The sequence below is a fragment of the Aythya fuligula genome, chromosome 2, assembly GCF_009819795.1.
Source record: "Aythya fuligula isolate bAytFul2 chromosome 2, bAytFul2.pri, whole genome shotgun sequence".
In the NCBI taxonomy this organism is placed as follows: Eukaryota; Metazoa; Chordata; class Aves; order Anseriformes; family Anatidae; genus Aythya; species Aythya fuligula.
The window spans coordinates 51,261,414-51,333,502 of NC_045560.1; the positions used below are offsets into that span (position 1 = coordinate 51,261,414).

The 72,089-nt window shown below is 41.2% G+C and overlaps 1 protein-coding gene across 1 annotated transcript; it reads right to left on the reverse strand.

The window, feature by feature from the left end:
* Positions 1 to 26,852: 26,852 nt before the first annotated feature.
* ID4 (inhibitor of DNA binding 4, HLH protein) lies at positions 26,853 to 29,672 on the reverse strand. Its single transcript, XM_032182830.1, has 3 exons — positions 29,160 to 29,672; positions 28,662 to 28,720; positions 26,853 to 28,272 (listed from the first exon to the last, which is right to left on the reverse strand). Exons 1-2 carry the CDS (start codon positions 29,535 to 29,537, stop codon positions 28,676 to 28,678), a joined length of 423 nt encoding a protein of 140 aa, XP_032038721.1. The 5' UTR covers positions 29,538 to 29,672; the 3' UTR covers positions 26,853 to 28,272; positions 28,662 to 28,675.
* Positions 29,673 to 72,089: the final 42,417 nt, after the last annotated feature.

Genomic DNA, 72,089 nt, shown 5'->3' on the forward strand with positions numbered 1-72,089 from the left:
ATTGGGGCAGGAAAAAGCAAAGAGAATATCTGGGCTCCAGGTGACACACTGAAAAGCAGAAAAAGATTAAACAAATTTTCTCCTTTTACTGCAAGCCTCACAATATGGAGCTTGCATTCAGAACAAGCTGGTTAGGCAGCCTGTATTCTACTTGGCTGGACAGGCAAAATGCAGTTCATACAAACAGATTGCCTAGATTATTTTCAATTTCAATTTCTAACAGAATTGCTATGGTCTTCTTGGATAATGTGGACAGAATAATGGTCCATTTCCTTGGGGACCTAAAAAACCAAGAGTGAAGAAGACGTGACTTCAATTACCTCTGAGATGGGCAGAGCTGGCTTTCTCAACTTACTGCCTTGGGAGCAATAGCAAGATGGAATGGAAAGAAATGGGTCTGTCACTGGAAATTAATGTAGGGGTGATAAGTTCATATTAATCCCTATATGTTTTCTTCCAGGTTTTGACCCAGATCATTTTCAAAATAAAAAGGATCCTTTAATTATGCTTGTGTAAATCTTCCGTAACACCACTTAAAGCAGTGGGAGTTTCTGCAGCTATGCTTGTGCACTTGGAATCAGATGCCAGGCATCAGAGGAAGCCCCCTGGCATATCTTGAGGGCAAACAGGAGTAAGTTAGACTTAAGTAAACCTTTATCCCCTGTTCCCCAAATCCTAAAAACTTCTGAACTGGAACTTGAAAAACCACCAGAGAAAACTAGAGGCAGTGCCCTTGCTTTGAACGAATGAGTGCTTCCAAGGGCATACTATAAACTGAGAGCTCAATGCATGAACTAATGATTCTGAATGCCCTGCATCCGAATCCCACTGAACAGCATGGGGACATCGCTGCCCAAACAAAGGTATGGTCATGAAGCTGCAGGAATATGTGTGATGAGGCTGTTAGCTTATAGACTTGCCTCAGCTACCTTTGTCCACTATGTGAGCATATGTTTTATCTATGGTAGTGTTACCTATGGTTGCCTTAGTGTGCATTATCCAAAATTATCCTGTGGGAGGATGGATACAGTGGTATAAGTAGAAATAGGAATGTAAGGTAATGCTGTGTATTTAATACAAATGCCTTTTGCCATATTTTAGCTTGAAAGAGATCATCTATTGGAATTTCCATCTTGTTACTCTGACATCCACACTCATGTGTTTAGAACAAGGTTTTTTCCCTGCATCTGGAAAAGGGACATTTTTTTAGAAACCTTTCCCCACAACTTGTCCCTTGCTTAATTTCAAAACAGAAATGTGCAACAGATCCAACATTTGTAACTGGACATAAAAGCTCTTCAAAATTCCCAGTGAAAACGAAAGGATTTTTTTATCATTATTCTCTGTCTTTTTGTTATTCTCTGTCTTACAACCAATAAGCGATGAGGTATAGTATATTGTGAACCTGGAGATATTGTCTGTGCAGCGTATATTGTCAGTGTGTCCCTGAAGTATGAGCTCTAGGCTGGCCCTCTGGTATGCCCCAGCTGAGAAGTCGCCTGTACCCATCCCATGGAAACCATCTGGGCCATCTGACTTGTCCTGCCAAAGGGAGTGAAAGAAGGCACTTTGGCAGGGTAAAGTTGATGGAGGCTTTTAGGAGCAACACTGGGTTATTACCTGGGAGACATGGCTTGTGGTGATGGTACCAGGGGGTGGTGAAGGTCTGCTGGAGGGGCAGGCTGGGCAGCTGTAAGTGGTATAGGGGAGCCTGTGCTCCCCCTGCATGTAGGTTTCCTTTTCTCTGGAAGCAGACGTTGCCAGTAGCAGGGAATATCTCGCTCCCAGACCAGGAATCTAGGAAGTGTTCCCAGATCCCAGAGTATTATAGGATTTGACTCATTTATGGCTGAGGAGACTGAATTCAATGACACAGGTGATGCTTTCTGGTCCTGTGTCCCCCTGCATATACCTCACCTGTTTTGACATTTTTTTTTTCTGGTCAAAGAGGATTATTGTTGTCTTATTTGGGTTGAGCCTTACCCAGTTTTCTTGCAACCAAATATTTCTTTCAGTTGGGTACCTCTAAGTGAACAAGTGTTTTGTAAGACTCACACTGTAGACCTTTGTTGCAAAAGGTATAGGGAACTGCAAGCTGTCCGTACAGCAATGAAGATGTCGGCATCACTACCTTTCTGCTGTCCCTGTTTTCACTCTCAGTTAACACGTCTTCCTGTAATTTTCTTTAGTTTAAAAAAGGTCTCCCCTCACCACTACCGCCACCCGAATGCCTGGAAAAAGAGCAATACAGAAAAATAGATTTAGATAATCCCCTATCTAAATAGAAGAGAGGTGCATTCATGAACAAGTATTTATGTAAACATGCTATCCTCTTCCTCCTGTGTATGTGAATTTGCAGCACCTACATGGGAGTTAGGTACTTATCTTTGCCCAGAAGTGGTTTTGCAAAGAAACCAGGCTTATAGTTTAAGATCACCATCATCATCAAGTCAAAGGATATAACGACACACATTCAGACATGGACAATTTCCTCATGTAGTTCCCTTGGATTTACCATTCAGTACCTCCCTCTGCTGCTACTGAACCCAATGACTTCTAGTTATCCGGGATATTACCATATATGTGTTTATGCAAAAATCATTGCACAGTCAGGTATAACCTATTTATAGGCCTATCTCTTCCATGCACTGTTGAATAATTAGAGGGAAGATATCCATAGCTGTTGGGCAAAGGATGAGCTTCAAGCCCCTCCACCACTTCCTCAGTTCTTCTAACACATGCTAGAAGAGTTTTTCTATTCTGTGTCCTGCTGGGATTAGGTTTTTCTAAAAGTGAGGTTTTAGAATTGGGTTTAAAAGTTCGAGCATCATGAGCATCTGAAAGTTTGCTTTTAATGTTTAGATAATCCCAATCTTTCTGATCACTGTTTCAACCCCCACCCTGGCCCCAAACTCTTAAGACTTTTGCCCTTGTACAAGGACATCTGGGGAGTGTCAGCCCAGAGGATGAACGCAGGAGTGATGTGGAAACAACCAAAAGTACACTGCCTATTGTAGCGAGTGCTTTTACAAGAACCTGGGAAGAAAAAAAAAAAAAAGCTATGTGGGATTGTTTCCTTAAGCCAGATCAAATCTTAAGTATACCAGAGTAATGTCTGTAATTGCTATAAACTTTTAGGAAACAGTCCAAGAAATCAATTTGGATAAAAATTCTGGAAAGATTTTCCTGAATTATTTTTTCCAGTTCATTCCAGTTAGAAAAATCTTAACTATATTTATTTGAATGTCATTAGGTGGGACATTGAAGGAAGTTTCCCTTTTTACTGACTGTGGGCTTCCAGAAAAGTGTGTAGCCCCTGGGATCCATAACATTTCCAAGAGGTGGGGATATACTGAAAATGCTAAGACCATATGAGTGCATATTTTTATTTTATTTTATTTATTATTTTTAATAGCCCTTCAAACTGCAATTCCTTTGGCAGCATTTCTCACAGGGCCTTCAAAACAAGGTTTCCACCTGCTTTTCATGCTGTCATTGGTCTGTTTGTGCTTCTAGATAATGTAGATTCTGCATTTTTGTTATATGGTCCAGAAAACTCCGCATTACTGAATGCCATGATAAAGGGACAACATACATACTTTCTGATGGATTCGTTTTCTGTCCCATAGCTCAGCAGGGATCCTGGAGCACTTGAGTAACCCCTACAAAACCTAGAGGAGAAACAGTGGAGTTGGGAAGATTCAGATCCTGTATGATGAGTAAAATGGCTTTACTCACCCTGAATGAGGGAGTGAGGCTGTAAAAATGAGTCCACCTTCTGTTTCTGCCTCCTTTTTTATCACTCACCCATGCACATAAAGAGAGGGAGAACCTATACGCACACAACTACCCAAGCACCCTTTTGGCAGAGAGGTTGATTCAATGTCTCTCACAACATACACATCTGCAGACCTGTCCTGCTTCCACTGACATCCCCTATAGTGTCCTTTCAATGCACAAGCTCACCTGATGTAACTAAAAAGAAATGGGAAATGTTTTGAATCTCCAAATTTCTTTCAGGTGATCCCACATGTGAAATCTGACAAGTTAATAAAGTAGAAGCCTGTATCCATTTTTCTTCACTGACACACACTGATTGGCTTCAGCATAAGTGAGAGCTGTTTAAACGTGTTGTTTCAGTGATCCCCTGGGCCACCAGAAGATATATGCCCCGCTCAGGTCCTTCACAAGCTTCAGGGAGGACTGTGCATTTTGCTGGACCTCCCCACACAAATGAATTTTCCTTCTTCGGAGGGAGAAAACAAACCAGCCCCTTTAAAAGAGTGGAGCTGTGCTGCACTACTGCGGGACCCGTTCTGCTAATGTGTTCTCATCCGAATGCAGCACTCCCTGTCTGATGCTCTCCTTTAGCACTGGCATATGCACACAGTCAGCAAAGGCACTGGTGCTGCTCTCCTTTCCTTCACACAGGGGCTGAGGACAACCTAAGTACTGATTGTGTATATGACGAGCTAATTTTGCTCCTGTCTCAGCACCTTTCCCTGGTTTGTCTCACCAAGTGGCAGCTGCAGCAGTCAGGACGGGTATCTAAAGTGCGGTGGTGCTTAGTGTAAGTTCTCACTCTGATCTGGATTCACAATCAGCACAGAGAGCCCTGCTCAGTAATCTGCCTGTAAAGGCTGCCTCTCCACCTTCTCATCCCCGGTCCAGGAGCCTATTAAATTAATGAGACAGAAGTCAGTGCAACAGCAGTCAACACGTTATTGGTGCACAGCACTGGTGCTGTTACAATGTGCCTGTTTTTTCTCCTGGGACATTTAATTTCCGCTTCTCAAATGAGCTGCAAAGCTGTGAAGCCTGGCAGTGTTCTTTCTAGACACTCTGTGATGCAGATAATGAGGGTACTGATAGGTGCCTAGGAGACTGTGATGGCTCTAAGCACAGCTATGGTCTGATAATGCTTTATGCCAGTAGTGTCACAGCGGAACCACTATCATCCCTCAAGGAATGGTTCATCTTTATGTGTAATACAGCAGCTGTCACCTAAACGGCTAATGGGGAAGCAAAGTAGAACCTTAGTGCCAGTAATCTTTGTCACTTAATAATTTTAAAGGTATCAGACTTCAGTAGCTCCCGCAAGTTCCAATAAAAAGTGTGCTTGCCATTTTTTTATTTTGTTTGCCATGGATTAAATGTAAATTGAGAAATCCGTGATGCAGCTCCGTGCAGATCTAATTTAGTATAATTTGAATAGCCAAGTAATTAAAATGTATTATAGGTATAAGATGCCGGGATGGTGGAGTGTCTGCATTTAAGAGGAAGATTTATTGGGCTCACTACATCCACAGTGAACCTTCTACAACCACATTAGCTAACATCTGTCGGAAAATGTCGAGATGCAGGGCATAAGACGTATCCTCTCGGAGTGTATGCTTGCATGTATTTGAACAACAGGCTAAGAATACAGAGCAACATTTGCAAAATAAGCTCCTCGGGAAGACAGCGTGTCCCTCTGTGTGTGCTGTATTTGACTAATTTAGGAGGTTGGACAGAATGTGTGTGTGTACATATAAGATATACGTGTGTCTACATACATGCATGCAAGGCGGCATAGGTGAATGGGTACCTTTTGTGCTGTGTGTGTACACAGGGAGAGAGGGGAGACACGCAAATACACAAACGTGCTTCTGTAGTCTTTTTCCCAATTAACGCTGGTTTCCCACAGTGCTAGAACTGCAGTTTCATTCAATTCCTGAAGGCAGGTAATGATAATAATTAATAGGACAGTTGACACACATGACGTGAGTATTGACATTGCACTATTAGTGTTTCCTGGAAGATTATTTTGTTTGTTTTTGTGTAAGTGCTTGAGATTATAGCTGGTGATTTAGTAGGATAGGGGAACAGCTCCTCGAGAGGAGCTGAGCTCCTTTCAGTCACACCTCCAGACAGACTGATAATCTTTGGGGAGTTAGCACACTTATGCTGGGGAAGGTTAAGAGGAGAGCAGTGTGGAGACGTGGCTGTCCAGTAATTGTCTGGGGGATGAGTTGCAGATCCTGACAGCCCCCAGTTCAAACTGCCCTGGTGCTACACACTCTGTGTGGATAAATCAGAGGATGTTTTTCTGGAATTTGAGAATCACATTTGATGGGAAGAACACTGTGATTGGAGTTACAGAGCTGCTTTCTCAGTGACTGAGAAGCAGCAGGATTGCTAAAGCAACATCAGGCAAAAACGAGTGGTAGGAGAGACCATAATGGCACAGATTACCATGACCCATGCCGAATATTTAAAGGAATGCACAGACTGGAAAATATCTGCCATTTGGAGCACTTTGGCAAGCGTTGAGCTGAATTTCCTGCCTGCCATGCTGCTTGCCTGTATTTGTTATTATCCTTTTGTCTGCTGTGGAGGGCCCACAGTCAGCTCCGAGCAGGCGTGCGTTCGCTCTGTGCTGACCCACAGGAACAGCACCAGTGGAGGTGCTGAGCCTTTTGCCTGGGAGTTAAATATGGCTGAGGAAGGTAAGCATGTAGGGCTGGTGTCTCCTTCCTCTGTCTTTATGCAGCACTTGCAGCAAGGAGGACCTGGACCACAACAGATCCCTTAGGCATGATACAGGACATGCAGAAAGACAGAGTAGTGGTGATGGAGAAAGTAGCAAAATACTGGCTACCACCTAGACTAAGGGAAATGTTGAATGACTTCAGAGGGGACACAGCAAGCAGGCAGATCCATGGCACACCAAATCCAGTTTTAAAGAGTGCAGAGAAATACACTTTAAAAGAACTACTGTTTGAACTACTTGTGTGCATTGCTGGGTTGTAAATTAGCCTTGATAACCTAGGAAAGAGATTTTGTTTTGGGAGAGTCTGAGGAATGGGTGCACAGCATGTCTTCACTCACAGTGTAAAGTGTCAGGGAGGGAAAGAGACAATAATGAAGACCCTGGACTACCTCGGACACTGTCACCTTTCCTCCGGACTAGGAGGTGGGTTACAATACAATTTTATTTTAAAAATTATTGAAAGTATTCAACTAACATATTTCCTCTAAAATACAGGACTACACATGGAGTTCTCCATAGGAAGGTGATTGCCGTTGTTAGGATGTTTACCTTATGGAGAAACTGATGAGGCTATGTTCACAGAAAAACAAACGATCTTAAAAAGGTGCGGTTACCAACACTTCTCCATAAATTACAAACATGACTATACTTGGTTTTGTAAGAAGACTGTATGATTACAAATGATAGAGGTAAATCTATTTCCTTCTCATTTCCTTCTCAGTGCATAACTAGTACTTGGAGCTCCCTGCCCCAGGATGTCTCTGAAGGAAGGATCTAAGAGACCTGACAGAGGTCTGGTCCTGTGAGTGGAAATCAAGAGCATCTACAGGGCTCCTACCTGAGGTGGGAGGGTAACACTCTTGGTATGGCTCTCCACATGCCCATGTCATGGGCATTGGGATGCCTGTTCACACCTGCTCCTTTCTGGTGAATTTCTTGTTCTTATGAGGTGTGTATGGATATAACAACATATAACTACAAAGTTCAGGGTTAGGAAACAACAGAGATGAGAAGAAGTGTGGATTGCAACAGGTTCTTGACAGTGATAGGCAAGCTGGCAAACAAAGAAACTTGGAGGACAACTGTGTGCCTAGGACAGGGGATGTCCAGGGCTTGATAAAATGGGAGAACACCTTGGCACCAGTGCCATTTACAGGTCACATCCTGCTGCAGAGGGAAAATATCCCACCTAGTTTCTAAATCTAGCTGAAGACCACTTTATGTCACCCCCCCTTAGCTGTCCCATCTGATCCCTATGCTGCAAAGAGACACCAGTCACACTCTACCTCTCTATGCACCCAGGCTGGGCAGTTCGGAGATTTCTGTGCCGCGTCCCTTCTTTATGCCTTCTTTCTTGAAAAGAGTGAGTTTGCAGCCTCTGGGGAGTTGCCAGCTCTATTATCCATGCTTGGCAGATAGAAGAACGCAAATACAATACAGCAGCAGGTGCTTGGTTTTCCTACTAAATTGGAGGTATGAACTTGTGTTTTCAAAACCACTGGGTAACTATGTGCCTGGGGCATATCTTCAGAAATGTGAATCACTGCAGTCCATTCTCTTGGATCTTTCTGTCTTCACCAGCAGGCAGCAGAGCAAGCAGGGGAAGGAAGCTGGGCTGCTGTTACCTGGGCAGCCAGCACATCTGGATTTTAGCCCAGTCTGTCTCCGCTTCTCCCTTCCAGCATCTTGAAGCAGAGATGATAATACTTTCCACCCTTCTAAAATATGAAGGGAGAGGTAGTGGTTTTTATTAGTTTGACTGATTTAACTGGAAAAATTTTCAGGCACAGGGTTTTTCTTCAGGCCTGACATGGACTTTTTCATCCTTTGCCTCAAACCTGAGAAAACGATTGTGCACCCAGAACCTTGTCTGCATTTTCCAGCTGCATTGATTGCTCTCATAAAAGATACTGCCCCTCCCTACAGACCTTGCCTCACTTGTGTCCTTACTTACTCCATCATAACTATGCCAGCACTTCTGCAACTAGAATTGGTGGATTTCCATCAGACTGAAATGCTATCATTAAGATAGTGAAGAAATGCAGGTGTAAGCCTTACACTTAAGAATAGGAAGAAAAAAATATAAGGAATGCATTTCCCCTTCCCCCTGTTCTTCCACATGTAAATCCAGGCTATTCACTGGAACATCATTAATCATGCTGAATTGTTGTGGTATGCATACATATGTAAAACATAAACTCCTGATGAGTACTCCTGCAATTTAGCATTTATTAATGTCCACTTAGTATAAAATGTGACATCATATTTTAGGTTAGCACTTCATTGTTCATGTAAACTATAAACATTGTGCACTGAAAAAAACAGAGGATATGATTTTCCTGCAGTATCTCTTTGACATGTTTACATAAAATATAAAGCTAATATATCACTGGGCATTGGTGGAGGTTTGATTTTTTTTTTTTTTTTGAACTGTGTGTATTGTGCAACACATATAGCTCTGCGATAATATTTTTAGGGCATCTATTTCTACAGTGGAGTAAACTTTGTGAGTAATTGCTACCTGCAATTCAACAAAGTATATTTCAAATGTTTTCACTGTGCCAAATATCAGCTGATGCACCTCTTATTAGTATAAATGGCATAGATTAGTGTCAGGCATTTTCAACAGTGAAGAAATTACAGAAGCCTGCATGGCTCATTAGGCTCTTGTTGCATGTTAAAGAGGGCCAGACCTTATTAATAAGAGGAAAAGGGAAAAAAGACAGTATAATGGGAAAAGTATAAAACAGCTTTTAAGAAAAGAAAGCTTTCTGGTTTGGAGAAAAATAAAAGCATCAATTAACCTTTTCCAGTCTCTGAACACTTTCTAAAGTCATCTTAGCTTTGTTTCCACTGCATATATAGATTATATATAAAGATTTCAAGCTGAGAAATACTGCTCACAATCACACTGCACCAGCGAGAACTATTTTTGATGACTGAATGCGTTACACTGTTTATGTGGGTCACAGTTTACATCCTGCTTCAGGAAAGTATCACTGTTTAAGTTAGGACATGCACCCACGTTTGACTTGAAGCTCTTGCTTATATCCCACTGAAGTGAATATGATTTAAGCACTTATTCCCAGTTAAGCACCTGGTGCAAGCAAAAGCTATGGAGGAGAAGGATGGATTTACAATAAATTTCAGAGCTCACCATAATTAAGGCCTCAGCCACATGGGTCCTGAACCCGCAAGCGACACATCAGCACTGTGCACATAGTCATATCAGTGTCTTGTAGGCTACATGTAAGGAAAAGACAGGTGTGGGCAGAAACACATCTTCATGAGATGAAGGCCTTCATAGCACCACTCAGCCCAGCTGGCAGTAGGCATGGGGCAGCTCTTGCTCACAGTTTTGCTTTCTTTGCCTGTGATTTCCTTGGGCACTGAAAGTGTTATTGCTTAGGAAAGGAGAAAGAGGGTGTGGAAGGATAACCACAAACACGGTTGCCAAAAACCTACTCTCATTGGGGCAGTGAAGGAGAGCTTGTCCTCTCTTTGATGCAACAAAATTGAGTCTTGCTGTTGATGCCAAGAAACCTTGAGCCTTGACCCCTTCATATGCACTCAGGGGTTGGCACTGCAGAAGAACATGGCTAAACCCAGTCACCCACTGGTGTTGCACAAGCAGAGAGGGGTTTCCAGTTTCTTTAGGCTTGTATCTCTGGGTTTAATCTGTTTTTCCAAGCCAGCCTGCTATTTAGTGTCACAGCTGTTAGATCATACACATGTATGACAGGGACTTCCTAAGGAGGAAACATGTAGTGGACACCATTTTGGCAGAAAATAGATACATATAAAAGAGTTTGAAAATCACAGTTCTAAGCAAATTAAGCTAAACATAAAAAAAATCTAGCCTTTCTCACTTGGGATTTGCATACCCCATGATGTGACCACAAATGGGAACACGTTGTGCATTTTGGCCAAAGAGGTCCAGGTTTTCAGGCACCACATGAGTGGAGTGGAGCTGCTCCCGATTTGAAATATAAATCGGGGGTGAGTTAGTGAGCTACTTCCCATGCCAGGCACCACAGATCAGCGTATTGAATTTCTTACATTTTTTTCCCTGTGTGATTAGCATTTTACTTGAGTCTGAGACATTAATCAATAAAAGCAATACCCTGTAAACAGAGTAAAATGAAAAAGCAAGTGCTGCATTTTAATAATATAAATAGAAGACAGGGTGGCATGAGGGGCCAAGGCAAAGCCTGCAATCTGAATACCATCAAAGGTAAAAGAATTGAAGGCAAAGGAAATTTTCAAGGCTGATTGCACACAGATGAAGAAAAAAAAAAAAAAAAAAGGAAAGAAAGATAAAATATTGAACACTGGTTAGTGTGGGGGATGTGCCTGAAATATTTTATTTCACTGTGTTTTAAAAAATTTGTCCTTGCTACAGCCTATTTTCAGGGCAGAGAAGAACAGAGAGGGGAGGGGGAACCCAACCCCTGGACTCAATAAATTAAGTAGAACAACATAGAAAAATATTTCAAACATCGCCATTAAAGCAGAGCCAAGTTCTTAATAATAAGTCCACTTCACAGTTTTTGTTCTTCAAAGAACACTGTCACAGCAGTTACTTAACAAAAAATAATTTAAAATTTATCTCATTGTATGTGGTACAAAATATCATGCTGGAAGCCTGAAAATAATAGCCAGCTGCTGTTTAGTGCTCTCCATCCAGGGAGCTCAAGTGCTCAGGGAAGCTGGCAAGTATTGCCTTGTGGGCAGGACACACTGAGGACTTGCCCCACCACCACCACCCAGGCAGAGAGGAAGCCCATGGAAGAGCTGACATTGCCTGCCTGCTTGTTCTGCTTGGTACCCAGCAGGTACTTCCTCGGTTTTGCCCTTTTGACTTTGCTTCCTCCCCCTCTCCATCCCAGTATTCTCAGTGTAAACAGGTTTCATTCGTGGGTTGCTTTATTAAGTTTCTATGGAGCCACAGCAATTAGCAAGGTGAGCTCCCCAGGTTTATCTTCTGAAGGCTCCTCACAAAGACTCACCAGATAGTTACGCTTTTTCATTACAGCAAAAGACAGGATTTAGATTTCAGAAGATATTTAGAATAAAAAAGTCAGGGAGAGAAATATCTGAGGTTCAGAAACTCCACAGAAGTCTCCTCTTAACAGGAAAGAGTCAGAGTGCCCAAATTTGTTTCAGGAGGTTTCTGTCCCAACTGTTGAAGGTTGCTGCTACCTACTTTTCACCTCTTCTCCTGGCATGGAGTCCTGGATCAAAATCCTTCCCATCACAGGCTGAGAGGTGTTTATTCCCATATGAGATAGCCTAGGTAGTTTTTAACAGTTTTTAACCTCTAGATTCCTATAAAAATAATCTAGTGGAGATCTGGTCTATCCTGTAGTAAACAGGTTCCCAAACAGCAGGCTTTGTCTTCTTTTGGTGGACCCTTTGGTAGCAACATGTGGACCCCAAGAGGTCTGCAGAAGACGATACTAAATACTGTCAAGTTAGGGAGGTAGCAATGAAAAAGACTGATATCTGAGAACCCCCTGAGTAACTGGCTTACTACATGGCAAAGTGTGGGTGCTTGTTGATCCCTCTCTCAGAAACACAAGGATGCAACCATGGGACTTGGGCTCACTGCCTGATGGACTGCCTTCCTGCTTCTCTGCTTGCTCAAAGCTTTACCTCAAGGTTGCATGTCCCTTAGAAAATGTTTCTGCTGCTTGTTACTTAAGCAGGATCAAAATGTTTGCTGGTGTACCAAAATGTTAGGGATGGTAGACAATGGCTTGCCTACACAAAGTGGCAAGCTACTAGTCTGATCTTACAACATGGGGGTAAGGATGCAGCTGCAGCTCAGACTGTAGGACTGAGGTGAAAAACAATAGCAGAGCAGATGTTTCCCTGCACAGCGTGGAATAAAAAGAAACATCTGGCCCTTGGCCCCTAAAGGATATTTCTCACAGCGAAGAGTAAATTAAGGGTGCATTGAGGATGCAGGGACTCGGCTAAAAGGAACTGCTGCCTCAGTAACCATCTCTAGCCCAGCTTCTATCTTCTGAAGCATAATGCCACTTAAAATATAGGTCAGAAATAACTCCTGTAAGACACAGGCAATGAAGTACAGACATCAAAGTATCCACAAAATATATTCTACTATTTTGTCCAAACAAATAAGTAAACAAACAAAGGAAATATTTTTAAACATACATCAGTTATACGCTGCAGGATAAAACATGCTTTTTTTTTTTTTTTTTTTTTTTTTTTTAATCTATTGAGTCATAAATCTCTGTATTTCCCTTTGTGTTTGATCTCATATATTACTTTGAGTTTCTAAAATGATAACAAGGCATGCATTAAAAATATTTCTCTTATTGTTACATTTCAAGCACGTTTACTGTTAGCTGCTTAGCTTCATTATGTATCATAGTCTGAATCTACAAATCAAGTATAATTAGACTTAGAGAACTGATTGGATTTCTAATTAAGCTACATTGGAAACAACAATGCACAATCAGTAAATATTCTGACTAGGTACATTTTAAAGAGCAACTCTTGGGCTTTTTGCTGATGACTAGACACCAGTGTCATTAAATTTGTTGGTGGCAAGCAAATTTTAAAGCTAAAATAGAGGCAATTAGTAAAGATCTTGAAATATTTAATCACGTTTGTCCAATTAGTGTGCAATTAGGCAATGGTGTGGCGTGGGACAAACATTCTGCTTCAGTGTTTGGTAGAGAAGGATCCCTTTGAAATTTTGCTATTTAGTTTATTGATATATAAAAAGGAAGTTATGGTTGTAATTTCCAATTTAAAAAAATACTGTGCAGATGGTCTGACTATATATTTAACAATGTTAAACAAAACTAAACAAGGGAAGCATGTTACCTGAAATTACACAGCTGTGATCAGTGAATAAGCTCCAGATCACATTAGATTACAGCTGTGGGCGTCTTGATCACAGAAGGTGCCAGGTAGTTACGCTGGTAAAACCCAAGCTATGTAAGCTGGCCTGTCACATCTCGAGATGACATGATAATTTTGTCCTTGACTGAAGACACGCTTTCTCTTTGGGCTTTGCCTTGTTGTTTTGCATTCCTTTCAAGAAGCCTTATGTTGGCAAGTTCATTGTGCAAGGTAAAGTGGTAGCTTCCCGTGAACAAGCCAGTTAATCATTATCCTGACTTGCCTTCATCCTGGGGATCTGACTTCCTTTTGGCAAATTTTAGGCTCTCTTTTAAAAACAATCCCTATATGCATTGGTTGTTTTACAAAACTTCAATGAACCGTTTTGGCCAGCGCATTTAAAGTGCCTGTTGTAATGCATTTTAACATATAACCCTGCATTGAAAATGTCATTATATCGGTATTTTATCAAATCCGTTTCCTCTGTGTGGCTACGTGCAGATAATAAAGGGAACGGTGCCAGGGAATGTCCCCAGGTGCTGGAGCTCAATTACGTGGATTGTTAAATTGTTGGAGAGGTCCTTGGCATGGTTTTGGCTTGGGTCAAGCACAGCTCTCCCAAGCCATCCCTGGACACAGCTCAGGTGTTAACTCTGGCCAGAGACTGTTCCCAACAGGCGTTTTTGGAGGGGAGGAGGATTAGGAGAATGGAGTGGGTCATTTTGTGCCAGCTGGCCTCCACGTCAAAGTACATTTAACCTTCTAATATTGATAGTCCCCGTGGGTTCACAAGGAATTCATTTGAGGAAAGATATCTAACACAACTAACTCAGAATGACGTGGATACCAGCCCAGATCCCTGACTTGTTCTCCTCTGAAATGCTCATCTTATTTCCACCTCCTATTCAGCATAGACTAAAAAGCATGGGAATACTCTTTTTTTTTTTTTTTCCCCTCAGTGATCAAAAAAGAAAGAGATTTGGTTTAGCTGTTGTTTGGATTTGTTTTTCAGATTTTTTTTATTATTATTTTTTATTTATTTTCTGAGAAGAGAATAATAGGTGATCAAATTTTAAAATATCTTTCTATATATTTCTGGTAAATACTCTCACTTTCACAGTGCTGTTTAGTTATTGTGCATTTAAGCATTGTCAACTTTATTTTCACATATGAAAAAAATGTGTTTGATTTCAGTGTTAAAAAAAATACTGAAATAAAGCAAAGAATGCTTCCTAGAAATGCTGTGCTTTGTTTTCTTTGATAGGTACAGACCCAGAAATTTGAAGTAGAGAGTTTTGCCTTGCAATCAGGTTGGTGTGGGAGGAAATTTTATGAGCACAGTTGTATTAATTTCTTGAGCAACGTTAACTCAAAACAAAATATAGTTGAACCAAAAACAAAAATGATGCCAAGAGGAGCACTACGTGGGAGAGGTATGAGACAAGGTAACACAGTGGAAAATAAAGAATTAGACATTAATCTATTCCTCAACCACACTCAAAAGCCACCTGGATCAAAGGCTAAATTTTGACCCTTGGCTATTCAAAGGTTAAAAGCAAAACCTCTCAGATTTGCTGTTTCCTACATCTTAGGAAGGGTTTACATCATGTTTTCCTGGGTGTCTTCTCTGGGAAGAAGAAAGGCCAGCACTCTCCTAGAGGGCTGGAACTCCATCAGCTTTCCATGCCTCACTTTGAATCTCCTGAATGGTGATTTGGAGCCCTGCTGGGAGGTGAACCTTGTGGTACATGAACCACTCAATCTTTTAATTATGATTATGTCACAAATAAAAATAACTGATAATAACATTTGCTGATATTGTTTTAATAGAAACATGCATGATGTCCTTAATTATGTTTTCTCAAGTTTCTAATGTAAAAAATACGAGCAGCAGGTCTTCAATATGTTGGCAAATTGACCGCCAAATCCTATATGAAAACAAGACATGAAAGTGGTATTTCACGGCCTCTGCATCACCATGCCTTTGTTCAAGTAAGAGATCAGGAAACCTAATCAATAGGCTACATGCCAGAAGATTGAATAGCCAGCTGGAGAGGCAGCGCTACGGAGGATGTAAGTCTTACAGTTAATGCCTTGTACAAATCACACAGGGCCTGGGAGGGGTTAATCAAACATGTATTGCTCTGAGTTACAATGGTCTTTCTTCTGCCTGAAGAAAACGCTACCTTTCACAGCTTTTTAACATCTAGAAAAAGAAAGGGACTGCTTCTCCAGTTACAGAAAGTTAGTAAACCATGCAGCTTTGAGCTGCACTTCGATCTAAGTACTTGTGTGTTTGTATCCAGGATTATGTACTGAACCTTCATGAACTGGAACCTTAACCCTCAGACATGCATATAAGTTGTAAATATATATATGTGTGTGTGTGTATGTATGTACATGAGCATTACTATATGTGTAAGACACTGTGCGTGTAAATGAATTGTGAACTTTGAAGAGAAAAAGAATGTTTCAGAAATTCAGAAAAGGAAAAACTTGTTTATTTGATAATGGAAACAAACCCAGCACTTGTAGGACTTGCTACTCATACACCACTGTCAAAACAGCTCTGGGTGGATGCACAGACCAGCAGATCCTCTGTAGCTGCTGAATTCCTTGCAGTGTTGTCTTTATCAAAGAGGTAAACGTAGATTTGAAAAATGGCTTTGATGTGCAAGACATCATAGAGCAGCAGCTCCATTCATTGCAGAGAGAGTCCATTATTTAAGTCTCTCAGGCAACTGTACAGACTCCCCATAAAAGGAAAAATATCGGGACTGTGGAAAAGAACCCCCCAACAGCATGTGTGATGCTGGCTTTGTGGAGGCTTTCCCTCCAGTTTTGGTACCTTGGTCCCGTGACACAGCATGGTGTGTGATGGAGGGATGGGGCACTGGGGTGCTATGGGCTGAGCAGGGGGCAGCATCCCCCATGGGCTGTTTGTATATGGGAAGGGGACAGGCAGGCAGGAGCAGGGGCAGAAGGGGAGCCCACCACCCATCTAGTGGCACAGCTGTCCCCAGAGCTACCAGGTGACGTGACATCCAGGCTCTGCTGTATGGCACTGGGGGAAAAGGTCTTCCCGCCTCCCCTCTTTATTGTCATAAACTGTGTGAATGCGCAAGAAAGGGTCTGTGAAATTAATTATACTGTGAGTGCTTGGTAACCAAATGAATTGTAAATTGTACATTATTAAAACAGCATCAGAGCACTGACTGATCTATTATTCTTTAGGGAAATGTACGAAGATAAGAGCTTTATGTGCTTTAGGGGTCTTTCCAGCTACCACTGCACAGCCAGCTTTGTAAGAAAAAATGTGGCAATATTTTGCTAGTCTGAGTTGCAACTGACACAATACTGTACTATTTATTTTTATTACATTGTCTAATATTTAATATATTCAAAATAGTGTACACTACCAGTGATATAAGCATGCCCAGTCCCTTTCTGTTTATCCTATTTCAGATGATATTTGGGACTAATCACCCTCACTATTGTGTCAAAATATCTGTAGGTTCAGAAAAAAAAAAAAAAAGAAAGAAAAAAAAGAGAGACATTTTAAGAAGCATGCCCTTTTGCACAGATCATGTAACTAACAGGATGTACAGCTATTGTTAGTCTGATCATTTTGCCTGCATATTGCTCCTTGCTGCCTACCTTTGTCTTTCAGCTTTAGCGAAGCTAGGCAGAGAGATACATGTTCTTACAGCACCCAGAAAAATCCTGTTAAAAAATACAAGGGAAGGAAAAGACAGCGGGTTTATATGTGTATGCGTGTTTTCCTTTCTTTCTTCCCTCTTCGCACTCCTCTCATGCAGTGTCTGATGTCCAGGAGACCTGGTTCCCACGTGTGCCATGGCATTGTTGGGAGCGCTACGGACCAAAAGCCATGCTACCTCCTGCTGCGGGTGCTGGGTTTCCGTACGGCTCCATCTAGGCACAGCCCCTGACACATGACCAGATGGCCCCTTTCACCCGATGCCTCCAGAAGACAGACATGTTCAACAGGGGTGTGTATGGGAGGAAGAGAGGAGCTTTTGTCAATGCCACTATTGAAGAAAAGGAAAAAAAGGAAAAGCGGTGGCTACTCTGGGATAGTTTTTCCCACAAGATCTCCTTTATATTCCCTCCTTGAAGAAAGATGCACAACAGTGTGTCCTTACAGCTGCTTGACACTGGAGAGGAGAAACAGCTGGAGAAACAATCTCTCTCCAGCTGGAGACACATCTCCCAAACAAGCTGTTCAAGGCAGACATGCAGTGGTTTCTACAGCCACCATGACAGTGGCCTCAAACCAATGGGTGAACATTTTGGGTTATTATACACTAGAGTAACCCTAAGTAAAAAAAAAAAAAAAAAGTTTCCCTCCAGCTGCAAGACCTAGATAGGCATTCAGCAAAACTCATCACTCAAATGGTCAAAGAAATGATTGCAACTTGAGTGAAGACCCATGTAAATTAAAGCACAGAATCTCAGGACTTGATTTCCCCCCCCCCCCCCCCCCCCCCCCCCCCCATTCAGGCACTGAAGACAATGAAATTTCCCTAGGTAAGCTATTTCCAAAACAGAGTAGGGCATCTTCGCCTGTTTTCCAATTTATCAACATAAAGAGGAGAATTGATAGTTTTGAGAATATGCATTCTTTCTAGCAACTCTCCTAACTCTATTTAAGAGTATAAAATACGGTGCTGCCTTTCTCCTCGTTCATCAGCCCCGAAGGAGTCAGTAGCATCTTTCGGGCGGCCTGTGCCAGGAGGTGCACTGCGTCCTTACACTCAAAAGAGGGCAGCATTTTACTGAGGCTGCCTGAAAGGACGGGGACGGCTCCAAGGATGTAGAAGAATGTCAGCGAAGGAAAATCACCGGTTACAAAACGTACACTTCGTCGTGTTCTGAGAGATTAAACTTAATGGACGAAATGCAGTGTTCCTACGACTTCGTAGTGATGAAAAAAAAAAAAAAAAAAAAAAAAGAAGTTATATTAATTGATCGATGTTATTAATGAGCACACCCTATGTATATTCAAGGAATTATTTGTATGGTCTGTCGTGCACCTATAAGGTTCCATTTCTGCAGCACATTGCAGTGACTTTGCCTCCAACTTTTGCACTGCAATAGCCAACTAATAATAGATGGATGCATCATGGATAAATACCTTACATGAACAAAGGGATAAACTGTGCCTGAGGCAATTAAAGAATTCACTTCTCCCTCATCAAAGTCCTGATTCAATGAATTTCTTCAAAATGTGCCTAAAATGTTACTAGGCCATTCTTTTCAATTACTTAAGTACCTGCGTAATGACTGGCAAATCCCATCCAAAATGAAGAGTAAGAGCTTTATGATTTGACCCTAAAGGACGTGTCTTCTAGTGTGAAATAATCAAGCCTGCAAAGAAAGATCAAAATGCCACTACTCACTTTAAACTATAAATTTGGACCTTTCTGATCACGTGTCCTCCCTCCAGCTGCCCACAGCTTGCCTCCTCTTTGCGAAGAGCCTGTCCCGTGTTTGTTCTGCCTACACATCAGCATATTATTAACTTGCACAAGGAAATTCTAAGGAACAACATATATTTAAAGTATATCCTGGATCCTTGGAATATTAGAGAGTACCCAAATGTAAGACAACGCTTTTTGGTTCCCCCTCCCTATTCCACATTTAGTGAAATGTTGCTCTTCTGAAAAAAAAATATACTGTTCGTGTTATTTGATGTGCTCCGCCAGGCTGTGTGAATCGTGGAAGATCCCCAGCCAGAGCAAATGCCCACCTTCCTTTCCTGTTTGCATACAGCAAACAACAGCTGTTGCAGTACTGAAGAAGCACACCTGATGTGCCTAACAAGAGATTTCTAAAATATTTGTCCCAAGATGACAGCCACCCTGCTACTAAGCATTTATTTCATGGAATCTGTAAATGGGGAGGTGCTGAAGTTGTGGCAGTTCAGTTTATCAGAGGCAGCAAGGTACTTGAAACTTTATTCTGTGACTTCAGGCTAAACCTGCATTACCAGAAGGATACAGACCCATGCCTGGGGATAGCTGTTTCCCACACACCTTAAATACTCACTGAAGAATCCCTGATGGAGCCTGCTGAGCCCAGGTTTGCGTGCTGCTGTCCCACAGCCACTTGCCCTGCTTTCCCCGCGGGGCTGTCCCTCCGGTCCCCGAAACATGCCAGCTGAATGCCTTTGCATCAGCCCTGGGGAATCTGGCACAGCATCTCCAAGCAAACCTGCCAGGAAGCAGGGTCAGCCCTTTGCAAATAAGCCCTGCCTGATCTGAGTAATACAAACGGACGCCTGGAAGATTAATTCATCCCTATAATAATACAACCACTGTTTGCACAAACCAGTGGCATGCAAGAGTTTCTTATTAAAATACTCAGGATATGCATTAAGATCTCACTCAACATAATAGGTCTTAAGGAGAGAGGAGGGAGAGAGAACGAGTGCAGAATTTTCTTGCTTACAGTTTCCCACTCTTTCATCAGATTTGATATAAAACTACAAGCGGCGTTGTAAATGGACTGACGAGTTGTCTAATTGTCTAGAACAGCCTCACGTAATTTATAGTGTCTCCTGATTTCTCTTTTGTAACCTCCAGAGCCGTCTGCAGTGAATCATAGCATCTCTTCCTACTCTGAGAGCATACCAGGGTATGATTTTCCCTTTGTTTCCCACTTCCCCCAGTATGGAAGCATGCACATTTCCACCAGGTTTGTTCCTACTGTATCAATCCTTTCACAAGTGATTCCAGTCAGCCCTTTAGAAGTGGAATCCAAAAGATTATTTTTACTATTTCCATTCTCCACTGTGGTGGTTTTCTTGCAGAAAGGGTATCTAACCCTATATGCACATATATGAATATACATTTGCATCAGGGATGCATATCGACACAACACTTGTCACAGAATGCAAATATGCTATTAAAACTAACCGTAGGAGAGAGAACACATATATAGATCAAATCTCCAAGACACTTGAATCGCCCTTCAAGATGCCCTACCACTAGCCACAGACCTGACATCTCTTTGTAATGCAGTCCTGAGACACTTAATCTGCTTGCTCTCTTACCCAATGTAAATCAGCAGTGAAGTTGTCCACGGAGGAGCAGGGGCTGGGGAATGACTCTGGCCTGATGGGCTGTCTCTTTCTAGCTGCATGCACAGTGGGGCTGCTCACTGAGTTTTCAGTGTGCCTATTTTCTCGGGCTCTTTTCCAGCAGGGAGTAGGAAAGCAAGAAAAAACAGAACTGGTGTAATGCACAGGGTAAATCAGACCAGCTCATTGTGAAATCTATCGCTGTGCATGATTGTTATGATAATAAACGCGGGTGAGCTCTGGTTATTACATGCACAGCCCTGTACTAACTGCTCCCTACCGTTCGCCCGTTCTCTCACTTTAGCAACACCCCACACACCTGTTCAAATAATATTACTATTACCTTGTGTTGACACCACATCCACCCTTTCCTTTCATATAATAAGAGCTCCTGGTGAACTGTAAATGGAAAGCTTGTGGTAGCAGAAGCCGATTGTTTACCTGTCTCCAGTTTGTTGCCACAGATACTTGGTAGGCAGAAGTGAACAAAGATCAGTTTGACATCCTTGTTAAGCAGGATTTGCCCCCCACCTCACCCACAAAAGGTTACTAGTTGCTATTCAAGCCTGAGCTCCGCAGGTGTGCCATCACACCTGTCTGAAAGAAAACAAAATACAGTTTGTTTCATTACGGCTATTGCCCTAGCAAAAGAAAGAAGACCTTGCCCTGCAACACAGGCACAAGCATTTGTTTTAATATTTCAGTGAATCCGAACAAACACGGGCGGATATCTCTGTTTATATTTAGCGTTCAAGCCGAACGCAATGAAAGCGCTCCCAGCAATCGATGGCAGCGAGCATCAGCTCCACTGTTCCTGTGAAGCTCGAGGCCAAGTGCAAAGCTCAGCTCCAAACCCATCTTGCAGTGTCAAAGGGGGTTTTGTAACTTCCCAAGCTTTTCTGCCAGCCACGTGTTGCAGTGGGAGCTGTGGACAGCAAGTGCTGGGGCAGGAGCAGGGGTGGGCTTGCCATTTGCCATTTTCTGTTGGCATTGAGACACTGCTGAAGGTGATGGAAAGACTTCAGTAGGTATATGATCAAGAGCTGAGTCACTGGAGTTCCCAATGTTTTCGGTAGAAGCACCCCCACCCCCCAAAAAAAGAATTCTAACAGCAACAATTTGCCCATTTTCCACTTAGAGTAATGCTCTGCGTTGCTTTACATCCTTATTAAACTGCTCCTGTTCTGGTTTAAAGGGTGATGTTTGCACTCAGCTGTAAGGTGTTTCTGCCTTTAGAATAGGAAGTATAGTGGATGCATAGAACCAGCTGGTTTGGAAAGGGTTTATATACTGGGCTGCAACCTGTGTAGAGAAATGTCCTTGAGGCAGGAAGCATATTTTATTTATTGCTTTATTTATTGCATACGTCAAGTAAATGGAATCCCAAATTATGAAGATGCAAAACACAGTGTGGGTATTTATCAGCACTGAATGTTTTTATGTGCTCCAAGACAACTTGGGGTTTCCCTGCTGACTGTGAGCAGCTTGCTGGTTTTGAAGATCTAGCACCTTTGGAACTGAAGGGATATGCTGAATTTTAAGTACTTGGAAAGAGAATTAATTGCATGGACAGCAACATTTTCCTTTTTGTTGTTGTTGTTGTTGTATGCTCATCAATAGCAAATGATGAAGCCTCTGGGGGATATTAACATGAGTAAACTAAACACAGGAGTGGGACTGTTTAAACAAGGTGAGACAAAAGCCTTCGTACTACAAGCAAATGACTTTGATAGCTTTTTTTTTTTTTTTTTTTTTTTTTTTAATATTTCCACCTCTATTGTTGCAGATGTCTGCATTTAAATAGGAACTTTAACTTTCTCCTCCCAGGTTCTCTTCCTTCATTAGCCTGCATAATTTCACAGGCCCTCTTATCTCTTGGGCTATTTCTACTAGGGCCTGGGAGCTCTGCTGGGTTCCCCGTGTAGCTGTCTATTGAGGTGGAACCTCCTGCCAGGAGCCTCCTGCCTTCTTCCCCACTGTCCATGAACAGGAAAGGATTTGCCCCAGCTAATAGTTTCAGAGGCATAAAGTCATCTGTGTGCATGCCTCCATGCCCATTTGCCCTGCACCTTCACACCTACCCCTGGCTATGCTCACTGCCTGGCAAGGAGCCCCCTGAGTTGCACCCCCAAAAAAGCCCAACCCCAACAAAACATCTTGCTGGCACTTGAAGTCCCGGGGCATCTCACAAACGAGGGAGGCAAAGCGAGTGCTGGTACATCAGCTCCTGCTTACATGGTGAGCCTGTCCTACACATGGAGCAACGCACCGCTTCCTCACTCATGCTAGAGAAGGCAATGCCTTTCTGCACCATTATTTTCCCAGCACAGCACAGCTCCTGTAGGGGTTCCCCAATTTCTGGGCAGTCAAAAGGAGCTTCTTTCCATGTGGCACCCTCTCCTCCTGTCCCTCTAGGACCAGGTACTGCTGCCCTCCCAAGTCTTCCTGCCTGTTCCCAGGCTGTTAGAAAAGACAAGGAAGCAGTGGAAGGAGGTTTAAATATCCGGTCCTAAATGTGTGTAAGCTAGTCCCATTTGTCTGAACAATTCTTTTTCTGTTTCCACATTTTCATGGGGACCTTTCCAACCTGCTGAAAAGGCTGAGCAATATTAATTTTGAACTGTTCTGAACTGCATGCATAAATGCTAGACTGCTACAAATAGAGACGCCAGCGTCTCTAAATGAAGAGATGAATAAATAATAATACATATTAAAAAATGTCTGAATAGGAACTTACAGGATAAACAGTAACAGCTTCAAAGGAGCCATTGATCTATGGAGTACATAATGTGTGTGTTAAAATGGTTGTAATATTTATTTACATGACACAGCTCAGAAGAAGCCATTAGGGTCCTTAAGTAAATTATACATGTTGTGAAAATTGTCAAAGTGTTTCTTTTACCAGAGACAAGTGTATCCTGTCAGTTGATAAACATTATCTTTGGGGGAAAAAAAAAAAAAAAAAAAAAAAAAAAGGCAAGCAAACCCAAGGCTAAAAGAAGGTTAAAGCAGGGAAAAAAAAAAAAAAAAGAAAAAAAAAAAAAAAGAGGAGGGAGGGGGGAATAAAAATCAACCCTCATACCATGTCAAAGTGTGCTCCATGTCCATCAAAGGAAGAAAAGTTAGAGCTGCTCTACCCCGCGGCTCTTGCAGAGGGACTGCGAGTGTCTGTGTGCGAGTCCTGGGCACCAGCTCTTTTCCCTACAGGCCAAGCAGTGACAAATGGGGACTAACTCATTCCAGCCACCACCGCATCCTCTGTGGGGAAACGAGCTGCCCGCAGAAGGCTCCACTCTCCCCATGGCACGGGACAGGCAGGGTACCGCTGGCTGCAGGGGAGATGCTGCCTGCAGTGCTTGCGAGACCTCGAGGGGCAAAACAGGGGAAACGCTGCTGTGTGACACCCCATGAGGTTGGCACTCAGGCCCAGCACTCACCCAACACTTTTCTGATGGAGAAGGGCACTTGAGGAGGCATGGCCAGCACAAGGTGCCCGCCCTGCCCCACAGGCTGCATCCCCAGGGCGCCTGGTGCCCAGCTCTGCAGACTGCTCCTCTGAGGGCTGGTCCCTGCACGCCTGCTTGCCGCATTTGGGAAAGCAGCCTCCCCTGGTAGGCACAGCGTGCGAGTTTTCTCTGACATGGGAGCAAGAGTAAAGGATGGATGGATTTTCTAATGCAAGCGGTTGCAAAGGGGGGGAATATATTTAGCCTGTGTTTTCAGATCACATGTTCTGGGACTAGAGAGCACAACGCTTTCAATAGTGTTTGGGAAGCACGCTATTTAGCACTGCAAGCCTCACTATTAGAGAAGCCAGCAAATTGCATTGCATCTAAGACAATTACTTGAATTGCTCGTACTGTGGTTTCTTCTTTCTGACTGCAAAGGTTTTAAAGGAATGTGACTTGTACAGCTAGAAAGTGTTAAAAATACAAATAATAAAGTGCTGCTCTGCATCTGCATAAACCTGTTTATCCTATACATGGCTTATTTATTAACTCAGAACAACCTGCAGGACAGCTATGGCATTCCTCATGACCATTTCTCATGGAGCTGAAAACGCGGCAACTGCTTAAAAGCAATACGACATGGTTGAGAAAGTGAAAATAAATACCATCCCCATGTGAAACAGCAGGGAAAACGCATCTCCCACTGTAAGAGCTCAAATTTGGCTTTCATATGGAATCAACACCTCCAATCATTTGGAAATTTAAGAGGGGTCTCAGCATCAGTAAGGACTGGAAGCTCAGCACTGCAGCTCACTGAAATGCAGTATTAATCGCTGCTCTCTGTTGAAAGCATACAAGTTTGGGATAGAAAAGACCTCAGTCCCTCCCTCTTCTACTCCTTTTTGAGAACATTTTCTAGTCCTTTACAATTCCAGCGTCCCAAGCAACAGAGTTCTCACTGCCGCTGCTAGGAATGTGCTCCTGAATAAGTTTCCCTTACGAAGGTTTCCTAATAACCTCAGCTCTTCTTACACTATCTTTATTATCCAAAACATAATCCCCCTAGCAAAAATGAAGTAAAAAACATGACTACATTTTGTCTGTTTCATCTCTGCTTCTATAAACCAGAGCACATGTCATCATTGCGAATGGAAAGCGGGATGTTAGTTTGACAGCTGGTGACTTGCTCAAGGTCACAACAGAGTCTCAGTAGCAGAGCTGGGAACAGAATTTGGTATCCTAATTCCTAATCTGGCAGCCTCACCACAACTCTCATCACGCAATCAAATAGCTCCTTTTAAGGAATGCTTTTGTGACTAAGAGAAAATCCAAGGCGCTAGAAGAAAGAGTCCTTTTAATTCGCCTTTGTTCAAACATTTACGTCTTCTGCTGTATGGAAAACATGATTTAAACAAAATATGGGATTAAAGTATTTTGAAGGATTCTAGAACCTTTGAAAAACAAAAATAAATATGGCTGTATTTAGGGCTGTACTTACTGCAGCCATTAGTGAGCGATTAGACACTCCTTGCTTACGGTTTCACACATAGCATAAGGAATAAATCAAGACCAGCCTCTCCTATGCTTTAATAGAGCTTTTTCTTTTTGCATGCTTGTCAGGAATCCTATATGTGAAAATTTTCACAGCTCTTTTAGTAAGATTTCGGTTTTCTAAAGGCTGTAACTTGTTGCACCACAGTTGCTTTTTTAAGCAAACAAACAAAACAACAACGAAATCCTCAAACCGCTAAACTCTATGGGAAATTGCCCCGATTTGAAACAATCCACAAATTGGTCTGTTCTCCGTGGAAGGGCAGTCCAGCGATTTATCAGGTCTCCCAGGATACACCAGCTTTGATATCTGGAATCTCGACAAGGTAAGTTCATATTTTAGGACAGCACATTTTACTTGCTTCCTCTTCTGTGTAACAGAATACTGTAATTTGGCAACAGCGGAGAGAAACAAATGAGGGCATTGAGAACTAATGTTACTGAAAAACCTGTATACAAAATAAGCTGAGCTATAGAGCTCAGCTAAGCTGAGGACGACAAATATTAACAGGATAAACAAGGAAAATGAGTGGAAATGTAAGCCATTCCTGAGGAAAAAAAAAGTTGTTTAAATAAACAATGCAAAAATTCCCAGACTGCAGTAGAGAAAAAAATCCCATTAATAGCATTCTTACTGTCATTGAATTAGCTGGAGACACAGAACAATAGGTTCATGACTTAATTCTACAAGAACGTGTATTTCACTCATTAAACTACTATAACATGTGAGTTGGGGGGAGAAAAATTGGGGACCCACTCCCTGTCCCTTGAGCCAGGGACAAGCCTGTGAAATGCCACTGCCTTCAAAGCATTTGAAGTGACAGGAGGCCTCATGTTTGCAGACATGCAAGCCAGTTTTTGATTTGATCTTTATGCAATTATTTTGATTAAGAAAATGTTCATCTTGTTGACATTATCACTGTAGTCAATAGCTAATGACCCCAGCAGTTCATTACCTTATAAATATTTAACTTAATAGAAGAAGTCCCTTGGGTTATGGTACTTTTGACATTCGTATAATCTGAAACAAATCCTCTCTTTTTTAGTCAAACAGACCATGTTACACACAGTTGGCTAGCTATTTACAAAGCACCCAATTAAATCCTACTTAATTCTCCCACTCTGAAAATCCCATCTCACAAGCGCGCAGGCTACTGATCACACAAAATGAGCATCTTGCACCAAGCCCGGGCATTAGTTTACAGGCTGTAGAACTCGGAGCTTACAAAAGCCTGCCATAAAATGTACTTGCCCATCAAATAGTAAGAACAAAAAAAAAAAGAGGCAAGGAGAACGAACATGCAAATTAGGAGAATTGAAGAAATAAGCTGAAGAATCACAGTTAAAGACAGGTAAATCTAGTTTAATGTTCACATGTAGTAGTTACACATCACAGAGATTAAACAGGATTTTAACTGTAACATAGCTGCAGTGAAATGAAAGTCATCTTGTACTAGAAAAATAATCTTGACGCAGTTATCTGATTTTTGGTCTACTTAAGTTCATTTTAAGATGAGTTTACACCACTGATCATAATGACTTTGCCCATATGCCTTTCCGCAGTCCCCTATTAATACTCTTTGGACGAAGGAAACAGTAACTGTTTTTGTTAATGGTTTGCCCTTTGGTTGCAAGCAGAGAACTGTTTTCGCTTTTTAAGCAATTAATAAGACCGTAGGAATGCAGGTTTGCAGTTAAACCTTTTGGTACTAAATGAAGTTCCAGAACAAATTTCTTGATCTGATGCAACAGCAGATTTTTAAAAAGCTGATTAAAGATCTAAAGCATCACCCCATAATGCAAAAAGTAGATAGAGTTTGTCTATTTTCAGTAAAAAAAGCACTACATCTTACCGCTACTTTTATAGAACGCACTAAAAACCCCTGTGCCTAAATGACAAAAGTGTAGTCTCAAAATGTATAATACACTTACAAACATTTTTAGTCTAGATTGAGGAAAAACACGTTTGTATGGACTCCAAACAAGTTCATTTGCAATTAGACATCTCATGCAATCATGCAGGACCACTAGGTATAGCTGTAGGTTCCGAGTCTAAAGGATATTTGGGGACAATTGGGGACAAAAAAGCCCTACACATTCAAGGTATTTCCATATAAGCAGCTCCGTACTTGAGCTGCAGTTGCCTAAAGAGATTCCCACAGATTTAAAAAAAACATACACACCTTTATAATATTTACAAAAAATATTTAATTAAAAATATTTTATAATTACAGTAGTCTATTAAAGCATATACTTTTCTCACACTCATAGAACATCTCTATATATACACAGTATGAAATGCCACGCGTTTTTTATCTATACAATATGTAACACTCCTGCAGGGAGAAGAAAGTTCCCTGGGCCCCAATAAAACCATCTATTTGAAACAATAGATGTCAAATATATCTACAAATGCTCTGGTAGATTAGTAAAGCTTCAAGGATCGGCTGCTGGCTCCCTCAGTTACGCTCCTAGGGGCTCGGCTGGAGCTCGCTCCTCTGTCCCGGGGCAGGGGCGCAACTTTTGCCGCTGGGGGGGTCCGGCACCCCGCTGCCCCCGCCGCTCGCATCCTGCTGCCAGGCGGAGAGAAGAGGCGGCGGGTGGGGGGCTAGGGGGGGGGAAAAAAACCGCTCCGGGGGGCGGCTGGCTCTGCCGGGCGGAGCACGGGGGGGTCGGCTCGCTCTTTTTCTTTTTTTCCGCCCGGCCCCCCCCTTCTCCGCCGCCCGCCCCCCGCGGTGCCTCTGCGCGGCGCCGCCGCACACCTGTGGGAGAGGAATGAATAGAGGGGGTGTGTGAACCGCTCCGCTCCAGACCGACTGGCGCCACCGACAAAACACAAGACATGCTTGATCAACAACCCAAAACAAACCAGGTCAAACAACAAGCGCGGCTCCCAGGCTGGGCCAGGCGGAGGGATGCGCAGCTGCACGCCGCAGCCAGAAGCGCTCCGGGCAGGGAGGTAGGGGGGGGGTGAAAAAGGGAGGGGGGAGATGAGGGGGTGTTGGAAAAACGGTAATTAAAAGGAATAAAATAACCGCCCGGTAATTAAAGCTAACCCCCCGGAGCCTGCTGCGAATGCTTGCGGCCGCGCTCAACCCCCCCCCCTTCGCGACCACCGGGCTGGGGGGGCTCCCGGCGACCCGGCACTCACCTGGGGAGCGGCGGTCAGCGGCAGAGGATGCTGTCCCCCGGCTTGTTAACAGAGCCAGCCTGCACAGCAACGAGACGGCGCCGAGTTACGGGGGGAGGAACAGGAAGGGGAGACCCCCACACGCACCGCCACCCAGTCCCCGAGACACGCCGCTCCCCGTGCCACCGGCAGGAGATGCTCCCCGTCCCCCGCTGCCCCCCAAAAAACGCCGCACCGGGGCGGTTCGGGTGCCGGAGCCCCCAAATCCGCCGTGCTCGGCGGAGGGCCGGGAAGCGCTAGGAGCAGCGCCGGGAGCCGTGTGTGCAAACACGCTGATTGAGGCGGCTCCCTCGAGAGGCTGCAATTACACCGGGAGCACCGGGCGGCTGCCGGGGGGATGGAGGCGCCCACCGCGCCCCTACGGGGGGCTCCGCGCCCACCCCGGGGGCTGCAGCCGGGCTCGGAGGGGTGCCCAGACGGCGGCGACCACCGCGGCCCGGCGTGGCACGCACCTCTTACCGGGTCGGTGTTGAGGGCCGTCAGCGGGGTCCGGGGGGTGGCCGCGGGGCAGCCGGCCGGGTGCTGCTGCTGCTGCTGCCGGAGCAGCGCCGGGTGCGTCTCCAGAGCCAGCTGCAGGTCGAGGATGTAGTCGATGACATGCTGCAGGATCTCCACTTTGCTGACCCGCTTGTTGGGCGGGATGGTGGGCACCAGCTTCCTGAGGCGGCTGTAGCAGTCGTTCATATCGCACTGCAGGCACAGCGCCGCCGGCTCCTCGCCCCCCTTGCAGCCGCTGTGCTCGGCCAGACACCGCAGGGCCGGGGGGCCGCCGCCGCCCGCCCCCCCGGGCTGCGCCTTGCGGCTGCTGGGGGGCCGGCCGGGACTCACGGCTTTCATGCTGCCGCGGGGACGGAACGACGGAGGGGGGGACAGCGGGACGCCCCCCTCCTGCTGCGACCACCGCCCGCCCCTCTCCGCGCACCGGGCTCCTCCCGTCCCGCTGCTGCCCTGCCCGGCCGCTCTCAGCACGGCCCCCGCCGCCTGTGCCGCCGCTGCCGGCCGCGCCGCCCGCTATATGGGACCGGCGGGCGGGGGGGGCTCCGCGGCGGCGCGTCGCAGCCAATCAGAGCGCCCAGGCCCCCCGTGGAACGCGGCGCTGGCCAATGGCGGCGGGCCCGGGGGGGCGGGGGCGCTGCTGGAGGGGGCCGGGCCCCGAGGAGGAGGAGGAGAGGAGGAGGAGGAGGAGGAGGACGAAGGGGGGGGGGGCGGTCCGGGGGAGGAAGGTCCGGGGAATGCGGGCGGCCCCCGCCTCGCAGCGGCCCCCGGAGCCGTGCCCCGCCGTGGGGAGCAGGGGGCAGCGCTGCCCTGCCTCCCCGGGGGGCGTTTTTTGTGGCCCCCCCCCGCGCTGCCCCGCATCGTCCTACCACGGGTTTTGGGGGATGCCAGCAGGGAAAATCCCAAGGAAAACTTGAGGGGGGGTTAGGGAGCCGAGCAAAGCAGCGCCTGGGAACGTTAAATTAGAGCGCATAACGATTAAAAATGCATGGGGATGGGGTATTTAAAATTCCTCCATGGCATATAATATTAATCCGTTTTATGTAAAATTCATACCTGTAACTTAATTTGCTCCATTAACGCGCGGGATCACGTATTAGTCGATGTACCATGTTTTAAATATGATGCTGCGAATGTCCGGCGTTCTGCACTCTGAGGCAGCATTAAAATTAACAGGCGCGTCCTCCAGAGCCCGGCTTAAGCCATCCCGTGGCAGATCCCAACCTTTTAATTCAATATCGCGGTGCGCAAACTTTCTGTTAATTCCTGAGCAACCAGTGCATATTTCTACGGGACGGCGGTACGAGACACACCGCGCCCGGCCCTACAGCTGCTGCGATGCTCCCAGCTCGTGGTGAGTGAAGTAGGTCTGCCCGCTGGGGAAAGGGCTGCAGGAAGGAGTAAAGGCTGCAGGATCTGCCCCTGGGCTTTTAACTCAAGCCCGGCAGAAGGGGAGAAATTCATAATGGTGATTAATGATCCCCTCAATGCTTAGTCACAACGGGTGATATAGGAAGGGTACGGTGGGAAGCTGTCAAACCCAGAACGTGAATGAGCAGTGAGGCTGGATCGTCTGAAGAGTATAATGAAGCACACTTTCATTCTCTCTCACCCCTCAAAAACATATGTTTTGAGGCTGTGCTTACAAATATTCAGACTCTTGTTTTGCTTATTTTGTCCCACATTACCAGTGCCACTGATGGCAGTTGGGATCCTCCAGGCGCGAAAACTAGGTGCATGGTGTAAATCTTTGTCTGACTGAGGCGTAAATTTGCATGCTACATGATGACAATATGATGGGAAGACTTATTTCCATTAGCTACAGGCTGGATGATCCCAATTATGCTGCCGTCATTGCTTTTATTCTGTGAAACTACACTCTCTGCCATCGCTGGCTCTCATGAGGTGGAAATATAAATGGGCCCTAAAGCATTCGGTATGGTTACACTTTATCTCTTTCCCAGAGTCCTTATAATATGGACAGACTCAACGTGCTGTCTAAAAAAACTCCCACCATCTTTAAGTCATGGTGAACACGCAGATTCAAACCTTGCTGATCCTATTTAATTAAAATCTTTGTGAAAGTAGGCACACTGTAACGTTGCACTGTGCTGTTTGCACAGAAACCCTCCTAGAAGCTTGTGCGATCTCACTGGAAATCTCTGGGAAACCCCAGTCTGTAACTGGTTCCCCTTTAGCACTCGCAAAGCCAGTTTGGACAGATGATACACGCAGGCTGGAGTGTCACAGTGAGAATCCCCTGACACTACACTGGCTCTTGAAAATGAGTCGGTATTTCTGGAAACGCATGAAGAACCGTGATACGCCGCCAAGCTCTTTTTCCATCGGGCTACTTCCACAGAAGAGGCTCTGCAGGGAAACCCGGGGCCCTGTATGCATTGCTCCAGTTGCGAGAAGATCGTGTGTGTTCCCATAGCTAGCGTATCTCGGTAGAGATACGTGGGAAAGGGAAAAACAGCCCTCCCCTCTGACTATCGCATAAATATTCAGGGGATTTCCTCTAGTAACTCCCTTTGATGCTCGTGGAGTTGATACATGCTAGCCCGACATGCTCCGGTGAACAATAGGCACCAATTCCCTGTTAACAACCCGTCTGCTTGTGCTCTCCTTGAAGTCAATGGGAGTTTTGTCATTGACTTAAGTGGGAGCAGGTTGGGTCGGCTGCTTTTTCAAAATTTAGATTGGATGTGCACCAGATGCTAAGGAAATTGCTCTAGAAATGGGTTGGAAAGCCCAGTATGCTAGCAGTGGAGGTAGGCATAGTGAAACTCTTCATCCCTGAAGATGTATACAAAAGAGAGGGGCAGTGGCTGCTGCTTGTGCTTTTGTCCTGTTAATGGCAATATTTTTCATGACGTGAGCATATAGGGATTAATGCTCCTGTTTTTCACCAGGCCAAGTCTGGATTTTCTAAATAAATTCTGTGCATCTTTAGGCATGTGGTCCCTTGCTGGCTGGCTGGAGGAGCTCATCTGTCTTGGCTCGGTATTTCTGTGCTGTCTTTCCACATCCAGAGTAGAAATTCATTTCCTTTGTAACCGATTATTGCAATATCATCAACAGTATTCAACAATATTATCAACAAGATCCTCAATAGTGGACTAGTTTAGCTGAGACTTGATGGGCTGCGACAGCATCACAGATGCTCTCTGGAACTTTAAAAAGTTGCTTTTCATACAAAATCAAAGTAAAACAAGTGAAAATGAAAACAATTACTGGCCTTACATCTCCTTCATCATGGGGTTAATCCCACTTAACTTGATGAGAGTACTCTCATGAGTAAAGGAGGCTGGATTTGTCAGTGCAGGTCTGAGTAGATGAATATGTCATTGACTCCAACTGGAAAAATAAACCTGAGACATTCACATTGCCCCTGGGTCACAGCACCTTAGGACCGGATAGAGAGTCAGGGAGGGGGAACAGACCTCCCCAGTACTCAGCACAGGGGACATCTCCTCTGGCAGCACTCCAGATCCACGGGTGTTTGTGCATGATACAATGCCACCGAACCAACTGGTGCATTGGATAGCACCGCATTAGTTAAAATGGTCTCAGGACAGATGAAATACAAAGGCAACGCATTTAGATATGCAGAAGGAAATAAGCAGTCGACATGGTTTCTTCCACAAGGTTACTTGCCATACCTACCTTAAGAGGGCATGAAATGCACACAAATGCACAATGCATTTTTATTCTTAAACAGGTTATGAAACAGTGGTTGAGTCAAGCATCCCCATTTTGGGGTTTGGGGCACACCGGTAGAGCAGCATGGTAAAATCCCAAGCTTTCCTTTGCTTGCAGCTGATAACTGGTGTTTTATCCTCGGGCACAAAAATGTGACACCGAGACACCCCCCATTCCTATTGACTTCAGCAGGCATCCAGAAGACTCAGGAGCTGCTCAACACCTAGAAGGGCTGGTCATTAAAAAAGCATTATAAATCTCTGAATGGTTTATGGTTTATGAGGGAAATAGCAATTGATTCCTCAGTAGTGCCATTACTCTCCACTATTGCTATCATTCAAATGGCAATAATGTTGGTTATTTACCTTCAATTAAAATATCTAGTTAGTTGTGATGTCATTTAAAATAGCACTATAATGTGTTTAGTACTCCCTTACCAAACACCATAGATAAACTCCTCTTGGCAACAGGGGACAGCAATATGAAATGAAAAATGGGGTGGGGGAGGGAGGTAGAGGAAAGAATATGTAAATCCTTTATTGGTTTATTATTCCTACATGCCTGTATCTGCCTGGTTGTGGCCGTGCTGGAGGTGAGACTGTGGGCTCCTTTGCAGTCTACTCAGAATGGATCAGGGAAGATCCAGAGCATGGAGAAGTCATCTCACTCTATAGACTACCAATGGACCAAAATCCATCCGTCTTCTGCTACCTCTCCTCACCAGGGATGGTTCATTGGCAGTACTCCCTAAAACTCTTTTTATCACAAGACTTTTCCCCAAAGAGTGTGAACTATTCTATTTTCTGAAATCCAAAATCTAAATACAACCCACAACCTTAATTTTTTTTCCCCTATTTTTTTTTCTGAGAATTTTCAGGTGAATGAGAAAGATGGAAATTCTCGAGAACTTCACCTGTGTTCTTTGCAGCTGCCTCCCCATTGCTCCTGTGCATGAAGTTTATTAGAAAATAAAGAGAAAAATGTTTGTTGACAGGCCACAAGAGCTCTTCACAGACAAAGGAGTTTTTGTTTCTTTCTTTCTTTGTTTGTTTTTCATGTTCATGTAGTTGTCCAGTTTAGAGCATTAGAGCTCATGACAGGAGCATACTTCTACTTAACTCTATGCTTTCCTTCAGCTTGAAAAAATCATGAGAACAAAAAATTTGGAGAATGAGAAACGGATTAACAAAAAAACAAACAAGCAAGCAAAACAACTTATGCTGATGTAGACTCTTTTTTATGCAAACATGGAAATCAATACCTAAAGAAATATATTTTATCTTCATTAGTTGAGAGGACAACTGAAAAAGTCTGTAACAGGGGTTTGTAACGAAGAGCTATTCTTGCTGTGCAGCCTCCAGCATGGAAATAGATATTTAAAGTTATAGAAATTTGTGCAAACCCATCTACTGCTTTCAAGAGGCTGCGGCAGCAGACAACACTGGTATGTCACTGACAGATGCCCTGGCATTTTGCTGCTGGTTGTTAAGTTGGCTGAAGGCTAATGTCATTTAAGAAGGTTGCTTTGTTCAGGTGACCAAAAACACTGGGTTTGTTGGGTAATGTCAGATTTCTGTGTTGACTGAAGCAAGCTTGTGGCAAGAAAGATAACTCACGTTGACAGCCTTCTGCAGTGTGGTCCAAATATAAGCAGTCAGGATGCTTATTCTGGGGAAGGGGAAAATAAGTTAGGAGTATTTGGAGCAGCTTCCTGAAGAGCACTATATTAAACTGAGTTACATAGTAACAGATTGAATTTGGAGTCTTAACTTTAACTTTAATTTTATTTTGTGTAGATTTAGATCAGATTTATGTGCAGTGTCATGCCCTTTGTTTACAGACAGAAATCCTCAGCTAATCTGCCTGAAACTGATGGTATGATATGGCCTCATATTATTTTCATGTTTGTTATGAGTTTGCATTAAGAGCTCTATAATCACACAAATAATACAGCCTACAGGGACAACGAGCAAATCGACCTAAATTAAATAAGTATCTGGATGTGTACATGCTCATCTGCATATGTTATCATTACACCAATGATACTGGTATTTATTTGCAGGGGACCTGAACAGCTTCATCAGCAAAAACAGTCTAAGTTCAGGCCACAAAAAAACCCTGCAGAAACAACAGTAATACTTTGCACTGATACAACATTTTACATTTTGAAAGCTAACACTAACGTGTTTGTTACTTGATCTCTGTGAGTGTTTTAAGGAATTCTTCAAAATCTTTGTGGCTTTTCCTTGGTTTGGTTTTGTTGTAGGATTAAAATGAGAATCACTTTCTTTGAGTGAGAAGAGACCAACTTTCTCACAGCAGAGGGACATTCAAGGTAGGCGGAGAGACCTTTGATTTCTTTGCTCTGATGCAAATGTTCTGATGTTTCTTGTGAGTGGTCAGTTGGTTGTCAAAGTACTTTATGGGTCAGCATCACTTTCAGATATCACCTGCTTGCCAAATATTAATTTACAATTCTGCATTGTGCTGTTGTGACAGCCTGACCAATATTTAAAGCACTTCAGAAAACATTTGCTGCTTGGATTCAAGTTGCATTGGTGGCATTATTGGGAACAGAAGCTAAAAAGAACTAAGAGTTCAGGTATGGTGGTGGTGGTGGGGGGGAAGCTTTTCAAGTTGTCTTCAAATCCCCTTACCACAGTTGTTTATGGGCCACCCCCATGCACTTCAGAGAAAAGCAGAACTCTGTGTAACCTTATTTTCTATTTACCTGCTGCGGTGCTCCTGTTGCCATAACATGTGAGGATCTAACAAGTGCATAGTAACAGAAGAGAAAAGCTCTTCCTCATTCTTCTCTTCTATCCATCAGAAGAAATTGTAGAATAGTAGGAGATTATTTCAAAGGTTGTAGCTGAGTTTTTCTTTGCTTATGTACTAGTGTTTGAAAAAGTGCTCTGCTAAAAAATGAGGTTTGTATTAATTTCTGATAGGATGCTTTGTGATCATTCTTTATAGCCTACACTGCTTCTGAAAAAAAATGTCACTTCGGTTGACAGAATACAGCTCTTGCTGGATGTCACATTTAGAGTGGAAGAAAGAAAGTGAGAGTGACCTTGTCTCCTTTTGGTAGTTAGGGTCACACACTTAGGTCTTAATTCCAATAATACTTTGTACTAAAATGACCTCAGGTGTTAATTAGGACCACAGGACTGTGTAATGAAAACCACTGTGTACCACAGTGAATTAAAATCAAGATACACATTGCAGAGTGCAAATGGCTGGAGATGCAGATAAAATGAAAGATGGATGTAAGGAGAATATCGGACAATGATCCATGAACTGCAATTCTTCACAGTTAAGTATATTCTGTGACTTACTAATTTTCTCTTATAAGAAATGGGAATGAATGTTATTTTCCATTCGAGAGTAATTGTATAGCAATTCTTCATGTTTTTCCTACTTGTGCGGAGGGCAAACTGTGTGAAAGTCAAGACAGGTTCAAAATTGCTTTTAAAAATGCTTCAACGTGCACATTTTCTTACAGTTTTTACTTTGTTTTCTTAAAGTTAAACGAGTTAAATTAAATGTAAGAATATTTTTGGTAATCACACAGCTTATGCTAAGTAACTATTTCAAGTTGTCTTCAATACCAGTATGTTTCCACATACTTACCTTGAAGTGTTAATGACATTTATTTTGGTAATTTTAACTCCACTAGCATGCTCTTTCAACACTTTAAAGAACTGATATATGTTATTCAAGCAAATCTCTTAACTTACCTCAGTGGGGAAATTGACTTGAAAAGCAGCACAAATCCTTGCTCATATAGGAAGTTTGTCTTGAAGTTAATGAGCTTATTTGCCTGAGTAAGGATGTCGTATAAGGCCTGCTCAAGTGAGCAGAAGTTTCACAACTGGATGCAAAGTCATTAGCTTATTTCAGATTGACCTCTTGAAATAGCTACTCTGATTCAATCTCTGGAAAAGTGTTTCTCAAAACTCTATTTTTTTAAAACGTGAAAATGCAAATGCAAAATAATTTAATATATATACATATATTAAATACAGAACTCTAATTAAAAGAGATTGTGTTTAGTGGCAAAGATTATTCAAAGCAAATTCTGTAAAGAAACAGGTAAAACCAAATGTTTGGTCCCCACTGGATTGCATCCAGTGTCCATTGCAGTCTTTTTCCACTGGGAATACGAGACTCAGCATAGACAGAAAGAGCTTTCTTTTGCCTCCAGAAACTCCTTTCCACACACAATGCATCAATCTTCTTTGCAGTATGACATAGATTATGATCAGCAATACATTAATAGAATATTACATACTTATAACCTTAACACAAGGTATAATTTACAACCTTGCATCTCAGCTACTCCTTTTTTTTCCTCCTGACTTCCCTGTATCTTCTTTCTTCTGAATGGTCTTACACTTGCTGCACTGGGATTGTCTGTGGTGTTTAATGTTTTAGTGAGGTGCACAGTCTCTCCTTTCACTCCTTAGGGTATTGTTTCATCCTGCTGTGCTGAGAGATGCACATCTTCCTCCAACGCTGGAAGACCTTGTTGCTCCAGACAGGAACTAAGATGGTTACAGCCTGTTAAAAACTATGCCAGATGAAACTTAAGCTGGCATTGCATAAACAGGACACACAATGGGCAGGCACTGGACACATTTATTTTCAGTTGTTATTGATGACCTTTCATAAGTTGCTCGTGGCTCTACTTTGGCCTGTCACTTGGGAGCTAAAGGGTCATCAATAACTTATGGAAATGACTGTCATTGATAGTCTGGCCACTGCATATCCAGTATTTTGTCTCATGTATAGACACACTGACACACAAAATACAAACCACAGGAAAAAAAAGCACTTTTGATGTTAGCCCTTGTCCTTTTATCTTTTTTTTTTTTTTTTTTTTAAGTGAATCTGGATTTTTTCCTTTTTTCTTTTCCTTCTTTCCTTCTCTTTTTCTCTCTTCTTTCCTTTCTTACATCCTTTCTCCCTTTCTTTTTCTTCCTTCCTTTCATTCTCTCTCTCTCTTACTTTCTTTTCTTTCTCTCTCTCTACTGGTATTTCATAAAGATATGCCCCTAATTTATTTATAAGGGTAAGCCTCCAGGACAAGGTAGTATTACCGAGCTGGCTTACCAGTTCCTCTATACACATGAGTACATTTATAATTGATGAAATGGTCTATAGTGTTGTGGCTAGAATAAACTTAAGGTCAAATCTCTGGGAGAGCAAATCTTGCCATTATTCCTGATGAGAAATAAATACGTGCAGGAACTAAAAAGTGCGGAGCTGAAAGGGAATAAAACTCAATGTATAAGGGCATTTTGAACAATTCATTCCAAAGTGAAAGTGCTTTTTCTTAGTTTTTCTTCATTGCCTTGATCTTCCTAAAACTGTTGTCGGGGCAGGTTAATGACTGACCTTTGAGGGAACCACATACCAGCCTTTGTTCCCTAGCAGTCAGGATCTTGCAGAGGCTTGAAACCTTTGAGGGAGAGAATAGGATTAAACTGCTGTGTGAAGTCCAGCGCAGGTGATGATCAATGGGAGCGGAGGAGCGAGTTTCTCAGGACGCTCGCTCCCTTCCCCCACCAGAAGGCATTTATTTCGTTTCCTTCGAAGCTACCTGATGGAGGCGGCTGCTGTCAAGGATTGTTCTCCGGTTCACTTCGCTTAAGCAGTCAGCAAAAGCACGCGCTGTTAAAATCCCACTAAGATCTTAGAGGTTACAGGTCACTTAAACACCATGCTGTGCAGGTAGTAAATAAATAAATAAATAAACAAATAAATAAATCAGACAACCTGAGCCTCGCACTGCAATCATATTTACATACACTTAGCTTACTTGCCGTCCTCCCAAACGAGAGGAAGACGGGTGTTTGAGCCTGCAGCTCTCTGGCCAAAGCAGTGCTTGCCAGGTGAGCCCTCCACACGCTCTGTCCACCTGCGAGGGGTCCCGCTGTGTGTCCCCCAGCACAAGGTGCTCTAGGGCACAGACTTTAGTAGGATCCAGCCTTCACCTTGCCCACAGACCGCATCAGCGCTGCCTGAAGCCATCTGAAAGACAGAAAACGGAAAAAATCTCTGCCTCAGCAACGCTTCCTGCTGCCTTTGAGGGCGAGTGGTGGTCAATACTCCTTCTCTTCCCGAGAACTTGTGCCCCGAACCCCTTTATTAGCAGAAGAGTTACAATAATGGGACACCAGGGCGAGAATTTGGCTGCCTTTCGGCGATATAAGCTGGCTTTGCTGCTTCACCCGCACCTCCTGCCGGGTCACAAAACACCCAGCCAGCTCGTGCCGGGCGGACTTTGCCCTAAACCCGCCGAAAACACCCCAAAATGCGGATTTGGGCGCGCAGCTTGAACGTGAGGGGACCGCCTCCCGCTCCCCCCCCCCACCTCCCCTCCCCGCACCCCCGCCCCGCGCCTCAGCCGCGGGCGGCCCAGACCGGCCGGCGCCGGGCGCGTGACATCACCCGCTCGCGCTGCGGCCCGGCTGGCGCCGCCGGGGCGGTCGCCGTGGCAACGCGGACGCCAATCGGCGGGCAACGACTTCCAGCTGCCCGCGCGCCGCCAACCGCCCCAACCAACGGCCCCAACGGCCCCAACCGCCCCAACCAACGGCCCCAACGGCCCGCCGCGTGAGGGGGCCGTGTGTATGTGTATGTGTATGTGTATGTGTATGTGTGTGTGCGTGTGCGGGGCGCTTCTTGTGTCCCCCCCAACCCCACCCAGCACCTGGAAACCTGCAGCAGAACTTTCTGGAAGCGTAAAGGCCCCGCACACTGAACGTGCTGGGCACGCAGGTGCGGTGCCATCTTTGGGCGCTGAGGTGGAAAAGTTGGCTGAGACTTGAAGTAGAAACACCAGGACACACAAAAAAAAAAAAAAACAACCTACAGCCTAACGTTAAAAAACCTGATGGCTTTCCAAGCACAGCCTGCGATTCTTTATTTTCCCATTTCCCCCCACAACTAACTGTGATTCAGAAACCTCTCCTGTTCGATCCTGCTGCAGCCTGGTCCTACAAAACACCCCAAAGTCCCAACCCAAATGAAGGGTTAGAAGTGAGGGGACCTCCCGGCCTGTGCTGCGGTCCTCGGGCAGGGAGCTCACGCTGCTTCCTTTGGGAATGAGCGCTTCCTACCTGTTGTCTTGCAGTTTGCTGATTCACACTTCAGATGCGAAACCATCTGTAAATATTAGCCTATATAATTTGTAGTGATATTAAACAAAGTGGTGAGAATCCTGCTTAAGGAAAAAAAAAATAAAATAATGGCTTTCCATATGGTTCAGAAAAGCTTAACACATACTAGTTAGCATAGTGTAGGAACAACACAGTTCTGACTCAATTTAGCTGTAAAAATGAAGACTTAGTGAAACATTAATTTTCCAAAATTACGGAGTGTTTTAATGTGATTGTAATTGCCCCTTTGTGCTTTTAATTTATTAACATTGTTATAATAAATTATAACTCATTGTAACCAAATGCTTTAGACGTTAAAGAACAAGGCTGGTATGCTGGCATCTCGATATAAAGGCGGTCTCTGTATAATGCAATCACAGAGTATCTGTTCTGATTTACTTGGAGTAACTTACACTAATTCTAATATTCCTTCTGCATAGGTATTGTTACACTTCTGTGTCTCAGGCTGTATTTTGTGCGTTCACGTACTAGCTTTGTGTGATGTGTTTCCTAGGGGAGCTGCACCTAGGCTCAGGACAGCCAGAAGATCTGGATCGGGTACAAAGCAGGCACAGCAAACTAGTGTAAGTGATGCTGGGGAGGGGAGCCCTGTGGAAACTCTGACGATGAGAGCTAAAGAGTGTGTTGCAACGATGTCTGATTAGTTCGTCAGGAGCCAGCATGAGTCTGGAACATCTAGCACTGAGTATGAGCCTGGATGCAGTCCAGCTGCTTCCTTGCCCTATAGAGCTGAAGCACTAAGTCTTGCTGAACCAGACCTGTGCCTGCTTGGGTGTGCCTATTGCATGTTCCTGTTATCAGGACTGCTGAGGAGCCCAGCACAGCCAGTGACCACACAGGAACATAACTCTGAATCAGCGTGAATTGTGCTCAGCTGGAGGTACTGAGCTAGCCTGAGTTCTGCAGCGCCATTTGGAGCCTGTGTGCCGTGCCCCAGAGTGAAGTAAACTCAGTTGCTGTCCTAGGTCCAGGCTGGTTTTGTGCTGTGCCCAACCAAGGGCTTAGACTGAGTTCAGCTTAGGGTTAGTGGCATTAACTCGGTCCCAGAGCCATTCAGCCTGGACTTTGCTGTCCTGGGAGCACAGCATCAGGATAACTGGGCGAGCTCTACAAGATGTATTCATAGCCCATGCTACACCAAAGTACTTGCATGGATGTGAATTTGCAGTGCCATGGGATGCAGCCTGACCTAATGAACTCAATCAGACCCAAACTGGCTCTGCATGGAGCTTCCCCTGGTGCCTCTGTCCCGTCAGCTTTCTTGATTTGCTGCTCATCACCTATGGTGTAACTGCAGGTTGACTTTATCTAGTGTTGTCCTTGTAGACACATAAGCTAAAATGTGGTGATTGGGCAGAAAATCGCTAAAAGCACTAGGAGCAAAGTTTACAGAGGGAGTCGGTAGCACAAGGAGATGTTGTTTAAGACTAGGGCTGTACCCTGACACTTTGCCATTAATTTTTCTTAAGGGTAAGAAAAATTACCGGGGCAGATCCATGGGAACGTGGAATTGACTATTGTAAAAAATGAGTATTGTGCTAAACTTCAACTGTGCTTATGTGTTCCCTTTTTCAGTATTTGTACTAGTCAGATATTTGTGTTCTTTCATAGCACATTACAGTTTTGATGTAGCAAAGTGTTTAAATTATGTTCTTTAGAGCTTTACTGGATCAGGGCCACTGTCAGTACTTCCAAAGACTAAAGCCTAAAACATTCTCTGAAATCTTTGGCTAGAGATTGTCTAGCTTTATTCTTCACCCAGAAGGATCTTATCTGGACCCTCCCATAGGAACTGAAATAGCAAATGTCATGTATGCAGCCTTGGCAGTCAGTTTTGAACTTGGAGGACTTCTCTTTGTGAAATAGCATGGGCCAACATGCCTATGAGACATGTTCAAAGCTTTTTATAATTTTCTTATCCATTTGAAACACAAACAATTCCCATTTTCCAAATCAGGCCTAGCTGTATATTACGGTGGTGGTGGCAACTTGATAAGGAAATATGGGAAGCATAGTCTTCAGTTGCCTATGGGATGTGCTTTGTCCAAGAAGGAAAGAACCTCTCATTCTAAAATTAAAGTAAATCATTATATTAAAAGCTTATAACGTGCAAGAAACTATTTACTGATTTGTAAACAGTCTTCAATATGCTTTCATTGTCAGTAGTGCAAAACACATACCTGGATACACCAATGACAGCTGTCTAAGTTAGACAGCTCAGAGATTTCAGCTAAGTTAGACTCAGAGATTTCTTTTCATCTTTGAAGTTTGTTTGCATTATTGGGGCTTTGTAGCTTATGCTTCTGATAAACTGAATAAATTCAAACATATGGCCTTATTCTGAACTTTTTTCATTTTTGCTTAGGTGCCAAGGGATGCTGGGTTCCAGTAAGTCAAAATTTTCTATCTTTTTATGTGGAATTATATTATCACGAGCCCACTATGCCCATTCAAGAAGGCAGAGGGCTAAAGGATACATTTTCAGGCAGCCTATGCTATGAGCTAGAATGTGGGGGAAGAAGATCTAGTGGAGCATTCACGGAGAAAATGCAACTCTACCGGGTGTGTGTGTTGAGGACTTCACTGTACTTCCCAGAGAGAGAAGGGGGTGCTGGAGAGAATCAGTGAAACAGGTAGGATTTGGGATATCTCTCTATTGTTGACTGGGAATAAGGAGATGAAAGGAGGCCTATGACTGGTGATTATTTTCCAGGCTTTAGACTGGAATAAAAAGTGGCAAATAGCACATTTTTGTTATGACATTGCATCCCTAGAACTGTCCAATGAGCAGACTTGGTCCTGAGAGGGTTCATACTAAATTTATGAACTATGGTAACTGTATGAAAACTTGTTTTGTGTTTGGTGTGTGCATGCATGTATGCATAACATTTTTTAATTGGTTTCTAATGGTGTAATTAAAGCAAACTAATTTATGGAAAAATCCTGCTATAATAAAGTACATTTTCTTGGAATGAACAGAAAAAAAGAAAATTAAGCATGAAAGCCTTGAAATTCCAGTCTACCATAACAGTGTTAACAGTAGTTGGACTGCACTGTTCTATTTATGTAAACCTATTTCCATGTGAATTAAAAAAGAAGGGGAGGGGGGGGAGAAGCTTTGTTGGTTTAGGGCAAAAGAACAAGTAGGTTGTTGACCAAATTTGACCTGACAGTTGCCCTTTATATTTTCATAATTAATAAAGTAAAAGAAGTATTTGCATGGATTGTAACATGTTTTGTTAATTACCGCTATTCATCTTATTCATATTGTCAAATGGAAGGTTCATGTTTTTGATCAGCCAGGCTCTTAGCTGTGGTAAATTCAACTGTACTTCTGGCTGCCTCATGGCATCTGCTCTGTGCTTGTGCTGCAAAGTCTGTTCATTTATGCTGCCAGTGCTCTATGTTTTTCTTGTGGAAGAGTAAGGGTGGCTTTTATGCCTAGGTTAAAGAGGCTATTTGTACTGCAATTAAAATGTAGTGCCTTTGAGTTAGATTCATCCACTCAAAATGCAGTATTTCAGTGTTCAGTAATGCAGCCCGACATGCTAGACAGTTGAAATCTGCAGAGGTTATATCTAGAATTATGCGGCTCTGAATCCGGGCCATGAGGTAAGAGTGTGTCTTAACTCTCTGATGTAATTTGGGTTTATTATTCCCACCAGGGTATACTTACAAAAAGGATCATGGTATTGTGAAGGAGACCTACTGCTCTTGACTGAAGCTCTTATATGCAGGCAACTCCTCATGGCTCTTCCTTGTGTGAGCTTTAAATGTGATTCTACCAGATACCTGAAATGTTATTTTAAACCTAATCAGATTTTAATCTGTAATTCTACAGTGCTTCTGAAACCTAAGCAGATGTGGAGATCTGAGTACAGAATGTGCTGAGGTGGGACTTCACTGTGGCACATTTACTCATCTTGTATTTGCTTTGTATGGATTTATGGGGTGGAGCTCCTGACTGCCCTACTAAGAGCTGTGTGGTGCCCTGAGTGCTCCTTTGTGATGTGCCAGATTTGTGGCTATTTGTCCCCTGTGTGGAGGTGCGAGGTGTATTTGTTCCAGGTACTGGGAAGATAAGTCATTGGTAATCTTGTTCAGAGAATAATGATGTGTCGTCCTGTTTGTATCTGTTTGTATTGGGATATATTGTGTTTCTGAGAAGTTTTATTGTAGCAGTTCTTAAAGATTTTAATTATCCACAGAAAATGGACAGCCTGGGCAGCAACATCACTCACTTTCCCACACCAGAGCACCCATTTTGGACACAGAATGAAGGGAGCATATTCAGCCTTTATGACGCTGAGACCACTAACAGTGTTGCTATTTGAGGGAGGAAGGACAACAGGTAAATGTTTCAGAATAAAGCTATCGCACTATATTTTATTCAATAGGATTTTGTTTGTTTTTGTAAACATTTTTGTTCTCCCTTCAGGAGAGAAAATGTGTACTTTTCTTTAGTCCCACAGGGATCTAGCATGTATTTGGAATATTTTTGTTGTTTCTCCTTTCCTGTTGGTAACTCCTTCATAAGGGTGGTTAGGGTAGATAGTTTGAGATTAGTAACAGTTGAGAAAGTAGATATACCCGTAGTGCTTAATTTTAAATTAATTTGTCCTTAAATGTGGGCACAAGTCAATTTACAGGACTGCATCCCTCATGTGGAACTTGCTTTTGATTTTCAGAAAGTTTCCAACAATCTGAAGTCAAGCTGATTTTATTTTTCTAGCTGTTAGGCTAAAAACTGTATTTAACATTTTAAAGTAGCTTGTTTGACTTGCCCAAACTTTCTGTAGAAAATCAGCAGTGCTGTCTTTCTCTGTCTTCCTTTCACATGTGGCAGCTGTGATTTCAGAGTCTGACACAAGTCTAGACAATATAGCGGGTCACTTGATCCTAGCTATAAACTCTCAGAAAAAGACAAGACTTTAGCTAATCATGGGGTGTTCCAGGAGGCATTTCAGACTTTACTCTGGCTCTTGTGCAGACTTCTCCAAGCTAGTTTGCTCCCAAGACTGCAGCAAGAGCAGAGGATTCATCCCTTTACTAGAAGCTGTAATGAGGCACAGTTTGTTAAAGACTTTCCATCTGGCCAGGCTGCTGTCTTCAAATACTTATTTGATAAAGGAGAAGTTGTTCTCTGCTGCAATGACTTTTTATTTCCTAAGGAGTTGACAACATTCTTACTTAGGTTGATGGTAAAATTTTTGTGCTGCAATTAATTTTTTATTTCCTAAGGAGTTGACAACATTTTTACTTAGGTTGATGGTAAAATTTTGGTAAGGTCACTGGGATAGGGCAATAGCCTAGAACTATGTTTTTGTTTAGAAACTCTTCCTCCTATAGCCGAGCCTTCTTAATAGCTAATTAACTGCAATCTGAAGTTGCAAAGAAGATAAAACTCAGAATTAGTGTGTCTATACATACATAAATATCTTTCTGAATGCCAATTTACGATCTTTCTCACTAATTTCCTGAAAAGACTTTTAACCTGTTTGTTTATACTGTATTGGTCTCTGTTCCAAAGAGCGTATTTTGACATGCTCATCCTTGTATTCTAGATCAGCTAACCTTTTCTTGTAATTATAAATGGTTTGAATACCAGTTCCTACTCTGTTTGATTATGATTTATTAGATCTTAATCTAAGATAGAAATTGGTAATCTTTAATGACTTCTTTCTAAAGCTTGTGGGAAAATAGCTTCACTTAAGTACTAGCAGAAAGTAATTCAGAAGTTAGATTTACTCAGAAGATGGTATTTACAGATTAATCGTCTATGTGCTTTTGGCACAAGTTCAGTGGAAAACTCCTGAGAATCTGCAAGTTGGGGTCACCTGGGGGTTGTTTTAAAAGTAGAGTATGCAGTTGTGATCTGTGGTCACTGTTCTATTCAGTGCTATCAAGTCTGTCCTAATAACAGAATATCAATGACTGGTGAAGATATCAGAGATAGTCTGCATTTAGTACTCTATTTGCACTCTTTCAGACTTCAGAATTTAAACATAAATAGTGTGTTTGTATGAGTTATACACATGAATGTGCACTGTACATGTGTGCATATATGCATGTATATGCATATATACATGTATATATACACATGTATATAGTAAAGGTACAGTAGCATACTGAAAGTATTTATTTTCATGTGATTGACCCTTTTATCATCATATAGCTTTTGTGCACAGGTCCAACAAGCCCAAATCACTTGATCTAAATTCTTAATAATTTTAAGCAGATGGATGTCTGCTAAGTGCTATTTGGATAACTATAATGAAAGAACTCCTTTGTTTATTTGTTAATCACATGCAAATATCTCCCAGAAGCTTTTCCAGTGTCCTCAGGAATCACAGCTTTTTACTAGAGTAACCATTCATAAAGTATTCATTTGAACAGTAAAACATTTTCCCCTCTCCCACCTCCAGTTTAACCATAGCCACATTATATTTCTAATTATTCCTTTTTACTGTGTTCCTTTCCCACAATTTCTGTTTGTACTAATTTGGTCTGTAAGTGCCCCTGGTCTAAGATCTGTGATGGACAGCCTGACAATTTGCAGTTTTAATTGTTGTTCTCTTTGACCTCTAAGAAGATGGACTATGAAATGCTATAAATATTGGAAGGGGAAATGGTAAATCAGCTCTAATCCTGCTGCTGAGCTGCAAGCAACTATAACAGTAACTATAACAGCAACTACATCAGTAAATGTGAAATGCGTGACTTCATTACGTGAGATACACTGCTTCATGTCAGGATTTACTGACTATGTGATGGGTTCCATTTCTTTTATTCTGAGAACTGGAAACTTTAACTACTAGTAACTACAGCATCTAGCTTCGCAAGTGGTGAGGTATGAGAAGCACTCTGAATGCAGAGCTGAAAAGCTCTGGAAGTTTTATATCTGTTTTGCCCCTATAATGTTTATAATACAGGAGTAGTACCTGATGATATGCTGTTTGTACTTGCTTGGACTAAAACTGAATGGCTTGTTCACATTTGTTTTCTTCTTTGTATAAAATACCTGTTTCACATTTAACCTATTTCCCCAGCCATTTCACACCACACTATTACAAATTGAGATGCATACCTAGATGTCTACAAATATGGTTAACCTGTATTCCTACATAAGTAGTCACATGTGAAAAGTGGGTGAGTGTTAATCAAGAAGATGGGTGTCATTCAGTGCCATTGTGTATGAATGGTCAATCTCTAAGGACTGTATTGATGACCTTTAAATAAAAGGAGAATTCATTATGGTTAGCAACCATGATTTTCAGGAAAAACGAAATGTGGTGTTGCCGTTGAGTTTATTAACCCCTTTAGAGGCTTGACAGAGTGCATAAACCAGAAAAAACCTCTTGTTGTTTGGCATACTAGTAAATCTCAGTGACTGTACTTTCTTAAAGCAAGCTCAAGAAGATATCCCCAAATCTTATGATTCCCTTGCATACCTCTTTATTCTGTTCTGTGTTGATAGAGAGTTTTCTTTAAATCCTTGCATGTAAAACTGTAAATTCAGACAAAGGATTTGTATACTAAATATAAGATATAAATATTTATAATTGCATGTAATGCTTTCGATAGTGCATGGATCAAACTACTGACAGGCTCCAGAACTCTTGATTGCTTTACCCAGTGCAGATATTAATTGTCTCAGGGCATTAATCAATAACAGCAATATGGGAAATACCTACCAGCCTGAACTCAGGAATGATTTTTCATTGGGAGAATTAGTTCAGCATGCTGTAGTGGTTATAAATTGACTGTGTGGGTGTGGTGCAGTGCTATAGCTTCTGATTTTTATACAGATGTGTTACTGATTTTAGACTCTGGCTTGTTTTTGCATCACTCACTTTAGGGAATTGATGCTTATATATATGCACAAATTGAAGGGAAGTTGTCCTAGGTGCTCAACAGTTATGAGGATAGAGCATAAAATGAATCACACTGGAGTTTGACTGTTATTTATATTAACTTGTCAAAACATTGGATTGTAATACAAAGCTTGGAAGAATATTTTCTACGCATGTAGAATGTACTTTTCTTTTTGTTAATTTTCAAAGAAGTGGAAGAAAAAAGATGGACACAGTCATTTTAATTTTTTCTTTAGATCAGACAATGTAATATTTTGTTTAAGCATTTTAATAGAACTATTATTCTTTTGTTTTTAAATATAATTTTCAAGTGAATTAACTGCTTGTGACAGTTGCTGTTTTGACAGTTGTGGAGAATTAAGTCCTCTTTTCCAATCATAAATGTGTCAGTCAAAGATTTCTTTATCTGTTGTCCTTAGACATTCCAGCTTTCTCTTGGAGTGACCATTCCCAAAAGCAAGAGGACAGAAGTGATTCCAGACCACTTTTTCTGCTGACGTCAGTTACTGTCTGCTAGGATGATTGATGTTTCTTTGCTTTGAACTAAGCTGAGATTTCTGGGTCATTTATTGTCTCCGAAGAGCATGAAGGTAAGAACTTTCAACCTGGATGAGGTCTTGAAGTGATGATCTTTAAATGGAGGACCAATATCAAGATGCCATTCCCCCGTTCTTTTATTGCAACTGGAACCTAAAATATTAAATAAACATTATTCTCTAATTCTTTTCCTCCTGTGTCTGTCATTACTGTGTACAACAGTTTAGTGCAATCTTGTTTAATAACAGGAGTAGAAAAAGGAAGGAATAGCTACACACTCATTAGAAACAAAATCAATTATTACTTTTAAAAACTACCTGCTTTCAATTAAGCAGGAAATTATCTAACCGGTTACTTAATTTGCTCTGGCTGGCAGTCTCTCAACTGCTTTATGCTGAGTGGAGCATGAAATTAAATATGTAACAACTATCCTAATGGTTATGTTTTTAGAAAACCAGCATTTAGAAATGGAGGTATTTTGCATAGTATCAAAAGAAATAATGACATAAAAATAAATGACTGCTGCTTCAATGCATTTGGTATTTAAAAGAAAGAACTCTACTTCATTTTATATTCTTTTACTCTATGATTAATAATGAAACAATCTTTGGTTTGACTGATATAGATCTGTACATGGGAATTGGGTTATTTGTTTAGGTGGTTGTTTCCCCTCCCCCTTGCCTCAGATGATGTATAACGTGTGAAAGTATTGGTGCTAATCTCTTGCTGCTTCAAGTGTTATGCTCCACTCCATGAGCATGTATTTTATACACACTGTGCATTTTGGTGAAATTACTGTAGGAATCTTTAAAGGATTTTATTATTATTATTTATTTTTATTTTTTATTGCATGCTGTTTGCTGGATGTATATCTTCTTCTTTCTCAGAGTACATTTTCTGTATCCGAGCTGGTCCCTTTGCTTTTCTTATTGCTTAAGAGAGACTATCAGAGTCACATGGCAGGTCATTGTCTGATTTTCAGAGGTATCCCACTGGAATTCAGTACTGGCTTAGAAACATATAAATAATAATAATAAAAATGATACAGAGTACTTCTGATTGTGCATTTGGAGAGAGGTCAAGACTTTGTTCAAGCTTAGGTTTGTAAATGTGCTTGAATCATCCTGTTCCCTTTACGTATTACCATCACACCTCTCCCAGCCTTCTCCCTGCTCTAAAAATCTACAAGCATTTACAACGGCAGAATGATCCACAAAATTGCACCGTGTGAACTTGGCTATGCTGCCATTCAGAAGAATATATTTTGACTTAAACGTAACACATTGGATTTAATTAACTTGGTGACACAAATCCATACACTTCATTGTATTTATCTCTTTCAGTTTTATTTATATTTATTTAACAACGGAGAAATAATTTACATTGAGATGCAAAGTTAGTGAGTCTCTGAAATACGCAAACATATCAAGCAGCTGTATGGATCACTACAGTTTTTGTTATTTTAATAATCATTTCCATTATCATAATTATAATTTGAGATGCAGTAACTCATCACAGTCCCTAATACCCAGATATAGGCTATTTTGTTCTTCAGTTGAATTTTAAATGCTACCTGGCATACAAAGATAAGTGTCATTTTGTAGATTCTTTAATGAATACACTTCTGTTCTCTATGAACTTGTGAATTTGTGCAACTGAAGCAGTAAATGCATCCATCTTTGCCTTGGGTCTTGACTCAGACATTCGTCTTCTGCCACAACTTTTGAAAATGCTTTGAAATGACGGAGCCAGTGTCTTTTCAGTTGTGCCCAGTGACAGGATGAGAGGCAACAGGCACAAACTGAAGCACAGGAGGTTCTGGCTGAATTTGAGGTGCTGCTTCTTTCCTGTGAGGGTGACAGAGCACTGGAACAGGTTGCCCAGAGAGGCTGTGGAGTCTCTTCTCTGTAGATTTTCAAAACTCGCCTGGATGCCATCCTGCGCAATGTGCGCTGGGTGATCCTGCTTGGCAGAGGGGTTGGACTAGATGGTCTTCAGAGATTCCTGCCAACCTCGACCATTCTGTAATTATGTGAAATTTGGTAGAAAGTGTCAGTTCTTCCACAAAGGTAGTCCCATCCTTACACTACAGAAGTAATGTTTGTGGTAGCAGCTATCTGCATCTTAAGAAAAAGATTTGGTATTGTCACCTGGCCATTAGTCTTTGCAAGGCTATTCTATTTTGCTTCTTGAATGGGACCAATGATCCAAATAATAAAAAATAATAAAGGCAAGCTCCACTTAACTTTGATCAGAACTGAAAATGAATGTCTGACTTTTCTTTCATGAAAATGAAAAGGGGGGCCCCCCTCTCTGATATGTAATTTAGAAGCAGGCTCCAAATCTTCAAGAATGTAAACTGACTTCTATGTTTCAGTGACAGTTTTAATGAAGAAAGTGGTAGTAAGGAAAACCACTTGGGGACATCAGCTCAGATATTCAGAGTATGTAGAAGAACATCCCTGTGTGAGACACCCCAATTTCCTCAAACTTCTCTGGTCACAGTCCTGAAGAAAGTCACCTTTCCTTATTCCAGCCATTGGCATCATTTTTTTTTTTTCCTCCATAGCCTGCAATCAGAGCCACTGAGCTGAAAAAATGCTGTCTCTCTCTCAGCGATGCCTTCCATCGAAGCTGATGGTGTCCTGTCAGCAGCTTATCCAGACAGAACCACCGGCGCCATCTTCATTAGGGTAGAAGCTAATATAAACAAATAAAGGCGTTAGTGTAGATAGCAGAGTGAGAGTATTACTGAAAAATGTTTTGCAGAGTCAGTGCTACGCCTTTAGTTTTAAAAATATATAAATGTTATATGAATCTCAAATCCGCTTTTATTTACATAAAATATTTATACATCAAGCAAGACAATTTCACAACTTTAAAACGTATTTTCCTGTTAGATTAATCTTTTCATATGCTAACCACATTACAAGTAAACATTTTCATAGTCTCCACTACATGAATGTGGCTAAAAGCTTCCTTGTTATTTTATAGTTACAGCATTTCAAATGTATCCCTTTTTGACATGGTTAGGCAGCCTGCCAGTTTTACCACTAAATTATAGCAGAGAAAACACTCAGTAGAATTTGATTAGATTTCTTCCTTCTCCCCATGAGTAAGGCAAAGCAAATTTATGTTCAAAATGCAAGCTGGGTTCTAAAGAATTGAGTAGAGATCCATATTTGTAGTCTTAAAAATGTATGCAAGTTTTGTGGTTGGAAATTCATCTTGTTTATAGTGCTGCTTTGTATTATTGTTGTATTTTGTTCTGTTTTGTCACTATCATCTCTAGAAAGGTTGAAAAGAGACTATATTGAAGTTAGCGTGTGTATTTCAGAGAATTAGTGATGAGGATGTCTCAATCTCTTCTATTAATAAGCAAATGTATTAATAAATACCTAGCAAGACTGGATTCACCCAACCAATTGCAAGCATTTGCCTATGAGATCTAATTTAGAAATGTGTTATCTATAGGCTGTGCTTTTAAGGAGAATGGCTGCATCTGTCTGACCTCTGAATATATGGTGAATATTAAGTCATAAGATTGATTTAGCCAAATTAGGGATCTAGCTGGAGCATAGTGTGGTGCTTCTCTGGCCAAGAAAGATGGGTTTCCTTTTGGTAGTGATCTGGGCAGAGGGGGAAGAAAATATTGTGCATACCTGATTTTGAGCTGATACAGAGTTGAAACATGGGATAAGACATCATCTGAAACTTGGACTTAGGAAGCACTCCCAAATATACAGACTCTTGTCCAAAGATCTTCCGTGGCTGAGTTATCCACATGTTCATCTTTTTCCATGAACTAGAAAGAGTCTTGATCACCTAAAACTTGTTCTCTCTCAGGTGCTAACTCAAACTCCTAGGTTGGCTGGTTTGTCAGGAGTGCTAGTGACCAACCCACCTTGAGAGGCTTCTGAAAGACCATACACAATATCATCGTGATCGACATCTATTACATATTTGATAGATATCTGCATGAACAAACACCTGTGTATGATCATTATAATGACAAGAAAAAAAACTTGTTTATCTTATAGCTGTTACTAAGTAGCACTCCTTTGATAATGTATTTATGTCCTTTAAGGACAGAAGGAGAGATCGTTGTGAGCAGCTATTAAATAACATAAACCAAGAACTTATGGTCACTGATTTCTGAAGAAGCCCATTCTGATGATCTGTTGAGTAGAAACATATGTTACAGAAAACATAGTAAAACTGCTAAGGTACATATAAATGCTTATTTAGTTTCCATCCAAAGAGGCAAATATGATAGCTGGGTAGGAGTCTTTTATATTCTGTAAGTCTACTATGTAGGAACAGAAGGATTCAGAATCTGGCATTACACACCCAGAACATTTCACAAGTGATCCTTATAAATGTACACTTGTTGCTGCTTGCAATATATGCTTTTAGTATTAAAGTGAACTGAAACATGTATTCATAGCTCTCTCCTACAGCCAGACAAAGGAATTAAATGAATAACTTTAATGAATATAAATATGGTCTAATGGTGGACTTGACAGTGCCAGGTTAAAGGTTAGACTGGATGATCTTAGAGGTCTTTTCCAACCTAAATGATTCTATGATTGTATGTAATTATCTACAATATATAGATATGACATTAAACAAATCTTTAAAATCTTATGTGCCAGAACGTACCTAATAGTTAACAAAATTTAATAAATATGATTGATGTATATGATTAAATTAATTAGGGAAAAAACTTCTGTAAAATATGAGTAGTTGATGTAAAGATGTTTCATCAGGTTAAGCTTGGCTCATAGGTTAACAGAAACTAGTGTAGGAGGAAGGAGGTCCCACTTTTATTTATTATTTTTTTTTTGAAATAAGACCCATGAAATCCAAAGATTTTCAAGTTTAAAAAGATTTTAGCTTTGTTTAAAAAAAAGAAAAAAAAAAAAAAAACAAAGAAAAAGAAAAATCACCTTGACACCTAGTGGCTGTGCAAATGGTAAAAACAGTGAGTCAATAATCCACACTAGCCGCATTATTCTGAGTACAGAGGTAGTGTATATAGCACACTGCGGATTACTTATTCTTGTAAAGAGCTTTCATAATAATGGGCCAATTTAAAGCCTACTGGCATCAGTCAGTATACTCCTATTATTATCATCAACTTCCATTCCAACTCCGATCCTGATCCAAAACCTATTGAAGTTAATGAAAATGTTGCAGCTGAGGTGGTTTAAGGACTTAAACAAGCTGTTCTGAAATCAAATATACTACCTCTTTTTACAGCCCTTTTCTTGATTCTTCTAATTTTGATGGCACCCAGCTCTTGCTGGTTTTACATCTAAATAGGGGTTATTCTACTGAATGTTCAAAACCCAGCCTGTAACTAAGAAAAAATATGACATTGTCAGAGGAAGGAGCACAAAAGGTGTTGTGTGTGTTCATAGATAATTACATTTAAGTAGGGCAGCAGAACATCCATTTAACTTGTAATTTGTGTACAAATAAAAGATGTAATTGATTTAATTTATATCACCATGGATCATTGGGAAATGTGACCTGAAAGGATCTATATTTTGATCTGAAGTTCAATGTGATTTTATTCCTTTTGAAGGGAATAATAGTAATTAACCTCTGGTAGCCTTTGGAGAGTGAGGAACTGTCCCCTCAAGACTACATTTTTTCAAGCATATATTCATACTGATATTCCAATTGAAATAAATTGGGTTGTTCTGGGGCTGGAAGTTAATATTTCTCTTACCTGTAAGAGTTTTTTTGCAAAGACATGTAGACATTATTTATTGATCCATTAAAAATATCAATGCCCCACAAATATGACATGGGCAGTCCAAATACACTGGAAAGGGAAAGAATGAAATAGAAAAGTAATCCCTTTTTGCTGCTTCTGTGAGACTGATATAAAATGACACTGCAAGAGGACAGAGTTATTCACTGAAGATGCAGTTGAGATAGATGATCTTCAGATTGTTTATTAGTATATTTGTATGTCATCTTGCAGAGTGGGTGAGCACAGTAGATATGAGTTAGTGTTAGCTGTAGTTAGGTATATCCTGATTGATGGTCATGTTCTTAGAAATTCTGGTTCTAGGGTGGAGATACTCAAGAAAGATTAATTTATTTTTGTCCATAAGATGCTATATCATACAAATGTCACTTCCTATCTTCAGCAAAACAGGTTTCCAAACTATCTTTTTGCTGTAACAAAATTAAACATAAAAGTTGTGTTTTTATTCTTTTGTGAACTCCGTGCACAAACTTTGATCATCCTCTGCTAATATGGGCTTGAGGTTGGGACTGCACCAGCTGTTTCACTGGGTGGGGGAAAATACAAGACTAGGGGTTGACACTCTCCCTTGATCTCTGCTCCTACTAATGGCAAGCATGTTGTTCTAGCCACATGATCCTATGATTCTTGTATGCCTCTGAAACTTGGTTGCAGTGTACTAGGTTGACCCTGGTGCTTTTCCTTCTCGGGCTACGTGTTGTAACATCTCCTTGGTACTTTCCCACTTTAAAAGCAGCAGTAATAAGAATATAAGCCCCATTGTATGCTCTAGAACTGCAAAGAAAAGAGTCCCCATGAGTTTAACAGCAGTGGAATTGCAAACAGATTTGTATAATTTCATAAAGTATACAAGCTATAAATATTATGTGTGTATTGTAAGAAGAAATATGAAATGCAGTCACCAGACAAAACATTTATGATTTCTGTTTACATGCATTTCTCATCCTTTTGTGACCTCAGTATATAATTTCTGAATAGTTTGTTCTAAGCCATAAGACATGCTGTGTGAAGAGGCAGGACCAGGAGTATTCACACCATGCCAGGATCTTGACTGGTTGATCATCTCTTGCTACTTATGATTAAGCAATAAAGAGAGAGGTGCAGGGTATTTCCTGGGGATTAATAACTGGTAGGGAGGAGTTAATGACCTGAGGTGCAGCCGAGGGCCATTAACCCCAGCTGGTCATTAATCCTCATTAAAAACCTCTGCAACTCAGTTCACCAAACACAGTGAAGGGCAAACCAATGTTTTAAGCACCTTTGTGATTCCCCTCTCTGTTTGTCTCTTTAAATGAGTTCTATTTTAATTTATATTACTTCCTGGGATGGATTTTGCTTTTCTCACCCCAGCTGAAGTTTTATTCCGTCAAAGGTTTATCGGAGCAGTAGTTGTGCAAAAACTGTAGTTTTGACCTTTATGGTCAGATGGGAGTCCTCAGTACTATAATAGCAGAATAATGGGCATTTTAAAGAGAAAGATACAGCATTTTAGATATTCCAGCATTTAATTAAATAAAAGGGAGATAAGGAATAAACTTAATAAAATACTGTTCTGCAAAACATATTTTTCTTAATACTGTAGCACAGCTTAATCTGTTGCTACATGGAAAATTTTTTAACTGAAGGGCCCCTGGCTCTTTCAGCATTAAAGCTGTTAGATTTTGTTTTACAGTGTTTCTAAAAATTGTTCCTTTAATTTTGGCAGTATTTGGTGTATGAAACGCTGCCTCATTCTGTAATCCATATACTTAAAAAGCCATATATAGAAGATCTTTGTTTCATTTTAGCTGATAAACATTAGGAATACATGTCTCTTGTAACTGATTTGAGGCTTACTTAAGTTTTGAAATGTGTATCGTTCTGTGTTATACTAGATATTTCGAGAAAGTTAGCTAGGGAGACATTGTAGTTGTCAGCATAATATTTAGCATATAGTAACTTTGTAGATATTCTTTTATTCCAGTTTATTCCAAATTTAGATTATGGAAGTCAAATATGAAGCTATAAGAATATTTCTGAAGGTGTTTTTGCAAAACTCATAAATTTGGTAGAATGCAAAAATCTCTTTCCCAGGCCCTAGCCCTGCTCCTGGTGGTAACAATACAATACCTCAGCAATATCGGAGAGTTCAATTGGCTGAATCCAAGAATAACAGATTGTCTGTGTACATTGCGAAGGTCTATCTGAAAATCAGCAAGAAAGTCTCTGCATCCTTACAACTTTGTAGAGATGCTATCAATTGTGATTGGCAGAGTTCCGGGTATTGGAGGCAGACAGCTGACTGAAAGGGTGTAATCTGGCATCAACGCAGTGAAATCAATGATGATTTTTATTCTTGATTCAAGTGAGAGGATAATTAGTGTTTAGGACTTTATTTATTTTTTTAAATGTGATTTTGCCTTATGCCCACTGATTAACTCTGGGTCCAGAGCATGGGCTCATAAAATTAGACACCCTCTCATTCTGGAGATAGACACATACCTGAGAGATGAGTGATCTGAATGTTTGAACCAAGAAGCGAATGGGACACTCCATCTTAAGAAATGCTGCTTATGTTAAACCCTTTCCTGCTACTGTAGGAAACAAGAGCAAGACCTGGTTTGGTTTCTTTGCAGAGGAGAGCGAGTGGGGAAGAATGCTACTGTGATCTGCTACCTTGACAAGTTCATCTGAGACTGACGTGTTAAGGGACTGCCCTGTTTCTGTGCATCACAAGAACAGATGAGGAACTTGGATATGCAAGAAACAGTGAAGAAGAATATGGGAGAGGCTTGGATTACAGCAGCAGTTCTTTGAATGTAGTTGTAAAAGCTATGTTTGAGCACAGCTTTGCCATTTTTTCAAAAGACTTGAGGCAAGTAAATATGGTGATTGTAGGAAGTGTACTTACTGTGTATGGTTCAAAAAAGAAATAAAAACATATGTTCCTGTGTTACAGGTCTTCACTGAGACTATTTATTTGAGTGAAGGTAGGCAATTCACAGGCTCATTTGCAGAATCGTCCCACTGAAATAGGTAGACTGACAGTTACTCATATTCCATGGAAAGCTCAAAAATGTTACCCAGGCAACATTACCATGTTGCATTATAGTGGTTGAAAAGAAAGCATCTGGGACTTTCTTAAGGATTCTTAACCAGCCCAAGAGTCCAAAGAAATTTCAGATGAAAAATATTTATACTGCTTTTAAAGAAAAAAACAAGAAGCTCACTTACACAATCAAAAATAGTTCACTGTCTACAGTTTTGATTAAGGGAGGCTTCTGAATGCTGATTTGCTATATGGCATTACTTGGGCTCCACTACTAATATTTCAGGTTGCATATTAGATACTTTTATTCTGCTAGAACACTAGCCCCCTCTTCTACACTATGTTCTTATGTCTGTAAGTCTCACAGTGGCTTGTATCTTAAATTCCAGGTACCAGCAGTAGAATACCATTTATAGGGTCTGCCAGTTACTGAAACCAGCAAACTTGCTTTAGACATACATTTTGAGACTAATTTTGTCCTGTAGTTCTTTTTGTGCAAACATACATACTGTGTAAGGCAAAATATCTGCCTTTCTGTGACTTCCACATAAATTAGAAAATCTGCTTTTTTTTTTTTTTTTTTTTTTTTTTTTTTTTTCCCTTGTGTCTGTGTGTGCTTCAGGTGCTTACCTTGCTTACCTTTAATTAAGCTTCAGAAATACAGGTTTTAGGGTATGCCTTGATGATCCAGCCATCTTTATAGATATTTCATATTAAAAGCATTTTAATTCGTTCTCTAGATTCTAGAGAGAAGTCACTATCTGTTGAAAGGAGTGGAGTGTGGCACTTTATTCCACTGGGAGTCTGGATTGTTCACTTGTGGCTCTGCTTCCTGGAAATATGTTTTGAAGTATCAAATACAGGGCAGTAAGAGTGACATATGAATGTTGTATGTGAAGAGCTATGCTTGTGCGTAGGGAATACCTGATGAACATGGAAAACTGTAGCATCCTGAAAACTGAGCATGACTACCAAGTGAGGTTATACTGGTTAGCTTAAATTGCTCTGACAACCCGGCTGACAGATGTCAGCGTGGGTTAAGGTAAGGACACAAATTGGAGATGGGAGGTTTCAAGGAGAACGCAAAAGAGACATCAAAGTTGTCAAAGCATATTGGTCTGCAAAGAATTCAATCCTTCTTCATTCTTATATATCCTTTGGCATCTCTCTCCAAGTTTGCAAGTCATGTGAAAGGTTCCAGTTTATGCCTCCATGGCCTTTGCTTCACTAATCATTCATTGGTCTGTATTCTAGGAATTTTTATTTTTTTTTTTAATCCCTATTTTGTTGTACCTAGACTATAGCCTTCAGCCTTATCCTTCAAAAGGCCTTCACCTTAGCTGATGTCTCGGCAATTTATTTATGACCGTACAGTGTCAAATGTTTTTTTTCCTTCTGCTGAATGCCAATGATTGTGTTTATAAAGTCTTCTTTTTAAGGACAAGGCATCTTGATGTTCTGTATTGCCATTCACTTTTAAAATGGCTAGCTACCAAGTTAGATTTTTTCCCTTTTCCCACTAAATCTTTTACTTAAAGAAGAGGGTATTTCACTTGGCTTATGGCTTAACAGCTTCTGTATTTTTCTGATTGAGTGACCTTCTATGTTTATTTTAATAATTTTTTTCAGCATTTTTATATTCATCCTGTTGCAGACTGGCCAGGGCTTTGCTGAAAAGTCTTCTTTAAAAGCAGAAATATTTACTTGTTCTTCAACTTGTCCCCTGAGTGTGAAATGGATTTTCTGGGTTGCCTTATGGCTTATCATCCTCTACTTCTATCTTGTTGATCTCTTCCTTGACAGTAATTGTAACTATGTTTTTTCTGCTATTGTGTCCCCACACTGAGTCATTCTTACTCTTCATGTTCTCATGTTCTGACCATAAAACCTTGACATCATCAAGGATTTCAATCTTGTTTTTTTTTTTTTTTTTTTTTTTTTTTTTTTCAACTGTAGTTTTCAACTCAGAAAAAAAGTAAAGAATTTTCATAAGATCATGATAATCTTTCCCTGTGCTCTCTTGGCACTGCTATGCAGAAGATCTGATTCTATAAATGTAGAGTATTTTCACTGCTTATAGTAACAAGAGAAACAGAGCCAATATGACTTTCTCTTGCTAAATATTTCAATATGATATTTCAGTAGCCTAGACAATATCACCACTAGTAGTAGAATAAACATATTTCGAGTTTGGAATATATGGTTCTGCTATACTTTTCATACTTGTGAATCTCTTTATTATTCCATTGAGTCAAAGGACTCTTCTGTGGAGGTTAGAATGCTTCCCTCCACTGCTGGTTTCCATAATAGTGTGTTGCATTGGCAGTCTTAACAAGAATCTGATTCACTGTCAATTAGTTTAATGGGTGACATACATTGGCTTTATTATAATCCTCAAATAACTTTGAATGGTGGTGTTCCTTTTCTCCCAGCTGTATGTAATAATCAGTTTTATACTTGACAGCTTTGTTCAGAACTGAGTTAAACAGGGTGTATGTAGCTCAGCTTACTGAGTGTATTTTGTATGAAGACTTCTTTCTTGTTTGCAAAGATTTATTTCCTTCTCTCATCTGTTCAGGATGGAGGATCAGTGTACAGAAAAACACACACTGAGACTAGATGCTGCTGAGTGTGGCCTAATATTTAGGGAGACAGAACTGGATGTGATAAGAATGTCACCTCATTAAGCCTGGAATAATTTCAGTTCAGCAAGATTTCAGTTCTGCTGGACCTGAGATAGGGTCAACATGAACTCCTCTGGTGTTAGGGTCAAAATTGTCCATGTCCTAGTTCTACTTTTGAGCTAGAGCCTTGTATCTTCAGTCCTGTTGCACTCTGCTTGCTAGGACTCCAGATCTTGTTGCAGTGTAGTAAACAGGCTGCCTTAGGAAAGGTAAACCTTTGCAGAGCTGTGGAATTAGATAGCTACAGTAGCAATTCTATGCTTTATGCTTCCATGCCAGAAACCAAATGAGATTGTCTATCACATAGGCTTGACCTTGTCTCTTTTAAAATATTCTTGGATGTCCAGGGCTCTCAGCGTCAGGATTTGAGGAATGGCAAACCTGAGAAGTGTTCCCAAGTTCAGTGATACTGGGACACTATGCCCAGTGGGGCTGATTTAAAACAGCAGGCCTTGGGAGTGTAAGTAGCTGATCATGAAAGCTGACAAGAATATTTAAGATATTAATATAATAGAAGATATTTAAGTAGGAGAAGGTAAAAATAACAAAGCTTAATTTCACTGAGACTGCAGAGTGCAGTCCATCTTCATTGGGCAGTGTGACTGCCTTTTTTTGTTTGTTTGTTTCTGGTTTGTGAAAAGGTTAATACTTCCAGATTTTAATCTCCCTCTTGATGAAATCTGGCATTTCCTGTGAATGTGCTGCATGTGAGACAATTTGTTTCCCCCTAAATTTCTGTAGGGATACAGATTTTGTAGAAGTTATTTCTCATTACATTTACAGAATTCTAGATATAATATTCCTGCATCTTGAGATGTAAACAGAGAATGCACCTGATCTATATGGCAGAAAATTTCCATAGGTACCTGTGCATTAAGGTAGCTTTGATGTGCTGTATATAGTTAGGAATGTTGGTAGTAACAGTAGTGAGTACAAAAAGTTACTTTTCTGGTTTTGAGGTGTGCCTTATAGAATGCAAATAGATATTAGTTTGTGCCTTAAAAACATGTTTGAGACCTGTAATGTTTCATATAAAATCACACGCTGTTCTAACCTATCCCAGAATCAGTCATGAACTTGTGGAAGATGAGCAGTTACTGTTGTATGAAACTAGGATGAGATCAAAACAGGGTCCAAAATATTGGAAATATTTGAAGACACTAATAAATATTGTTGGTTATAATTCTGGTCACTGGTTATAAACCTCATGGTATAAACACCCTAATTTATAATGCGTACCATGGGAAAACATCTAATTTGGTGACAAGCATAGAGTCTAGCAAAGATTCCAAAAAAAAAAAGGCAGTCACACTTAAACGACTACTTTTTCATCTAATTGAACATGTTTTCTAAACATTTATTATTTAATATGCCTTTTATTAAATTGAATTTCATACCTTCAAAATATTCTGGTAAATAAATGCCCTTTTCTCTGTGAGATGCAAGGTTCGTGTTTATTTTAAGTTAAGACTGTTTTTCTGAGAAAGATAAGAAAATCAACATATGCTGTTATCACTCCTCACTTTTGAAGAAACAAAGTGAGGACTATCCTTGGAAAGTAATTGATATTCCTGTACAGGTTGAAACTGATATACAACAGATAAGCAGAATGCTTCTAGTCTATGTTCTAGCTGAAAAAACAAACATGACAACGATTATTTTATATGGCCTCTTTATATGGCCAGATCTTTGACCTCTTGGACCATTTTACTGATTTACCCAGGCCATTTTAAACACCTTAGACATATGTAACTTCCAGTCACATAAGTAGAATATAAAACTATTGAAGTAATGCTAAGTTAATGTTGTCTACTAAATGATCATAAGGATAAATGTGTAACTAAGGGTTCAATTGCATGTAATCGTTTTGCACTAAAAGTGTCATCTATATCTTGGACAACATGCAGCAAAGAAGTGCACTAAAATTGCATTGCTTATCTAGGTAAGCTTGTTAACAGTTCCACAGTCTGATGGAGGAACTTGTAATGAAATCTGGTCTTCACAGATCACTATTGCTATGACTATCATAGATCACTATGACTAGTCAGAAAGAATATAAAGAACATTTTAATATCATTGGGAGGTAATATAGTGAATATTGTCTGAAGTAAAGGCAGTAAAAATATAGTTCTGTTAAGTTTCATACTGAGGTTTTCAGAAATTAGTTCTGGTCATGACCAGATTTGATATAAAATCTGTGACCAGATTTGGTATAAAATTACAAGATCCATCTTCTGGTATAAAATGACAATTTTAAACTCAACTCATCATGGTTAGTGGTGGCAGCGGCAATGTGAGGTATCCATTAATGTTCTGGCTATAGCTTCAGTGCTAAATGTGACCATGGTGGAGTTAACTATGGGATTCACTCCCTGTTTCCATCAGCAGAGTGTTTATTCTGTTCCAGTCTGTTTTACACGTGGAAATGCATTAGACAAAATGATTATATTGGTTTTATCTCAAAAATATTTTGAAAATAATGGGGCTGTTGAGGTGTGACAAACATGATTTTGTCTATTTTTTATTTTATTTTTTTCCAAGATAGATGTACAAGGCTTGGGACTTGAACACCAAATGCTAAAAACTTATTCATATCAGGGAGTCTAATATTACCGATCTTACAGTGTCACTCATCAGGTGACATTTGTGCATGCCTTTGGAAGCTGTAAATATTTTGTCTTACTTTGTCTCACTAAGTGAGTAAATCGTTTCATCCTTTGAGCTCCTCATGCACATATCAAGTCCTTTTTTTAAAAAAAAATACACAACAACAACAACAACAAAAACTTGCATTAAGGGTTTTTTTTTGCATTAATTGTTTGCTTATTTTGTCATTTTCAGTGTTCTGGAATCCTCTCCCAAAGCTCTGCAATTCAGTACCCACATAGCCTAATGCTGTAGTTACAGAGCAGGTACAGTGCCCTTGGAAATAGGGGAGGGATGTCACCTTCCTTCAGGGGAGGTGTCAGAGATGTTTGAGCCTCAAACATGTTTCTGCACAAAGGGAATAAGAAAGGTGACAATTGTTGGAGAACATCTCCTGTGTGGGGCACTGGCATCCATCTAACAAACTGACCTGAAGTTCCATGGGTTTCGCCGCTAACTAGGTGCTCAGTCTCAGGATGTTGTGGGAAGACTGTTGAGGGTTGTCTGGACTTTGGACCATCACCTCCTGTTGCTCTTCCTTGTGGGCACCTATGATACTGCCAGGAAGATGCTGAGCCTACCAGGAGTGACCACAGGGCTCTGGGGCTCAGGTGGAGTTTGTGGAGCACCAGATGGTGTAGTCTGTGAAGATCAAAGGCTTGAGAAAGAGTAAATGGATCCTGTAAGTCAACACCTGCCTGGTTGTGAAGTTGGTGTTTTTGAGAGGGATTTAGCTTTTGCATTCATGGAAACCTCTGAGGATTGGTGACTGCTGGGAAAATATGTGATCCACTCAACTATGCAGAAAAAGCACCTCTGCCAATAGGCTGGGCAACCTACTGAAGAGAACTGTAAACTAGGAATGATAGGGGAAGGAGACTACAACCCTCAGTTAATGGAAGAAACAGTGAACAGGGCTGAGAAGCAAATGGTGTAAGGTAATGGGTACAGTAGAGATCTCAGGAATAAGGAGCTCAGGATACAGGGTAAACGGAGGACATGTGGTGTGGCAGCTACAATGCTTGGAATAACTTAGACATGGTGGGAGAGCTTGTGTTACTGGGGTGCAGGAGTCAACAGGTGTAGGCTCTTCAGGACAGATAGGAAAGGAAAGTAAGGACTGAGGGAGTTCTTCAAGTGAAGGAGCATTTTAAATATATGGAGCTCTTCTGAAGGACAGATGACGGGAAAGCTAAGAGTTTGTGTGTCATGATAAGGGGAGAGGCCAGTAAGGGAATGCAGACATCATGGTGGGATTTTGTTATAGATCATCTGATGATGATGAAAAAACAAAGCCTGTAGACAACCTGAGGAAATGTCTGACTCATAGGCTGCAGTTCTTATGGGTGAATTGAACCTATCTGAAATCTGCTTGAAAAAATATTATCAGGATTAATTTCTTGATACAAGCATTGGAGGGGTCAGTTACATGTGACACAGAATTGTATCTGCTGTTCACAAAGAAGGCAAGAGTGGTTGAAAGTGTAATAATTAACAGCTGCCTTGGCTGTAGTGACCTTCAGAGTGACTATGAAATAGGGGAATTCAAGGTCTTTAGGGAGTGAGAGAGGCAACTAACAGCCTAACAGGCCCTGGACTTTAAGCAAGCAGACTTTGACTTATTCAGGCAACTGGTATGTAGGATCACACTGCAGCTCTAATGGGTAAGAACTTGTGAAAGCTGGCAGGTTTTGAAAGGATAATTCCTCCCAAATGCAGAAGCAGTCCATAATCAGGAAAGCAAGCAACAGCATCAGGAGACCAGGCTGGCTAAGCAGGAAGCACGTGGTGGAGCTCCAATGCAAAAACAGTGTAAAGCAGGGACAGACTACAAAGGAGGAATTTAAAAAAGTTGTCCAAGTATGCAGGACTGAGGCTATGAAAGCCAAAGCTCAAACAGAATTGATATGTGCAAGAGATGTTAAGGATAAGAGGGAATGCTTCTACCACTGCACTGGCAGGAGGAGGCTGAACAAGGAAATTGTGGGCTTGTTGATGAGTGAGGTGTGTGATTTAGTGGCAGTGGGCACAGATAAGGCTGAGGTGATCATGCCTTCTGTGCCTTGGTCTTCACCAGTAAGGCCTCACAGGCCTCTGTACTTAGTGAAAGTGCTCAAGGAAGAGAAGTCCCAGCAGGGGACAAGGACTGGGTCAGGGATTACTTGAGAGGACATGACCCATGGAAGGTGGTGGGACAAAGTGGGCTGCATCTGAGGCTGTTGGAAGAGTTGACTTATGTTTATACAAGAACGCTACCTACCTTCTTTTGTCATGGAGACTGGGGAAGAGCTCAGAAGCTGGAGAAAGGCAAGTGTTGCACCAGTCTTCAGGAAAGGGCAATACAGGGAATTGCAGACTCATCAGACTCACTTTGCTCTATGGGAGAAGCATGGAGGGAGTCCTCTTGAAACACTTCTCAGCACAAATGGAGAAGACCATTAGGAACAGTCAACATGGACTGGCTATAAAGAAAATAATTTCCTGGATAGAACAACCAGGAAGTGGGACAGGTTGTCTGAAAGAATGTGCAGTCTCTATCCTTGAAAGTTTTCAAGACTCAACTGGAAAAAGCCTTGAGTAAACTGGTCTGATCCTAGCTGACCCTTCTTTGAACAGGTAGTTGGACTAGAGGCTTCCTGAGGTCCCTTCCCATCTGAAGGATTATACAATTCCATGATACTATAATTTACAAGGTGTCATAGATGGGCAGATTAATCCCATTTCTATGTTATTTATATATATGGGTTGGCAGACTAAATAAGCATAGTGGAGGCATTACCTTTATTGCATAAAGAAGTAAGCCTGATGGTCTGCATTCAACTGCTCTTTGAGTTGGGCAGTTATTCAAGTGCTGCTAGGAAAAGTAAACTGCAGGTGATGCTGAGGAACACAAGTCTTGTTGCAGGGTGTCTCATCTAAGACTTTTATCTGTGTGATATGTAATTTTTCTGGTACTTGGAATTTTTTATTTAAAGAATATACCATGGGTCATAGTAGAAATATAAATGCAGGCAGAAAGACAACAGATAAATCTATGTGGGATTTTTAAATGGAGAAAGTGACATTAATGAACATATGACATGTCCATTTGTTAGAGTTGGGAAGGAGGAAGACAAATCACAGATTTGTAACTTATAAATTAATGCAGTCATACAAAACTTCTCTTATGTGGACTCTAAGGATCTATCTACATTTGAATTTTTATACTGTGATTGGCATTACACAGATGGGAAAAGGGGATAATATGATGAGAGAAGTGTCAGGGTATGAAAGCATTAAAAAGTGTGCTAGTGGGTTTTCTCTTTTTTGTGCTTTTCACAAATGGTGCTATTCATGGGTCATCTGCATGGAGGATTGCAGACTGCAGAAAATGTTTTCTGCATTCAGTGTAAGAATGTTGTCTAACTGCTAGGTGATAGCAGTTTTGTCCATAATGCAATGTTGATAATTTAATTGTTTACCTAGTATGAGTCTTATACGTGAAACTCAAGTGAAGACAGCTTGAACGGAAAATAGTGTCGCTAGTTTCTTAGATGAGAGAGTTGCTTTTTGAGAAGTATAGATGGGACTACAAAGCAGCTTTCAGTTTGCACTCCTCAGTGAAGATTCTGAAAAGGCTATTCATATTAGCCCAGTGCTGAGCAAAAAAGGATTCCTTTTAAATTAGGATTTATAAATAATCTGGAGTTCAGTCCTTGCAGTGACTCTGTGGAATGAAGTTGTTTGCCAAGTTACTTGGGGAAAGAGTGCCTTTTTTTTTTTTTTTTTTTTTTTTCCCTCTCCTGGAAAGATGTGTGTGCTGCAGTTAGGCTCTGCACGTAGGAACTTAAATACCCTATGCAGTGGGTAACAATGTAAACTTGGAATATATCACACTCGTTACATTTGTCTGTTTACTCCCTGTTCTCAGAGTAGTTATTTTAAAAAGAACTACCTCTTACCCAGAAGCCTGTCACTCCAGTAATCCTTTCAGATAGTTAATCACTTCCCTCTACTTGAGAGAAGAAGTATGCTTGGACTATTTCATTGATCTATCTTCTGAACCACAATAAAAGTATAGTAGGCTTACAAAATTGTGCCACAGGACAGAGGGAAGGGGCTTGCATATTGTGTAATTTGGTGGCTGCAGCTCTGAGGAAACTGACTGATCATCTCTCCAAGTGCAAACACCTTTTGTGGAGTGGTGTTGGTGGGATAGCTGGAAGAGGTCCTACTGTTGCTAAAAAATGGAATATTTGATAGAAGGCATGTGTTTGCAGGCAGAGGGAAATTTCTGGGGGAAAAAAAAAAGGGGTGGGGATCCAGATTTCTTCAAGGTGTAGTTAAAGAAAATTAATGCAAGATCTGATTTTGGTTCTGTATTGACACACAATGTTGAGTTTCTTGGAAGCTCCAATTACTGCTGTTTCTGAGGATCCTTAAGCTCTGTCACATGAAGACACCACACTAAGATAACCTGCATTATGCCTTTTAGAGAGCTAGAGCAAGGGCTGTAGAAATGACTAGCTTGTGGTAGTGTGAGGTCTATTGTGGAAAAGGAAAACAGTCTCTTAGTTACTACCCTAACTGCCTATTTATTTATTTATTTATTTTCCCATGGAAAAAATCTTTAATCTCATCTTATTAATACTCTGTTGGCAGAAATAAATGCTCTTTTGTAGCCACATGGATATTTTTCTGATGTTAAATTAAATCTAGTGGCATTGTGTGTTTGGATTTGTTCAGTATAGCCCTTCTTCAGGTGTGAGCTCTACTGAAATGTTTTCCATACTGGAAGGTGAACAAGAACAGGAGATTAGTTGAGATAGTAGTAACATAGTTGCTGCTGTGGTCCGTGACTGTACAATCAGCTCGTGCAGTGCCTTATGGCAGTGGTATCAGAGTGGCCTCATAAATGCAGGACCAACAGGGTATGTCTTTAAGCTGCCTTTAAGTCATACTATCAACTACTTTTATTGTTGCACATGATTTCTTAATTGCATAGGTATTAAATCAATGGTGGGGGTGTATACACAGATAGCATCTGGGTAACTAACACCTAAATTTCTGTTTTCTGCTTGTAGTGTTTGAAAAAATGTTCTTTTTAGCCCTGGGGATCGTTCCTTTCTCTCTCTCTGGATCTTCATCTACAGTTTTAGAGGGAGGGAGGGAGGGATTAAAAAAAAATAAAAAAAAAGGTAATTATCTCCGTTAATAGTCTGTCTGCTTGTGCTTGATTGAAATGCAGGCAGGCTCTTCTGTATCACTGATTTATTCCCAAAGAGAAGTTCCAGTTGTCTACAAAGCCAACACCTTTGGACAGGCACCATCTGGCCAGCTGCTTATTAACTCCCATGGTCCCGTCTGATTCTACCAGTACAGAGCCCAGTTTCAGAGAAAGCAAACGAGAGGGATGCTGCCAGAGCCCCAAGATCTCTCTTCCCTGAAGAAAGATGAATTCCAATGCAGCCTCCCTAGTGGGTGCCATGTAAAAATAATTAAAAGGGTATGGAAGAAAAACAGGTAATTAAAAAGACTAACCATGGAGCCCTCTGATTCCTTAGGCTGGGCAGGTTTTTCCTGTAGGGAGGCCAGAAGTCAGTTGTGTCTTTATTCTGTCATTTCAGTTTCTGTTTTGAACCTTCAAAGCTCCTTTGAATCCAAGTACAAGTCAGAGCACCTTGGGGCTGCCATGGCTCTCTATGTACCTGCATGGGATTTGTTGCCTGGCCAGGTTGGCTTTACGCTCTCTAGTGGCTTTACTCTCCTGTAAAGCAACAGAGATGGACTCCAGTGAACGGTTTCTCATAGGTTAAGTTTTTACTATGAGATGCTATGAGGACAGAACAGATTATGCAAAGTGTAGTACAGGTCTGAAATCTCTTGTTCCATTGATGCCATGTGTTTGAAAGGAAGCATACAAAACAAACAAAAGCAAGAAAACAGTCAAACAACAACAACAAAAACCCACAAAACTTACAGGTAATACACTATAAGGTTTTATATTAAAATTATATACTTAGGTATATAAAATTGTTGCGAGCTGGAAGATGTCCATTCATAGTGATCTATAAACATGTACATGGAGCTTTAGTTTCTATTAGAAGTTCTTTTGCATGAAATAACAGAAAAGTCAGCTCAGTATGCTATGCCTGTCACTGTAGGGATCCTACTGCATTTTTAAATCGAAGGAAAGTGATTGATTGGCTTTAGGAAGGCAGTAGAGGGCACTTGCAAGCTCACAAATGGCAATATACATGTATTCTCTGATTTTTTTCCTTTCACAGAAACTTCTGAAAATGTGGACTCTAACAAAATACAAGAAATAAAATATATATATATATATATTTTAAAGTAAGCTCTTTAAAACTTATGTGAAAAGTAAAATAGATAAATTACATGATTACTGCTTTACTTTGATTAAAAATATATATTTTTTCATTGTTGGTTGCTAGGTAGTTTCATTACTAGACAATATGGTCCAAATATGTTTTATTTTATTGAAATTTTGAGCAAAATTAAAAAAAAAATAAATCCAAAACTTTGTCTGATATAAAAGCATGTTTTGTTTGTTTTCTAATCTAATGTTCAAGTATTTTAAAGACTGAGAAAAACAACAACAAGAACAACAAAAAACACCAGAAATGTTGTCTGTCAGCTTGTTTTAGTTATGCCAAAGCGCAGTGTATGGCCAAAGTTAAACCTTCCTTTTCTGTTTTAAAATTAGGACTATACAGGACTTGTTTTCACCTGCTTGCTCTTGGAAATTTTTCTGGACAAGGACAAATAATGTCACACGATCAAATACCTACTTTTCTTTCCACTTTCTTTCCCTTTTGTTTTTCCAAGGGGATTTCTATTTTCTGTCAAGCAAAGCATACAGCAGAATTTCTGGCACTGTTTTTCCTGCTGGGGAATGAATGGTACAACTCGTAAACACTAACATTGTGCACAGATGCTTGGAGAGATGATAGAAATGGAAAACTGACCACAAAGCAGCTGCATTTTGGTGTGATTCCCCTAGTGCAGGGTACTCAGAAGTTTTCTATTTTCAGTAATTAAACCAGGGAATAAATCAAGGAGAAGGTGATGGCTAAAATAACTATCAGTAAGTTTTCTTCAAAAAGGTGTATGTATATGAAATTTTATTCTGCAGGTGTGATAATTCTCTCTCTTATCAGTGGAACCACTTTTATCTTTTGAGAAACAAAAAATGTTAACAGATAAAGGTGGATAGAATTTTCTTCCTTTTTAGCTTATGCCCTTTGCAACTTCATTTTTACCATATTGCACCTTGTTGTGCTTTCAAGGACCTTAACATCCTTTTTATACTGTGGAGTCCAGAACTCCACACAGTATTCAAGGTGAGGCTGCACCAATGCTAAAATACAGTGGGAGAATCACCACTTTTAACCATCTGATTATGCTGTGTTTAATGCACCCCAAAATGCAATTTGCTTCTTGGCTGCCAGGGCATGCTGCTGGCTTGTGTTGAGCCAGCACCCCCAAGTCCCTCTCTGCAGAGCTGCTCTTTAGCCACCCATCTCCCAGTCTGTAGTTGTGTCCAGAATTACTCTACCCCAGGCACAGAACCCAGCATTTTCCTTTGTTGAATTTCATGTTGCTGCTGATTGTCCAGTACTTCAATCTATCTAGATCCCTCTGGAAGACTTCTCATTCCTCCAGGGAGTCAACAACAACTCCCCGTTTAGTGTCATTGGCAAACTTGCTGAGGATGCATTCCAGTCATGCATCCAGATCATTGATAAAAATGTTGAACAGGACTGGCCCTAGAATTGAGCCCTGGGGAACACTGCTAGTGACTGGCTGCCAGCCAGACATAGCCATATTCACTGTGACTCTCTGAGCCAATATTAAGGGCTGATCTTGAAAAAAGAGTCTTCAGTCATACAGCTGGGATTTCAATCTCCTTGCTCCGTGTTCATTCCTCCATTTATACTAAAGATCAGAATATCTTTTGATGGGTAAACCTTAAGAGATTTGACTCAGTTAGAGTCTATATATTGTAAAGCTTGAAACTTCTTAGTTAATTCATTTAATTGCTGTATTGCTAATAGACATTGGGACCTTAGTGGCTACGTGTGGCCATTCCCCAATCCTGTGTTTTGCTAGATGCTCAAACCCACCTAAAAAAAACCATCCTGCTCTTTTCCAATTTGACCAGCGAATCAGGAACATCACGTAATCACCTCTTGAAGCTCATTCCTAATGTTCTCAGGAACGTAATGAGTCTTGGTTAGTTCTGCTCCAGGCTTAAGCTGCAAGACAAGGCACAAATGTTTGAGACCTAAAATGCAACTTTTATCTAGTTTCTTACACAAAGAAAACATTCTCTTAATTCCAACCAAATCAAAGACAAACACTGTTAACTGTCCAGTTTTCGTAATCTCCATGTTAGTGTCAGGACCAGGCTTCCAGTGGCTGATCCAAAACGTAATTGAAACATCCCTGAGATGTGTTAGGCCAACAGGTGTTGCAGTTGCTTTTATAATTCAAAGCTGAAAAAAACAATTGTATATGAAACAATTGTTCTGACATGAAATTCTGCTTCCCATCTTCAAATACCCTGTTTTGGAAAACATCACAAAACATTGCAGAATATCTTTGGGTGACAATTATTTAGAGAAGTTACTGCCCTCATAATGCAATTTCCCAGTGCCAGTATATAATTAGGCAGGATGAATAAAGAAGAGTCCCCATTGTGAAATACTGAGAAGCTGCTGTGTCCCTCCCAGCCCTATGCTGCTGAATAAATCAAATTTAACTTCCAGTTGTGCAACTTCTGGCTTTCTGATCTTTGAAGCCTGTACTGAGTGTGCTGTACAACTGGTCCAGCTGACTTCTGCCTTTAATCTTCAAGGATGCCTAAGAAACATTATCTACATGTTTTAAAATCCTTCTTCTCTCTCTCTCCCTCTTTTTTTTTTTTTTTTTTTTTTTTTTTTTTTTTTTTCCCCTACATCTTTTTCTGCGTTTTGTTTAATCTGACTGTTGTGCTCATAAAATGTCACCTTCATAGTTCTGGAAGACAAATTTTCCAACAATATCACCTGCACAAGCTGATCACTTCTGACGTGTCTCAGACTCAATGTTCTCCTCATTGAGGAATGTCAGAGTCTTTGTTACATCAAGTTTTCTTAGATGATGGAAATTCTTGGTGTTTATGTTGTTTTTAAGAGGCAGACTATCAAGCAGCTATAATATTTGTCAAAGAGTAATTCAGGACTGTATAATCAGTATGCTTCTATGGGTGAAATTAAAAGCTTCAATTTGGCAACACCAATTGCTATTGAGCTCTGCCAGTTTTGAACCATGACCTGTAGTGAAAAGCTTCATATTCTATTGCTCTTCTTCTGAGAGGTCAAATTTACATGATGCGGATGGATTTATTTAAACGTCCTTAAGAACACTCTCTTTGTTTGCTATCTGTTTTTGTGAGTTTGTGTAACGA

Bases quoted from the DNA above. Each gene is read 5' to 3' on its own strand.
- ID4 (XM_032182830.1), bottom strand. From the start codon at position 29,537: ATGAAAGCCGTGAGTCCCGGCCGGCCCCCCAGCAGCCGCAAGGCGCAG. The intron at 28,721-29,159 runs GTAAGAGGTGCG...GTTGCTGTGCAG, and splicing joins CGGCCCTCAACACCGACCCG to GCTGGCTCTGTTAACAAGCC.